This window comes from Myotis yumanensis, unplaced genomic scaffold (assembly GCF_028538775.1).
Source record: "Myotis yumanensis isolate MYYU_CA2020_CCGP unplaced genomic scaffold, mMyoYum1.0.hap1 SCAF_15, whole genome shotgun sequence".
Lineage (NCBI taxonomy): Eukaryota > Metazoa > Chordata > Mammalia > Chiroptera > Vespertilionidae > Myotis > Myotis yumanensis.
Genome location: NW_027223766.1, coordinates 41,770,118 through 41,842,206, shown reverse-complemented (window position 1 = coordinate 41,842,206; position 72,089 = coordinate 41,770,118). Strand labels below are relative to the sequence as shown.

Below are 72,089 nucleotides of genomic sequence, written 5' to 3'. Positions count from 1 at the left end.
CCTAAGCAGAGCTGGAAACCGTGGCAGGATTTTCTGGGAAGTCAGAGGCCAGGGAGTGTCTGGGGACTGAGATTCCCATTGGATGGGAATGAGAGAGAAGGGAGAAAGACAGGGTGTCTAAGACAAACCTCACCTTATTTGTGATTAATTAGGCCCAGGGCCAGTGCCACTCTGCCCAGACTCACCCAAGAGGTGCCTAGGCCAGTGATGGCGAACCTATGACACGCGTGTCAGAGGTGACACGTGAACTCATTTTTTTGGTTGATTTTTCTTTGTTAAATGGCATTTAAATATATAAAATAAATATCAAAAATATAAGTCTTTGTTTTACTATGGTTGCAAATATCAAAAAATTTCTATATGTGACACAGCACCGGAGTTAAGTTAGGGGTTTTCAAAATGCTGGCACGCTGAGCTCAAAAGGTTTGCCATCACTGGCCTAAGCTCATGAATGCCTATTTGCACCTGGGTCAGATGAAACGTCTCCCCCCACAGCTGGATGTCAGTAGGTCCTGCCTGATTTCTTCTTTTGCACATTGGACTGTGATCACATGCTAATTTGCAAAGTCATTCTACAATCCTTTGCAAAACAAACCATCCCAAAACGTAGTAGCTTAAAACAGCAGCCATAACTATCTGGGGTAGCTTTTGAACAAAGTATTTGGGCCATTTACCTTGAGGATAGAAACAAAAACTATCTGTAAATATTGAACTCAGGTCCGTATTTTTGTTTTCCTGCAGAGATAAGGGTTAACAATTTATTTATTTAAAACATATTTTATTGATTTTTTTACAGAGAGGAAGGGAGAGGGATAGAGAGTTAGAAACATCAATGAGAGAGAGACATCAATCAGCTGCCTCCTGCACACTCCCTACTGGGGATGTGCCTGCAACCAAGGTACATGCCCTTGACTGGAATCAAACCTGGGACCCTTGAGTCTGCAGGCTGATGCACTATCCACTGAGCCAAACCGGTTAGGGCAAGGGTTAACAATTTAGAAACTACTTCCTGCATATTCTAGAATTAAGAAAATAAGACAATATATCATGAATAATAGGAGCTAGATTTTTTTTACTGTTGGAAAAGGAAGTTATAAATTGAATAAGGAAAGAGTTAGAATGCAGCCCAATGATAATGAATTGGAATTAGATGTATCAGTATGATTTGTACTAATGATTTTTAAGATAGATGATAGATAGATAGATATAGAGTATACATACAAAATTTTCTATGTCTGTCTACTAAGAAGGTAAAAAAGCAATGACACCCAGTAGCAATGAACATGTCCAGCACCTAGATCTTGGTTTCCAAATACCCTTCTCCACTAACCAAAACCAGGGCTCCTTAGGAAAATGGTTGATTCCCAGGCTGGTGCAGGGATAGTGCAAGATGAGCCTGGAATAGCATGTGCTAAAGAAGTACAGAAGAGCTAGAGAATGATGGGAAACTAGGGAAGGTACTAAGAGCCAGTTAGGAGAACCTCCCAAAGGCCAAATCTGGGACATTTTAAGCACCAGAATAAGTCATGAGAGTAACATCAGATTATAACCCATTGACTCAAATAAGAATTAATTAGTTAAAACTGATATAAATTAATGAGAGAGAAGAAAAGCTGTAAAATACTAACTAATAAATGCAGGAGTAATGAAATTAGAAAATAATCATTTGGCAATTATCATGTTAATAACTGATTTACCAATCGATCATTGATTTGCCAGTATCATCAATGGATGCTCTGTGACAGTAATCATAACAGAGTTCCATTAGGGAAGCAGACCCAGTCTGTGCGGTACAGAATAAGGCAGTTGTTGATGCGCAAAGCCTTGCACAGTCGTGGGAGAAATGGAGGGACAGGGGGTTTGAAGGAGAGGCTGGGAGATCCGCCAGAGCCCTGGCGTGGAAAGTTAAGTTGGAGGGAACCTGGGAAACCAGGCTTGTCCAGCTGGAGGGACCACGGAGGCCCGAGGAGAAGTCCACGGGAGGCTGTTGCCTCTATGTCAGGGCGGGAGGGGGGGCGGGCCTGCAGGTGCCACTGGTCCACAGGGCCAATGTCTGCCAGCACCTCTGCATCGGTCTCTCTCTGCATCTAAAACAGCACGACTTTCAGAGACTATTGGTCACGATTCCTTCTGCCTTTTACATCTCGTGCCAATTTCTCTTTGGCCAAGTCTGAGCTGGAACCACAAAGGTAAAGAGATGGTGACACACCTAGCTCCGGCTTAGCCACACGACATGGTGTAAAACCATCATGAGAGGAAAAGGAGCCATAATTGAGGGTTTAAAACTCGGCAGGATTCTGTTAGCACATCTCTTGTAGCCAGAAAAGAACCCCCGTGGAAAGGTCGTAAGAACTCTCGTTAAGCCCATACATGTAATGAAACTGTGATTAAGAGCATCGCTTTCCTACGGATTGTGTTCAACTGTATCTCCATTGTACCCACGGTCTTCAATAAAACCTCAGTGAGCCAGGAGCATAGCTGAAATGTAAAGCTTAGGCTAAATTCTTTAAAAAGAGCAAGAGCAATGCAAACTCCGGTCAGAGATTTATCCAAAACAGCTTTCTAGCTTGAATGAATAATAATGATGGTGAAAGCCCACATCTTTATCCTCACTGGTACTTACCAGGCACTGTACTAAAAGCTCTATGTGTGTGATTTCATTTAAGCCTTGCCACAGCCCTACAAAATAAGCATTGCTATTATTACCCCCATTTTACAGAGAGGCACTAAGAGGTTAGAAGTCTGCATGCTGGTGAGTAGCAACGCTGGAAATGGAACCCCAGCACATGCTGAGGGCTGCTCGGAACCAGTAGGCTAACTTGCCTGTCATCCTCTGCCTCCTCTACCACCCACACCCAAGGACTGGGCAACAAGAACCTGTGTTCAGAATAACAGACGTGTGCCTTGTCAGAGGCTTTTGTTTGTAATAAACTTGTGTCCTATTCAGTCAGCCAAGACGGACTGAAAGCCCGCCACGCACCGGGCATCGGGCTATAGGCCCTGGGGTTACCACAGCAAGTGCAAGTAAATCTGACCCAGACCTTGTCTCACGGAGTGTCCAGTCCAGTGGGGGCAGCAGCCATTATTCCAATGAGCTCACAATTAAGAGTCTAATCACAGGGGCTAACTTAGCAACTCTAAGGATGAGTCAGCCATCATTGGCACCATTATGTTCCCTACGAATGCAGGAAAGTATACATTTTCTGGAGAACGTTTTTGCTGAAAGGGTTAAATTCCTTCTTAAATCTCTTGTACCCAGAAAGCCAATTACTAAAAACATCCCTGCTCGCAGACTGCCTCACTCCTGAGCCCCAAGCGGTGGGCAGCATTGAGCTCCCACCTTCACCCCCACTCCCCCTCCCCAAGTACCACCTCCCTCTCTGACTCACTCTGATAGGCTAATTTTCCCTTCTCTTCTTAATACTACTTTCACCTGTTGGGTTTGTTTGGCTACCAGACCTCCTCCAGCCTCAGTTACAAAACGTTAATTATAGAGATTAAAGAGAAAATTAGTAGTTAGCTAATGATTAAGTAGCCTTTTCTCAAGAACACCGAAGACATTTTAAAATTATACGTAGCTACCTCCCCATTAGGTCATGCGGGCCTGGAAAATAATGAGTGGTTTTAAATCTTTCCAAGGGGGAGCATAAGTGGAAAATGTACCATTTAAACCAAAACAACTTCTCTCGTGCCCTAAAGGCTTCATGTGGTTGGAATGTACCTTCCTCACAACCAACATCCTTTCTGGGGGAAATGGAAGCGAGGTGGACAGCCAGTGCAAAGGCCTGACACACACAAAAAAGGGTGTTTTATGAGCACCTACGGCCTTACACTAAGAGAATAGTGCTTTGTTTGGGTTATTGTTTGCCCTGGGGGTTGCACTTGGAGGGGGTGAAAATAGAAGGGAGTAAAAACTTCATTTTACTTATTTATTTTTTTAATTCTCACCTGAGGATATTTTTTTCCATTGATTTCTAGAGAGAGTGGAAGCGAGGGAGGAGGGGGGGGGGGAGTGAGAGAGAGAAAGAGAGAGAGAGAGAGACACATCGATTCGTTGCTTTCTGAAATTGCCCCTCCTAAGGCTGGGGATCCTTCAACTGAGGTACCTGCCCTTGACTGGGAATCAAACCAGAGACCCTTCGGTCTGCAGGCTGACACTCTAACCATGGAGACAAACCAGCCAGGGCAAACACATCATTTTAATAGATTATTTGTTAGAAGTCATTGTGTCTATTCATTCCACACAAACAGAATTTTTGTATTCTCAAATTTAATACTTGAGTCTCAACTCTTTAAAAAATAAACATGTGCTCTGAATGTGTCCCTGCAAAATCTATATGTTGAAATCCTAACCCCTAAGGTGATGGAATTAGGAGGTGGAACCTTTGGGAGGGTGATTAGCTCATGAGGATGGTGCCCTTATGAATGGGATTAGTGCCCTTATGAAAGAGACTCCAGGGTGCTCACTGGCCACTTTGGCCATGTGAGTTTACAGTGAGACTACAGCCAGCCATCTGTGAGGGGACAGGCTCTTGCCAGACACTGAATCTTCCAGCACCTTGATCTGGGACTTCTTGGCCCCCAGAACTATGAGAAATAAATTTCTGTTTATAAGCCACCCAGTCTATGGTATTTTGTTATGGCAACCTGAATGTACTAAGACAACATGAAATTTTCAAAACCTGCGACTCACCAGTTAAAGTTGTGTCCCTGAGGTTGGAGGGCCAAAGTTAATCACTTAATGTTAAGTGGGGCGAATTAGCCTCCCAGAAATCCTTTCTCGATGTGGCTGCGTGGTTCTTAACTATGACTGGATTTCACTCAATCATTGAATCTACCCTCCGGAGTAGTGCAGTGACATCACCCCTATGCCAGCTCCTGCTGTCCTCCTGGTGGGGATGGTTTTGCTCCCTTGTCCCTTGAAATTAGGCTTGGCTACTTCACTTGGTTTTAGTCAATGTGGGTGCTGTCTCAGCCACCAGTTCCCGGCCTGTCAGAGCAATGCATGATGAACGCAGAGCCTCACAAAGTCCCTCATCAACTCGGTTCCTTCAGCTCTGGTCCTCACCCGCTAACCCAGGCTTCTGTCCAGTGCACAGTGGATCCCATCACCCCTGATCCCATTCTCCTGGCCCTGCTCTTCTCTGGTGGCTGCTACACGGCACCCTCCCACCCGTTCCTCTCCTCTCCTGCTCACAAAATCAACAGCTCCCAGGCAGTCAGTGGGTGCAAAGGAGCCATCAGACCGGATGCTGTTGGCGGCCTAGACAAGATGCCCAGTGTGAACAAATCATAAGGATCTTGGAAAAAATAAGCAACAAATGAAACCTGATATAAAAGTTCTTGTACATAAACAGAACCTGTTAAAATGTAGTGGAGAACTAGAAGAATTCTTAACTAGATCTTTCCTCTTAGGCTGTTGCATCTCTGCTTGTGGTGGACAGTAGGATTATAGATGTAGGCAATGCTACAAAATCTGGAAGGATCCACAGCAAGAGGCAGGGAGCAACCTAGAGAACGTGGGAAAATAGGAAAATGACGGGCAGAGAGAGGAAGGGAGGAGGAGTGATGGGAAGGCGTCCAGCCAGGAGCGGATTCCCCGGCTCCCACGGGCAAGGCTTCAAGCGCCCGCTTAATAATGAATGGAGCTTGTCAGCTCCCCGGGGACCCCCTGGAGCCTCTACTCCTGAGATGGTTGAATTATTGATGGAAAGTGTATGACACTCTGGCCAAAGCTGACAGCTGGAAGACAAGCTGCCAGCATTTTAAATGGATTCTGCCCCCAATAACGTGCAGGCCACGCTCTGATCTTTGGAGATGCTGGAGGCCCCTGCGGGCAGAGACAGCGAGGAGGTCCGGCTTTTCAGTCCAGGACTCTCCCTTAGTTCCGGAAGCATCCTGAGCTTACCCAGCTGTTCTGGGACAAATCTTGTCTTCAGGTTCCTCAGCCACTCCTCCCAGCTACCGCTTGCTCATTCTTGTGTGAACACACCCACTCTCTCTCTGTGGTTGACTCAGTGGCTAAACCACGTGAAAGTCTAGCATTTAACCACGGCCCCACCCCGGGAAATTTTCCCCAGAAAGGGGAAGGCCCCTGAGGACAGCACTGGGTGGTGGCTTCAGTGTGCTTGGTGTGTGTGTGTGTGTGTGTGTGCGTGTGTGCGTGTGTGCGTGTGTGTGCGTGTGTGCATGTGTGTGTGTGTGTGTGTGTGTGTGTGTGCGTGTTGCGGGGCGGGGTGGGGTTCCAAGAGAACAAAAAAATGTCTCGGGGTAAAAAAATCTAAGATTTTGTTCCTTCCTCTACAACTTCTTCTTGTCCCCCTCACACCCTCCAACATGGTCCCTCTTCCCCACCCAGGGGTAGAAAAATGAGAAGATGAAATACGTACTGAACAGATAGAGCCGAAGGGAAACGAATGGCCCCCAAATTCTGCAGACATTGTTTCCTTACCAGAAAAGGGAGAAAATCAGGTCCAACTGGCATCTCAGCAAAAGAGGACTGGAAGACTCAAACCTCCCCGCTCTGCTAAGCCTTGCACAAATGCCCCAGACTCTGCTGCCTTTCAGAGTTGCTTCATCTGGCCCTGAGCTCCATGACCTCCCTGCTTATCTGGATAACTGCCCCCATCCCCACCCCGGGCAGGGGTGGGGGTGGGGGGGTAGGGGGATGCAGCTTCATTTCAGGAGCAGGTTTGCAGGCTAAGGGCCAGGTGTGCTGCTAAGTGCTAGAGAGGCAAAAATGGGAAGGCAGGGGCCCAGCCCGAAGCAAAGGCTGTATCGGGCACCACAGGAATGAGCTCTTATGTCTACATGGGGCAATCAGGATGCCTTCACAGAGAGCTACGACCTGAAGGATCCATAGGTATTTGTCAAATAGAAAAATAAGGACATTCCAGTGAAAGGGAAGAGCGTGTGCAAAGGCACAGAGGCTCTAGGATCCTGAATATCTTGTCAACCAGACGTGGTTAATTATTGGTGGACGGCATGGCTCAGGGTGCGAAGGCTCAGAAAGGAGGTCAGGCTCAGGTGCGGATTGTTGCTTAGGTGCTGAATGAGCATACCGGGAAGGGACACAGTGGGATCGTCGTCTAGATAGGGCACAAGATTATACAACCAGGAAGAGTAGGAGAAGCTGTGTGTGTCATTCCCCGCATCCCTCTAATGCCCCAAATTCCTGCGTCGGATCCTGATGCCTAATGTAATGTATCAGGAGGTGCTTAGGGCATGAGGGGAGAGCCCTTATGAATGGGATTAGTACAAAAGAGACCCCCTCAGAGCTTCCGTGGCCCAGGAGACAAAGCAGGTTGGCGGTTGCAGGAGCTTAATGGCTATGGGACTTCCTTTCAGGGTGATGCACTAAAGGTCACTGAATTGTTCACTTTGAAATGATTAACCTTATGTTACGTGAATTTTACATCAAAATACAAGAAAGGTAGTTGCTTCTGCGAGGCATGAAAAACAGCGTATTATAATTTGAGGATGTTCTCCCTCAGAGCATTTTGCATTTGTCAAAAGTGACACATGCTGGCCTGTCACAGAGGACCGAGTGCAGAGTAAGGGAATGAGACTTTTTCTTTCTGGGTTTTACCGAAATGCTAAGATGATTTTCATCATATTAATTATTGGAATGTGCCACCTATATGTATATGTATTCAATATTTTGTCTAAATACATTCTATGCAGGAAAACATTCTGAATATGGGGGTCCCCCTGAAAACCCTGCGGAGAATTGTTCCTTATTAGGAGCACTGGTCGAAGGGGAGCATGTTGAGGAACAAGCCTCCTACAGGTGATGCTTGGGGAGAAAGTTGCTAATGGAAACAGGGAAGACATGAAGTTTGCTTCTGGAACTTAATGTTTCATTGGGCATCCGGGGTGTGTGAAGAAATGTGTTGGGCGGGAATCAGAGGGAAGGCTTTGGCAATGAGATGCGTGAGTTGAGGAATTGTGGGGAATGGGGACACCGTGGAGCTCAGAGGCCTGGCTGTTATGGTTTTGTGGGGGGTTTACACCCCGAGGAGCCAGCCAGGGAGCCAGGTGCTGGTGCAAAGCTTTGAGAGGCCATGCTGACCTACTTCCCACAGAGCTGGTGTCCTTGGGAACTTAACCTACATTTGCTGGTCAGTTTCTGGAGTGAGGCGAGGGCTCTCAGAGATGGAACTAAAAGCCTTCTTCAAGGATTCTCCCAGCACTGGGGGAGATCATCACAACCCATTTTATAAAAATAGAGGCACACATACAGATAGAGTCTGAATGCAGGAAACATCCCAATCCAGGGCCAGGGGACCAGGTTTATAGGCCCAGTCATGTCACTGGACTCTCCGGGGCCGCCCCAGAAGCCCTCGCCAGCAGCCAGCTGTAACTACGTATCATTCTAACAAGACCACAAGCATAGTTTTGCTGATCAGGTCACCTATAAGCTAGACTAGCATGGGGATGAACTTGTTTTATACACTAGAAAAGCCATGCAAAGGTAAGGAATTTTTACTGGAGGTTGAAAACACTAGATACATTTAACTCTCTCAACCAACAATCAGATACGAGGCAACAATACTTAGTGAGCCCCTGCCCTGGAGAAGCCTAGACAGGGAGACGGCCAATTGCAGTGACTGTTGAGGGCTGTGGAGGGGCTCGGGCAAGGGCTGAGGTGCCCAAGGGTAGAGCGGGCAGAGCTGGGTCGTTCCTCTCTAAAGAAGGTACGTTCAATCTCAGTCTCAAAGCAAAATATTGAAGGCAAGGCTTTTTTTTTTTTGGCTTCAAGGAATAGAGATGCCTTCAAACTAGTTAAAGAGAAAGAGAAGCATTTACTCTAAGACTTGAGGGAGCTCATGGAACCCAAGCCAGTGCCCGAGTCCATTCATTGTCTTCACTAGCTGAGTTTAGACAGAGACCCCCAAAAGCTAGTAACCTTTGAAGTCCTAGCAAAGGTCAGAACTGCACCACCCAGTTAATCTAGGAACCACCCAGTTAATTTAGGTAATAATAGCTGAAGCATCCCCACCTTAGTTCCCTTAATTCCTTAGATACTTGTGTAAATCCTTGTTGATTATTGTTGATCAGATATTCTGCCTATTTCTGGAAATTGTCTACCAATGAGCTAATCCATGTGTCATTCAAACCACCTTACCCTAGGGCTACCCCAGACAAACCTCCTTACCCTAGGGCTACCCAAGATCAAATAAAAGCTTGGAGCGGCCTGAGCATCAGTGGAAGTCCTTCGGGACTTGCCCGCCTGGTCCCCCCAATATTGCAAAATTATCTCATGTCTTTTTCTTTCACTTGTGTGCGAACCCTACTCCACGCAGAATGTGGAGGGAGTGTTACTCGACAAGCCAGGAAATGAATTATATAGTCCAGGGCCATCGAACTGAACACTGCAAAGACTGGAGGAGCCACCGTGGCTCCGGGTCCTCCCCTTCCCTTCCTCCCCCTGCCCTCACTCCCTTCCCTGCTCTCCTCTCTATCTCCGTCTCTATCTCTATCTCATTTCTTATTCCTGACATATGTATCTCCTTTTTCTCGGAAGACCAGCTTCTGCTTGCTCATCAGCTTGTGAAGAACCTCAAAATGCTGTCATAGACTCCCCAGGCTAGACTCCAGATACATGTCTGGTACAGTGCCATTTTTTTTGTTTGTTTTGCATTGTTTTTGTTTTATCACTACCTGGCCACAATTTATAGGATGACTTCAGATGCTGGAAAGAAACAACAGTCTGATGGACCCAGCTCCTTTCTTCAATCCAGGCCACCGAAGTCATGAGCCAGTGAATGGCTAGCTGTTCTGGGCTGGAGTAACCATCTCTGGCCCAAGCGGCAGAGGGATAGAGCATTTGAGCTCTCTCTTCCGAGGGCTGTGGGCCGGGCAGGTTACAGAGGAGGGATTGATTGGTTGATTATTTATTTATTTATTTATTTATTTATTATTATTATTTTTAAATCTGGTGGAGAAGAAAGAGAAAGAGCAATGGAGAGGGATCAGGGCCTGCCTGGTAAGAAAGTAAGGAGCCTGGAAATGTGAAAGATCATGATTCAACAGAGGCACCTGGAGAGGTTCATGAAAGCACGCCTTCATCCACAGATACTATTTAAGTAACAACGTTTAGCTGGAATGGCATGGGCACCAGCCACTCAGAAGAGGCAACAGCTATGAACAGCTGGACTGGCAGAAAGGCCTGAACGTAAGGCCTTTATTATAAAAGCTCCGTGTGTGTGCGCATTTTTACTGAAGGGTGTGGCCCTCTTGTATTAGCCTTCGGTGACGTCACTTCCACCACCGAATGACCTGGTCTAAGACACAGGGGAAAGTATTGGCTGTGGGGCGTGGCCAGGGCTGGTTTGGCCTCCTGGCCACCTATAGGGTGGGACAGCACAGTTGTCCCTTCTGGTGGCTGCTTGGGTTGAAGACTTGATCTGCCTGAGGCGGTTAGCTAGAAGCTGCTCTTCCCTTTCCCAGCCTTTCTGAGAATAAGGAGGCGGAGGAGGAGGCAGAGTGTTTGAGCCCCACTGGAGGCTGCAGAGAGTTGTAGATGAGTAAGCACTAAGATCATGGGAAGTTTCTGAGAACTGGCAACACTTGAGCCTGGCTGGGCAAGTCACTGCCATGCTGCGTGTAGAGATGAGTCATCCGAGGGACTCTCCCTGGAGGGAGGAGCTGGCCTAGGCCGCAGGGTGCAGGCAGGTGGGGGACAGGAACCGATCCGAAGCATTTCCTGTGTGCCAGACACGGTGCTCTGTCACGTACACCGTCCTATTGAATCATTCGAAAGACCTGCGGGGCTTCGTCCTGTTGCTCATCTCCACGGCCCCCTGTGGATTCAGCAGGAGTGATATGCCGACTGCTAATTCAATTTTCTGGAGCAGCATTGTTGAATAGAAATACCATGTGAGCCACATATGCCATTTAAAACTTCCTACTAGCAACATTAAAAAAGGCAAAAAGGTAAAATTAATTTTAATCATATACTTTATTTAACCCAATAGACCCCAAACACTATCATTACAACATATAACCAATAACAAAGTTGTCAAGATTTTTTTGCATTCGTCTTTCTTTAACCAGGTCTTCATAATTCAGCGTGCATTTTATTCATGCGCATCTCAGTTCAGCCTGAGAGTGCCATAGCTGCCCAGGGCCGGTGGCTACTGTATAGACTGCAGTCCTACAGCTCCTAATCTCTGACCTGCTTTCAGCTCTGGTTCCCAGCCTTGACTGCACACTGGAGTCCTCAGGGGAGCCTAAAGGAATGATGCCAGACAGTGATACACCAGAGGCCTGAGTGCTGCCAGGGTATTAGTAGTTCTAAGTTCCAGGTGATTCTGAGGGGCAGCCGAGTGTAGGAACCACTGCTCATTCTTTCTTGAGCCTCGTTATCAGTGTGAGAACAGCTGGATGTTGTTTTGTTCAGGAGCTGCTCTTTCTGAATGAGAGCTGGCAAATTTTAGCGGGCCTGTCTCTGTTTCTCCGTCACACACATGTACACTCACCCCCCCCCACCGCCCCCCACCCCCGGGCCCTGGAAGTTTTACGTGTAGTGTATTGCTGCAAGTTACCAGGCAAATATGACTCCAGTCCCAGCGTGACCGCATCACACTGGAAAGATGAGCTCTGCATTCTCAAAGAGGACATAAGACCATGGGACCATGAACAAGCACCAGGCCTATTTCTCTTAAGTGAAGGCGGATATGACACTCTGATTGTAGGTTCAAAAGAGCAAAACAGATCTCGTTGAGATCAGGGAGCAGAAAAGACCATAATCCAGAGCTGACTCGGGTGAACAAGAGCAGGGCAGACATCTACAATAATGCTGACCTTGGGCTAGCCGCTAGAACCTTAGAAGCCAGGTACCTTTAAAGTCCCTTCCAAACTAACTGATAACGCAAAGTGATACTGTTGTTATCAATATTCCTTGATAGCTTTTGTAATAGTAAAAAAACAAGCAGCTGTTAAATACAAAACAAAATTTATTCTGGAAATAAGAATGAGAGCAAATGACCACAAGTGAGAGACATTCTCTCTGACCCAACATTTTTTGAGCACCTATTCTAAGTCACTATATTAGGTGTTTGCAAAGTAAGAAAGGGGAATCCTTTTGTTAGCAAAGATGCCAGAAGGTTGGGGTTAAAGTTTCTTCACAAGTGTCTGCTACCACTGTGTGCTACCAAAAGTTCTTGAAGACTTATCCTCTGTACTTTTCACTTGTTTCATGCTACAGCCCACCCAGATCAGTCCGTCCTTTGACTAAACCTCCAGGTCCTGCTCCCAGCTCCTTCATTTAAATGGAAAGGAAGTGGGACAACGGTAAGGTGCAATAAATAGAATAGCAATTTTAAAATTGAATAGAAAACTCAATCTTATTGAGTTTTGGGTGCTGTTTCATCCATTACACAAACTTTGGTGACCATTTTTCTTATTTTCTCGGCCAATCCTATTTTTACCATTCAAGCAAGACTTTGACTAATGAATGTATTGGCTCACCATACTTTTTCTCTTAGTTCTTTCTGTGATCTCTAAAGTCCAGAACTGATCATAATTCTCATTTCATCCCTTTCTAATGAGTATTTGTGAATCCACCACCTGAGTCCCAAACAGTTAACATTAGCAATCTTACATGGACTTTTGTCCTCCTGCCCTAGCCTGTTATAATTTTTTAAATATATTTTTATTTCAGAGAGGAAGGGAGAGGAAGAGAAAGAGCAAAACACCAATGATGAGAGGGAATCATTGATTGGCTGCCTCCTGCACATTGGACTGAGCCCGAAACCCAGGCATGTGCCCTTGACCGGAATCGAACCTGGGACCCTTGGGTCCGCAGGCTGACGCTCTATCCACTGAGCCAAACCAGCTAGGGCCTAGCCTGTTATAATTTTGACTTATCATTCAGATTCTTGGTAGAGGAAAAAGAAATTTTATCACGTATACAAAGCCCTAAGCCAAAGATTTAATTGTTGAACTTTATAAGGATATCATATTGTATTATGTAGTCTACTGGGGCTTTATAAAAATCAGTATTTTTTAAAATATATTTTTATTGATTTCAGAAAGGGAGAGAGAGATAGAAACATCAACAATGAGAACCATTGATCAGCTGCCTCCTGCACACCCCACACTGGGGATTGAGCCCGAAACCAGGGCTTGTGCCCTGACCAGGAATTGAACTGTGACCTCCTGGTTCACAGGTCAATGCTCAACCACTGAGCCATGCCAGCCGGGCAAAAATCAATCGTTATAAAAATTCACCCATGTTACCAATTGGGCTGTAGTTGATTCATTTTCATTAATACCGTCATTGGATAAATGTCCATTTTTCTTTCAATGGACATTTGGATTGTCTTGTTTTTTGCTAAAAACAATTCGAACAGTGCAGATGTGAATACTCATTTCATTCAAGTGTTCTAGGAGATACACCCAGGAAAGAATTGCTCAGTTGTAGATATAAATGTTCAACTTTACAAAAAAATGCCAAATTATTTCCCAAAGGGGTGTATTAATTTACACTCCCATCAGCAATGTGCAAGAGATCTCAGTCCACATCATAGCGAACATTTGGTGTGACAATTTCCAAGTTATGCTAATAGGGTAAAGTTGTGTTATCAAATTGTGGTCTTGGTTTTTGCATTTCCTTGTTTAAGCCTCTTTGTATATTTATTGGTCACATAACTCCTCTATGAAATTGAATGTTCAAAATATTTGCCTTCTCTCTCCTTTTCTTGTAATATTTTGTTGTATGTATGTTATCTTGTTTCAGTTGCTTATCTTTTCACTTCCAGATATTTACTTTATGTAGTTGAATTTATATTAAAATTCCTACATTAAGATTCTTAATTTATACTTTTTTTTTTTTTTAAAGCTATGCTTTCTGTGTCCACTTTGAGATCTTTCCTTACTAACTTCAAAGCCAGGAAATTATTCATCCACATCTTATGAACTTTCTGGAGTTTAAGTCCATTCTTCTGGATTTGAGTTTTGTGCATGGCATGCGTTAAGCAGTACAGATGTCATTCATTTTTTTAAAAAAATCCACATTGTGTTACCTTTCTCCTCTTGACACAGCAAAAGTTCTCTATGGTATCTCCTCCCAAACTAAACCAGTCATTAATGTGAAAAACCGGTTGTAATAGGTAACCTTTAACCTTCTTTACTTGGGAAATAAGATTTGCTGAGCAGATCCACAAATTTTGTTTTGCAAAATGTAGTTTTAGAAATAGCTTTTGGCTTGAAATAGTCATACACACCTGTTTCCCCATGCATTGTATATGCTCGCCCTACCCCTGGACTTCAGCAGTGCAGACACCGAATCATACAGCCCAGGGGATTTCCCAAAAATGCTTACTCCTGGGTTCCAATCTAAGAAATTGTAATCTTTGAGACCTGGTGCTGGGAACAGGCATTTAAAACAAGTTCCTCTCAGATGATCAAAAGTATTAAAAGTGAAAACCATAGCTTGTTTAGATAGCAGAACATAACCTATTTATTTTTTCTACACTGAGGCCCACTTTCACGTTCAGGGAAGTTGTCTTTTACGTTCTCTTGATGCCTTTGCACATGCTGTAACCTCCATCTGGATCCCATTCATTCGCCAAATCTTGACTCAAACACAAATCTTCTCAAAGTCTTAAATATAACAGTGCTGGCCCAAACCAACACCCAGTAACAAAAAATGTAAGCACCTAGTGAAAATATTGGTAGGTTTTGAAGTTTGGGAATTGTAAATTGATTTCATACTGACAAGTCTTCAACATTAGACAAGTGTGGGCTTTCAGAAATTTCATGGCATGGACTCAAGTAATCAACTGAGTCTCTGCCATCACCTAGGGCAGTGTTTCTCAACCTTCTGGCCCTTTAAAACAGTTTATGTTGTGACCCCCACCCACAAAATTACTTTCGTTGCTATTTCATAACTGTAATTTTGCTGTTATAAATCGTAATGTAAATATCTGATATGCAGGATGGTCTTAGGCTACCCATGAAAGGGCCGTTCGACCGCCAAAGGGGTTGCGACCCACTGACCTAGGGTATTAGCTCTGCCTAAACATATTCAGTCTCTTAACTTGGGTTTCTGCTCCAAAAAACACACACTTGCTTGTCCAACATGATGGCTGAACATTCTTAAACTGGTTATGGAAGTAGGACAGGGTAGAGGCAGATGTCTTCCAAATAGTTGGCCTCTCAAGAGTTTTGCTGTTGCACTAACTTTCAGGTTCTGAAATACGTGGGGGTTGACAGTCATACATAATGTCTTCAAAGGACCCAAGTGAGCAGAATTAGCAGATTTGGATGGACACAAGCAATATTTTAAGGTCAGTTTTTGAGTTTTTAAAGCACATCTATTGTGATGAGTTATTGAACACCATTTTGTCTCCAAGAGTACCATCCTTCTTAGAGGACTGATGTGAAATTTCTTTATATACTCACCCGGACCCAGAAATACTTTTAGGTCACTAGTCTTTTAAAAGGAGAGCCAGAGTTAGCCAAGAAGATTGTCACTGCTGTAAGACACACTCAAGGTAACAAAAGTAATTCACTGATGTAATCTCACATTTAGAAAAGATCCAAATCTAGCTATTTTACAAATCCCCAGACTCAGCCACCAACTTTAGATATTTCTCTTCCATTATAGTAATTTCCTATGTGGTATGACAAAATATAATAAAAGCTATGTAAGATGTCACTTTTCCCTGACAGGGGACATGTAAAACTATCTCTGAGCATACAGCATCAGTTAGAAACTCTAATATTGCAGGCTCTCATGCAGTGACTCTACAATGATATATTTGCATCCAAATAAAGTACTATTCTCAAGATGATATAAACCATTTAAATGATGCTGCCACTGCTGGAAAGTCTCCAAACTCCTTGTATCTGCATTCAGTCTGTGCAAGTTTTTTAAACATCAAAATCCTTATATCTGCATTCAAAGTCTATGACAGGTTTTTAAACATCTCACCATAGATAGAATTCCAAGTTATTTAATCAAGGTTACACTCTCAAGTTGAGGTATGGCTACAAATAATCTAAGACTGCAGGCCCCAATTGGCCTTGACTAATTTTAAAATATGCTTTGGGCCATGGCAGCATATTTTTCAGAAAAGACAGGAAGGGGAAAAAATTGCGCCCCTGTAGTTAAGCCACTTGACATACATTTCCATGATCCTTGTAGCACATGTAGCACAAACAGCTATTTTAAAAAGCCAGGACCATAGGCCCAAACTGCAGAGAAGTCGATACTTCCGATCACACTGCTGCTCTACTCTCAGAGGACAACTCTAAGTGGATATACATGTGTTCCTCAGCAATTCCAAAAACACACACAAAATATGCTGAATTCTCCAAATTCCTGGAACTACATATTGACAAAAACAGACATGAAGCCTGGATTTGGAACAATTAAACAAATAAATTACAAACATTTTATTTTTCAAATCCACGGCAAAAAAAATCCCAGGTTGCAAAGTATTACCACAATTTACTTCAGAATCAAACTGGCTTAGATGACGGACACATAAATAGGCAAATGTGACAAGCTTTAGATTTTACTTATACTTAATGAGATCCACCTCCTCAGTCAAGCTAAATTCTAAGCTATGGATTATTTCATGTCCTTGGCCTGGGAGTCAGGAGAAATTAAAAAAAAAAAAAAAAAAAAAGAGCTGTGAGTGAAAATGCATTGTTGTTCCAAATTCATGAGATCTTTTCTCATTGGAAAGAAAGACCCCAAGGGCTCCATTGCACTTTTATTTGAATGTAATATTTGGGACAATTGTCCAAAAGGCTGATAGTTCCCAATTAATCTGAGGTCATAATGAAACAAGCAACAAAACAGTATTTGGGATTTCGGTTTCTCCCCCTTATCATCAAGACTCGCTGCCTCCCATCATCAATATTTATTGAGCATTTACAGTGTACTAGGCACAATAGAACATACAAGAAAACATTGTCCCTGCTCTTGAGGAGCTTACATTCTAAAAGAAAAAATACACCTCTTTTAAAATGGTATTTTTATTTGGTGTTTTTGCAAGGTACTTAGGAAATAGTCTGTAGGGCGAGCTTTGGGTATAACTTAGCCCCATTATTTAAAGAAGAGAGGAAAAAAGATTTGAAAGGCAGCCAATGACAGACCATTCCGGATAGGTGGAGTTTCACAGGGAGATAAAACAAGGAGACATTTGCTGCAGTAAATAGGATGAGGGAAATAGTTTATGGGATGCAAGCAAAGGAAGCAGGGTATCCTTAGACATTGAGTGGAGCCAGAAAGATCATGCGGCCTTTTTTCCAAGTACATGGCCACCAAGTAATAATGGTTGGTGACAGACAGAAGGCTGAAAAAGATAATCCTGTGTGCACCTGACAAATAGAAAGAATAAAGGATCAAAGTTGAAGGCAGGTTATAAGAGTATCAAGAAATTCTTAAAAACAAAAGCAATTTGGAAGCACAAAACTTAGTTAATGCTACCCAATGTCATGATGGGCCAAGAACATTGTGGCTTCCAAGTTAGGAAATGCCATACTACAATTTTAAATGGAACATATTATTTTTTCCAATCAATCCCCACACCTCTGAAAACAAACAAACAAACCCAACACCTTTATTTCAGGGAGTTTGGGGGGCTGGGAGGATGGGGAGTATGGGACGTGGTTGGGAACAGTAGTTCTGTTAGTAGTATTTTGTTATGATAAACTTTGTATTTAAACTTGGTAAAAGCCCATTAGCTGCCAAGAGGGAATAAGGAATAAATTTCCAAAAATGTACAATTTCCTTTAGAGAAATTTCAGAACCAAAAGACTAATTTACATGAAAAGCTGTAGAGAAGTAGTTGAAAAGTCCATTCATAAAACTTTTATTCCACTTACATGAACTTAATACACGTGTTCTTAACAATTATGCTTAGATTGTTCATGAAAATTTCATAAGACATTAAACAAAGCTAGCCATCATCAAGTTATTTCCCTGTTAACTATTTTTACAGCACATGCATGTTAGGCAAGTATCAAAAAAAAAAAAAAAAAAATCACAAAAGCAAAAAAAAAAAAAAAAAACTAAAAAAAGTTAAATACATGGGTTTTTTGTTTTACTGCTATGCTTGATATACATGAAGTAATGGATACCAAGCAATTCATTTTACTGCATCTTTACTTGTACATTTGTTCTTAGGTTGCCTAAAACATTTAAATACAAATAAAATGAGTGTAGCAAAAATAATGAAAGCAAACAGCAGGTAACTTTACAAATAATGGAATGTGAACCGTTTCTGCCCTTATCCAGAGTTAAATGGGTCACAACTAAAGGAACACTCTGCAGCTGTAGTCGAAGGCGTGCGCACTGAGACTGAGTATTCCACAGATACACACATGGTTCAGCATGGACTACCCATGGGCTATCCACTTCTAACACAGCACTCTAAGTGCTCCAAAACTTAAAGTACCCACAACAACTACACCTGTGACTGGAACCAATTATCCCTTTTATTCCCCACCAGGACAAACCAATATGTAGGCAGTTTTCTTTGCTTAGACATGGAAGCAATTTTAACACTGGCCCTGTGAAGCCACAATGTACCAAAAGTACTATACCAAACATTTATAACTCGTATAAAAATTCCACATCCCCATATTGGCCACCTCAAGATGAAAACGTAACTCCCTAAATGTTAACTGGCTCTACTCCCCTAATATTAAACATAAAAACCACATGGGAAATATAGAAATTCAAATAGAAGTAACATAAACCTGTCATAAATCGTAAACAAAAAACTATTTGTGGGACAGCATGGATGACAAATGGTCTACTGTGTAAATTTTAGAATGAGGCAGACAAAAGTTTGAAGGCCGGTTAATTTTCTCCTCCTTCTCCTGCTTCAGCTTCATCTCCTTGGGTATCCGATGTCCACAACTGGTAAAAGAAGGAAAGATTTTTAGCATGTTTCAGTTTGAAAAAAATATTAATAGATATGTCTTCAAATAAAGTCAAATGTAGGAAATTCATGGTTATTCACAGAAAGTAAAGAGAAAGTAGAAGAAATCATAGAAATGCTAAGTTTCAATAATTATCAGAATATTAGATTGTCCTGAATAGCTCCAATGGCAGATGGATGTACGTACACATTTAGTGCAACTAAATCAACTCATTTGGCCTATGCACAAGGCACTTTCTCCTTTTAAGACTTATACTCCCACTCCAAAGAGAATCCCACACCCCATGAAATTCAAGAGCCAGGACACTAAGTAAAAATACAAATTTAGCTTTTCTAGTATTTTTAGCTTATAAAAATATACCTTTATGAATTTGTCTAATTCAAAATAAATAGCTGAACACAAACCAGCATGGTCAGAACCAAATCTTCTAAGAGGTAAACACGGAATTGTCCCATAGTGGTAGAATCATGGATTCTATTAATTTTTTCATCAGTGTCAGTTTTTCAGCAGGTTAAAAAATTATTTCAGGTGCTTGAAATACTAGTAATTTTTTAAGTCTTACTACTATGCTATAATTTTAGAGGTCATTATAAAAAATTGATTCAAGACAATTTTAAATTTTATATTGCTTATACACTGAAAAATTAAGTGGAAAAAAAATCTCATTTTTTTTATTTTTAAAATATATTTTTATTGATTTCAGAGAGGAAGGAAGAGGGAGAGGTAGAAACATCAGTGATGAGGAAGAATCACTGACTAGCTGCCTCTTGCATGCTCTAAACTGAGGATCGAGCCCACCACCAGAAATCAAACCCTGGTTCACAGGTTGACACTCAAACACGGAGCCACACTAGCTGGGCAACTTAGCTGGTTAGAGCATCATTCCATGCACCAAAGGGTGATAGCTGAATTCTTGGTCAGGGTACATATCCAGGTTGTGAGTTCAATTCCCAGCCTGGGAGTGTGGAAGAGGCAACCAATTGATGTTTCTCTCCCTCTCTCTTAAAAAAAAGTGATGACAATACAACATAGTAACTAGGTCTCAGGGTCTACCTTTCAGAATGACAAGTTCTCATAATTTCAAACAGAAAAAACATAAAAAATTATATTAAAATTAGCTAGCAAATTCCACATCTTTTATCCTATATAATAAAAGCCTAATATGCTAAGTGCCTGGTTGCCCAGTCGGCCGTTCAACCAATCAAAGCGTAATATGCTAATGATATGCTAAGGCCACTCAACTGCTTGCTATTACGTGCACTGACCACAAGGGGGCAGATGCACCAACTGGTAGGTTAGCTTGCTGCTGGGGTCTGGCTGATAGGGACTAAGCAAGATGGGACAGACATGCCCCGAAGCCCTCCCTCGGTCTTTCCCCAGCTGCCCAACCTCCTGCATCCTTCGGCCTGGCCTGTACCCTCTCACAATCCAGGACCCCTTGGGGGATGTTGGAGAGCCGGTTTCAGCCTGATCCCGCAGGCCAGGCCGAGGGACCCCACTGGTACACAAATTAGTGCACCGGGCCACTGGTTTAATATAAAAAGATTTATTCTGTAAGAAACCATGGCTTATTCTCTTGATCAAAATAAAAATCTCACAAGTTTGTAAGTAGCCCCCTAATTACACTTTCTAAAATAATGTTAAGTGCCTGGCTGATTTGGCTCAGTGGATAGTGTGTCAGCCTGCGGACTGAAGGGTCCCAGGTTCAATTCCAGTCAAGGGCACATGCCCAGGTTGCAGGCTCGATCCCCAGTTGGGGGCGTGCAGGCGGCAGCCAATCAATGATTCTCTCTTCATTGATGTTTCTATCCCTCTCTCCCTCTCCCTTCCTCTCTGAAATCAATAAAAATATTTTAAGTGTTTAGTAATAATAAACAAGTACACAAGACTGTTTAAAAAAACTCTCTGTGAAGAAATTCAACACTAGAATGCAGAACTGGTTCAGGAAATTAGCAGTGGACTAGAATAAAATTGGAAGAAATGAAATGTATAAAATGATTTAGTCCCCAAGAGAAAAGGCCCTAAAGCAAACAAAAACCAGTAGTATTAGTCTATAATCTTCCTTCCTAGAACACCAGCAGATACTTGATAATTTTTCACCTAACTTCAAATTTAATATTTATCTGGAGAATGGGAAAACCTATGGGACCAAAGAGACATATAAAAAAATTGCACTATGTAGACTTTTTTGGATCCCAATTCAGATAAAAAACTGTTTTAAGAAACCCAACAATTTAAAGACAAATAGAGACAATTAGAATTTGACACTCAACCACTATTGAGATATTTAACATAATTAAAAAATTGTCATTTTTTTCAGTGATAATGGCATGTGGGCCTTTTTTTTTTTTTTTTGGGTCTGGCGTATTCCAAGGATAATCATGACCTTTTAAACCAAGAGACTAGGCAAAAATAGATTTCTATTTGGATTCTGCGGAGTATCTGAAATTTTGTAAGTGAAGTTATTAATGCCCTGCCATAGCTGAATAAATATAGAGGTAACTTTATAGCCAAGAAAACTATTTTTAATGGAATTAGAACACAAAGAAGTCTTCAGTACTAACACCTAAACGCTTCTGTAACTAAAATGAAAAAAAAAAAAATGGCACCACCCAGGTTAGAATGGAAAATAAAATGGCCTACGTGTTTGAAATGCAAAAATCATGGGTTACAAAATTATTTTAACAATAGATATATATGTAACTAACGAAACCCAACTTTTTGTTGTTAATCCTCAGCTGACGACATTTTTCCATTGATGATGATTATTTTTTAGATAGAGTGGAAAGCGGGGATGGGAGGAGCGAGACATCGATGTGAGAGACACATTGATTGGTTGCCGCCCTGCACGCACCCCGACGGGGGCCAGGGAATGAACCTGCAACACAGGTACATGCCCTAGGCCAGGAATTGAACTCACAACCCTTCAGTCTGCAGGCTGATGCTTTAACCACTGAGAAACACCGGTCAGGGCAAAACCGAACATTTTTAAGTCTTTGGTTTAATATTTCAGTTTTCACAGTGTTTTTTTCTTCAGTTTTAACAGTGGTTCTCTTCAGTTTTAACAGCAGATAGGACCTTGTCATTAATATTAAAAAAAGGGCCGAAACCGGTTTGGCTCAGTGGATAGAGCGTCGGCCTGTGGACTGAAAGGTCCCAGGTTCGATTCCGGTCAAGGGCATGTACCTGGGTTGCGGGCACATCCCCAGTAGGGGGTGTGCAGGAGGCAGCTGATCGATGTCTCTCTCTCATCGATGTTTCTAACTCTCTATCCCTCTCCTTTCCTCTCTGTAAAAAAATCAATAAAATATACTTAAAGAAAATAAAAATAAATAAATAAAAATAATAAAAAAAGGGACAGAAATATCCCTTATAATAATCTATAAAACAACAATCTCATCAACCACATTAACTATGTACTTACTGTCAAGTTGTCTCTCAGTAACTGCATTATTAGTGTGCTGTCTTTGTATGACTCTTCACTTAATGTATCAAGTTCAGCAATGGCTTCATCAAAAGCCTACGATTTAAAAAAAGTACATTTCAGTGCTCAAATAATAAAGATCACTGTATTTCCACATAACAGGTAAAATACATACCGTCTTTGCAAGAGAGCAGGCTTTCTCCGGGGAGTTCAGAATCTCATAATAGAACACAGAGAAGTTAAGGGCCAGACCCAATCTGATAGGATGTGTTGGTTGCATTTCCTTTTTGCTGATTTCAAAAGCTTCTTGGTATGCTTGTTGTGACTGGTCCACAATCCCTGGGTAATAAAACACAGAAATATATTGATAAAACTTGCACTTCATCTTCATCCCTCAATATCCAACGAAATATCCTATGAAATATCAAGTTGTAGCAACCTTAATTGAATGAGGTTCTTTAATTTAAAAAATAAGCTTCACACTAGCTATTGGTCAATGTCAAGACAAAAACGACTCTAATCATCTCAGTATTATATTTTATTAGTTTACAATGCTCTACAGTTATGCTGTGATCGCTATTTCTTAAAACTGAGGAAACACTCCTATGCACAAAATTGGCTTTTCAGCCAGCTGCAATTTTAGAATACCAGTATTAGGCAGTATATATTCTCAGGACTAAAAAAAAGAGGAAAAAAGTGCATTACTGTCCTTCATTTAGTGCTCTAAGCAATTAAAAGAACAAAAACAACAAAAAACTGCTTGCACTTTAGAAAAAGACCACTTCCACAATTTTTTTAATACAGGTTAGAAAATACAGCATACCTTTCTTGTCATCCCCAGCAGCAACCTCGGCCAAGTAACGGTAGTAGTCGCCTTTCATTTTCAAATAGAAGACTTTGCTCTCTGCTTGTGAAGCATTGGGGATCAAGAACTTTTCCAAGAGAGACTTGGGAAGAAAAGAAAGTCATAATAAGAATAAAACATTTACAAAACTGAAGGAACCTGCATTTATTAAGAGCACACTATAGCCTAAGTTATAAAACTTTAATACAGTCATCGCCAATAATATAATTGTTGAATGCAGTAGGCTCATGAATTTGTGGCTTTAAAAACAGAATGCTTTAGACAGCAACACTTGAAATTTGAAGTTAGTGTACAGTTTATTATTTAAGGTTTATACATTTGAATACCACCCTTCCCCCTCTCCCATAGTGCTATTTACATGCCAATATAGACTGTATGTTTCAATGATAGTCCACATTTTCTAACAAGCTGGCAAAATTTCCATTTTCAAGGTAGTCATGATAAAATGGAAAAAACATAAGAGATTAATCTTTTGGGACTCTGGAGGAATTATGACTTAAGCAGAAACTAATAATGTAATAGAAATTACCAGAGTCCATGACAGAGGAAACAGAACAAAATTAACTTCATTTATAAGAACACACTCAAGTAATACTTCACACGACAGGTAAAGATGTTCAAAGTAAAAGTTTTAGTTTTCCTAATTAAATTAAGAGAGCAGTAGAATGATGAAAATTACAGTTCTGCAGAGTAAACCTTTAATTTCATTAAGTAATTTTTAGCTAATAAGATACATGAATGAAGTGGGTAGTGGCCCAGTTGGCAGTAGGACGAAACTGCACTGTATTATAAAAAAAAGGAATGAAGGTGACCTAAGTCAACTTAAAATGTCCTCTGTGGTTATTAACCAATATTTAAAACCACTGGCTGGCCCTGGCCCGTGTGGCTTAGTTGGTTGGAGCTTAGTCCTGTACTCCAAAAGGTGACAGGTTTGATCCTTGGTCGGGGTGCTTATGGGAGGCAACCGATTGATGTTTTTCTCTCACATCAATGTTTCATCTCTCTCTCTCTCACTCTCCCCCCATCCTCTCTCTCAAAACAGTGAAAACATACCCTTTGGGTGAGGACTGAAATAATAATAATAATAATAATAATAATAATATTAATAATAAAAAATAAAACCACTGGCCTGAAATCAGAAGAGCACTTTGATTAGGATAACAAAATTGTTACTACTCCACACCTAGACCTTCATATTCAAAGATCTCTAAGCTGCAAAAGTGTTTAACCCTTTGAACAACATGCTCTTTGGAAATGTTCCTCATACAACAGAAGATAGTGGATTTTTTTTCACTTAAGAAACAAATGACCAGTCCTTTTCAGGTAACGCATTTTTCATTCAACTATGAGACATGGTATATGGCTTTGAAGTCAGTCTAGTTTTAAATTGTAACAACTCCACATGTTTAAGGGTAAATTCTATTTCTGATTGGCTAACCTAAAGGTTAGACTATTACGTACGTATAACTAAAGAAATAGTGTAATGTGATTCACTAGAATTCAAAAACAACTTTAAACAACTGGAGAAAAGATAAATTTAAAGAAGGCTTCATATACAATTCAACTGTGAACTGCTCTCTGGCTCATTTACATATATCTAAGGTATTAAGATACTAAGACTGTTTTCAAATAAAAGTAGTAGTAATAACTAAGCCCAGCCTTGAAATCAATTCTCTACCTAGGCATTCCTAATTCATATTTTACATTCACTTATTCTCCAAGTACATTTTAAATGACACTGCTAGGCGCTGATAATATAATGGTGAGCAGGCAAGACAGTCTCTGTTTGTGGATAAGTGGTCTAGCAGGAAAGACAACGGAAACTAAGAATAACACTGCCTAGTCGTGTCCTTCACTTTTAATTACTTTATCTAACCCACTCAACATATGTAAAGATGCAGGCCACAAACATGCAGTTAGTTAAGGGTGAATCACTTAAGATGTAAAATGTTAACATAAACATCAGAAAACTTGTATAAGTTATTTAGAAAAATTGCCAATAAATGTTATGAGAATTAGTAATTCATCTTTTTAGTAACTTCTGTACCCTTAAAAAATGTTACTTTACACAAAGATAAACTCATACAGAGAATTTTAAAAATAGTAGGTAAGCACCTCTTCCCCCCAAGGTGAACACTAAATTAGTTATTACATCTTATTAAAACAGTAACAACAAAAATAACTTTAAAGCTATTAACCGGAAGCTACAAGTAACAGGAAGATGAGGTAACAATAGGCTGCTTATTGGCCGAATGATGGAGCAAAAGGACCAAGTATCAATCGTGGCAAAGTTTCTAGTGAAATGCTGACTACACCAAGTTGACGGGATGGGGGGGGATGGGTGAGTGGGGCAGGGGAGAACAGGACGCCACTTTGTCTAACCACTACACGATACATCTGAAACTAATACAAAATAATACTGAGTGTAAACTGTAATTGAAAAAAAAAAAATCAAGAAAGCAAACATCAAATTGCACCATTAAATATGTGCAGTTCTGTCCCGGCCAGTGTGGCTCAGCTGGTTGGGCAACTTCCCATGCACCGAATGGTTGTGGGTTCGATTCCCAATCAAGGCACATGCCTGGGTTGCAGGCTTGATCCCCCAGTGCAGGGCATGCAGGAGGCAGACAATTTATGTTTCTCTCTCTCTCTTTCCCTTCCTCTCTACCTCAAAATCAATTTTTAAAAGTCTTAAAAAATATGTGCAGTTCTTTGTATGTCTATGTATCTCAATAAAGCTGTTAAAAATAAAAGCCAAGAAAGAGTAAATGGCATACTTTTGTCTATCAAATCTTCTGATTACATGAAGCTAAGAAAACTATTAAGATTTAAAAAATAAAAAGCAAGAAAGACTGGACTAAAGATTAAATTTAAAGGACTACTAACACGTTGGTTCAGAAAACTAATTATGAAAGAACAAAACTGTGACTGACTGTCTCCAAAGATGGCCTCCACCAATTCCCATCAACCTGTTCACGTATGCCACTCATTCACCTGTCAAGAGGTAAAATTTCTTTCCTTTCCCCAGAGTCTAGGCTTACTTTGTTGACTTGCTCAGACCAACAGAATGTGGTGGAAGTGATTGCTGTTCCAGATCTGGGCCTAACCCCTGAGAGGACTGGCAACTTCCTCCTCTTTGCTCTCTTGGAGCCCTGGGCCAGCACGCAGAAAGTTAAAGCACCCTTCTGGAGAGAAAGGCCAAGTCAGCCCCAGTCATGGTGGATGTTAAATGAAGCCACTCAGTTATTTCGCCTTAGCTGAATGCAGAGCAATGAGTGACCTCAGCCAATACAATGCAAAGAACTGGCCAAGAGTCTAGGCAAGCCAAAGAATCACAAGAATATATCATTGTTTTAAGTCACTAAGTTTTGGTTGGTTTGTTATACAATAGACAAATGAAGAAAATAATCATAACATTATTTCAATAATCAACATGACATTTTGACACCTCAATTAAGCATTTTATATGGATTATTTAATTTGATCCTTCCATAACTTTACCTATAAGGTACAAATTACAATGATCCCCATCTTATAAAAGACAATGTAATGTGTTTAAAACCACAGCTAACTTGTGTATATGGCCGAACTGGTTTGGCTCGGTGGATAGAGCGTCGGCCTGCGGACTCAAGGGTCCCAAGTTCGATTCCGGTCAAGGGCATGTACCTTGGTTGCAGGCACATCCCCACTGGGGGGCGTGCAGGAGGCAGCTGATTGATGTCTCTCTCTCATTGATGTTTCTAACTCTCTATCCCTCTCCCTTCTTCTCTGTAAAAAAATCAATAAAATATATTAAAAAAAAAAAGACTATTATATGAATGGCTCCAGAAGACAAGACTAGTTAAGTTCAGCAAGAGGCAAGATATCTTCTCAATATGCAAAAAATTGTATGAATGGTCTAAGCTTGGAATAGGCCACCCAGTCAGAAAGTGTGTTTCACTCCTTATATAGATTTTAAGGAGAAGTGAGAGAATCACTTGGGTATTTTATAGAGAAGATTCATAAATCAGATGGTCTCATTAAACTCTAAGGGAAGACATGGAAGATAAAAGAGTTCACTGAATTAAGTTAATTGTAACACTAAACAGGTGATCAAATATATTGTTTTGTCAACTGACCAAAGAAAAACAAAAGCTCAATTTTTCAGATTTGGAAGCCAGAGAAAAAAGACCAATATATGTAAAAGACCAAGAGGGAACAAATAAGAATAAAGGGGGAAAAGCAAATACCACTTATCAGAAAGTAGCAGTGACAAGGAAAAAACTGGATGCAAGCAAAATAGAAAATGAAAGGGAGAAAGGACTAATAGCTATTTTCAAAACATACAAAAACTTTAAAAAGAATATCCTAAGCACACAATGCAACTTCCTAAATTTCATTCATCTACAGTAGTACAATGGAAGTAATGATGACGTTGGGACGTTAAGAATCTGAATTTAAAAGGGACACAGCATTATATGAGACGATGAGGCCTCATCACAGCTTCAGCAAGGTTATAGCTACTGATTCCCTTTCACTTACAAAAGTTTTCATATGACATAGTACATTAACTTCCTAACCCAAATGTAATTTACATTGGAAAATATTTTCAGGTCAAACACAACATTTATGAACATCTTACACTCAAGCACTAAACTAAAGCCAACAATGTTAATCAGTATGAATCTTGCTGGAATGTAATTTGATTTAGAAATTGAGTATTTCTTCAACTAATTTATAAATGTGTTCTTGAACACAGCCAGTTTGTCTCTTTTAAAGATATGGTCAACATTTAAAAAAATACCTAAGATTAATTTGCTGAATCAGAGCTGATGCACATGCTAATTTTATGTAGTAGGCAAGACGCCACTGGAAGCCCACATCCAATACCTCTGTAGATCAAGCATGTCACAAATTCGCGGCCCACAACAAATATTTTTGTGGCCCAGCCAATATAACGGTATGTAAGAAATGTCTTAATAAAAATTTCCTAAGTTAATTTTTACAATATCCTGTTACATACTTATTAATAACGAACTACAACATTCGCTAATGACTGATTACTATAATTGTGTTGCATTCATTTCTCTTATGTGCGTTATGTGCAGGTGCACCATTTCTCTCCATTAATACTAGCAGCGACTGCCTCGTCATTAATCTTGTACTGACTTGTTTGGTGTGCGCAACAGGAAATATTTCGCTTTCAGAGAACAAGAAAAATAGGTTTATTTGCATTACACTTATTAATTTGTGCAGTTATTCAGTGTCTGGTAAGTTAATGTTCAAGAAAAAACATTAATTTTTATTAAAATGTTCTATTTTACGTTAACGATTACTCATTTATTTCAGCCCTTTGTATTCAGCAGGTCTCTATCGAAATAAACCTACGTTTCTATGAAAATTGAAGCTTTTGTTTGTGTTTTTTTGCGGCCCACATAAACTTAAACCTTGTTTATTTGGCCTGTGTTAGCCTTTGAGTTTGACATGCTTGCTGTAGATGGTTCATAATCCAGAGCTAAATTCGTGATTCTAAAGACAGGGACTGAACCTTAATCTAATCAACAGATAAAAGTATGTGAAACTTGAGTTCTTAGAAATGAAAGATATTTCTCTCTACAACATTGCTATTGATTTATAGGGTTCAAGTAATGATTTCCTGCCCTCCACCCCCAGCCAGTCAATTTATCCTGGGTAGCATATACTACCAACAGTTTTTGTAACATATGCCTTGATCTAAAGATGGTCTATGTAACAGCAGTGCTTTGACTTTAGAGTGTATAAAAACTAAGGAACCACATCAACTGACAGGTCATCTAGTTCTGACTGCCCTTCCTGGGTTAGGACTCAACCTGCTCCCACTAATAGGAAATTAAACAAACATTCAATCCTGATTGTGGGCAAACTGTTTCTAATGACAAATTTATAAACTGAAAATCCACCTCTATTCTAGTGATATCCCTCCTTTCACTGGTGCTTTAGTATGATTATAGCCTGAAATTAATAGGAAGCATAAAACATCAAATCTTCCTTCAGTTAACAATTAGGCTAGAAACCATGTCAAACACCATAGAGCTGTCTGAATCAGCGACACTTCCTGGAGCAACAGCTTGGTGTAAGAGAAACTATAAATTCTGAAAGCACCACTCAAAGCTCCATATACAGAGTTGGCATTCTACTCAGATGGAAATATAAAATATAGGAATCTGGGCATTCAAAAATCTGCTTTAGTGTTTTTGTACTCTGAATTTTAGTACTTTACTTTGGGTGAAGTAATCTAAAATTTGTATTTAAAAAAGGTAAAAAAAAAAAGTTGTGTAACTAGTAAGAGTGGTGAAATAATGCACAAAGTTTTCTTTTAAAAACACAGATTTCAAAAGAAAAGACACTTCTTTTTACAGTAGGCTTATAAAGGAGACAGACGGCCTACTGCCTAAATCAAATCCCAGTTAACTGCTTACTACAGTGATGGCGAACCTATGACACGCGTGTCAGAGGTGACATGCAAGCTCATTTTTTTGGTTGATTTTTCTTTATTAAATGGCATTTAAATATATAAAATAAATATCAAAAATATAAATCTTTGTTTTACTATGGTTGCAAATATCAAAAAATTTCCCTATGTGACACGGCACCAGAGTTGTTAGGGTTTTTCAAAATGCTGACATGCCGAGCTCAAAAGGTTCGCCATCGCCCTGACCGGTTTAGCTCAGTGGATAGAGCATCGGCCTGCGGACTGAAGGGTCCCGGGTTCGATTCCGGTCAAGGGCATGTACCTGGGTTGCGGGCACATCCCCAGTAGGGGGTGTGCAGGAGGCAGCTGATCGATGTCTCTCTCTCATCGATGTTTCTAACTCTCTATCCCTCTCCTTTCCTCTCTGTAAAAAAATCAATAAAATATATATTTAAAAAAAAAAAAAGGTTCGCCATCACTGGCTTACTAGCTGTGTTTTGTCACCTTGACAAAGTTCTGGAATCTCCCTGGGCTCAGGGTTCTCATCAGTAAAAGGTCATAGATATAATACACAAAGTGATTGTGAAGATTAAATGAGTTAATATATAGAAAGCATTTAGAACAGAACAAGAAGTGTTATCAACAGTCCAATCTGAACCAAATTCCCTAACCAACTATTTACTTTCCTGCAAGCAATAAAATAATGAAGTAAATTACCATAATACACTTTCCAGAAAAAAACTTAGTAGTAACAACAAATGCTCCATGTTTATGGTTTAAAAGTTTTTGGTCCTAAGATCACTTTATACTCATAAAAATTTTTTTAGAAAGCTGACAAGATCTAGGTATACATACAAGTTTTCCAAAATTCTTATTTTTGTTTCAAAGCTTAAATCTTATCATTAATCACAAATACCATTTCTCTTCTTTAAAGTAATGACAGGATAGCCTGTCTATGATCCTACGCATGTACATTCTTCAAGGATAGAATGCAAATTTCTAGGGTATAAAAAGGCCTAAAGAGAGATTACCTCTGAGGTGGTGAAATGTCAGAGTTTTAATTTTTTACTTTATATCCTATGTTCTATAACACCTAAATTACTATTCAGATGAAGTATAACTTAAAATTATGATTTTGCACCTTTAACTTTTCACATACATAAGCATTCTTAATCTATTTACTGGCTCCTTGAAGACGTATTTTGCACGTAGTAGGCATTCAAATATTAAGTTCAAGGTTGAATTATAATAGATGTATAATTTGAACTGCTTCATTTAAATATAACAGAAAGCTTAGAATGATCTTAAGAGAGTGAGATGAAAATCTTAGGTCAGCATGCTGAAGACTATTAAGGGTTCATCATCTTACCAAACTTTGAAATAGTTAAGACAAAACATGGTAATAATTATTGAAATTGATACTGCATGTTAATGAAAATTTTTCAAATTTTCTGAGAAGCAGAAAAGCACATATATTCAGAAACAGAAGCCAAGGAGCAGGCTAGGTACATCCTAATATGCTTTCAGAATCCTTGGATAAGGCTCCAGGTTTCTACGTAATAACCCTAAAGAAGGAAGCTAAGGGAGACAAAACATCCATCAGAGATAGGGTAGGAGGGTAGTTTCAGGCAGCAAAGCAGAGTAAATTTGTTTGCAAGTCAGGAGCCCTGGACTTTGGAACTAACTCTATTACCAAGAGGAGTGACAGGAGCAAATCACAGCCTGCACCCTCACCAATCTTCTTTTCACTAGAGCATTAATTTCAAAACCCCCTTCCGATTTTATTCCAGGAAACCTTCTCTAATACACTGAACATTTGCCACCCCACCAATTAGATTTTTTTAAAATCCAAGGCAGATTGGCTCAGTTGGCTGGAGCGTAATCCCATACGCCAAAAGGTTGGGGGTTCGATCCAGGTCGGGGCACATGTGGAAGGCAAATGATATGTGTGTGTGTGTCTTTCTCTCTCTCCCTAAAAATCAATAAAAATACATATTCCCGGATAAGGATTAAAAAAATAAATAAAATAAAATTCAAGGTCACCTTTTCTTTCTTAAATAGGGATCAGAATTTACAGACTAAGGGTCCTTGGACCAAACACAAAGAAACGACATACTTATCATAGTGTTCATACATGTGCTCCCTGACACAATGAGGTAACATCCCAATAAACCCAACACAAGTTGAAAGATATAGGTAAGTTCAAAATGCATTTAATATATTTAACCTACCGAAAATCACAGTTTAGCCTAGCCTATCAGAACGCAATATCCAAAAAAACGTTGGCGATAGTACATCCTGTAGAGTATTGGTTGTTCACCCTCGTGTTCTTGTGCCTGACTGGGAGCTGTGGCTCGCTGCCGCCGCCCAGCATTATTACAGAGTATTGCACATCACTAGCCTGGGAAAAGATCAAAATTCAAAATTCGAAGTGTGGTTTCTACTGAATGCATATCACTTTTACACCACCATAAAGTTAAAAAATCATTAACTAGAACCGTTGTTAAGTTGGGCACTGTCCATACATTTATTTAAAGAATGGTCACTTGCAACTGTGCACTCAAATAACTGGGCTGTGTGCTGTCATTTGGGCTCGCCAATTAGAATATACATAGAAATCAACTAATGAAAAATATATTTCAAAGGAAAATCGCAAGTTATGGAGTTGGGATACCTAATGTCCTACCTAAATGGTTAAGTAACAAGAATATATCATGTGTCTCCTAATATGATGCACCAAGGAGGGCCCAATATCATTTCCAGAAAGAAATTCTTCGCCAACATGTACCATCTGAATTTAATCATGAAGAATCGCCAGACATACAAATTTAGGGACAATCTACAAAATAACTGGCCAGTACTGTTTTAAAAAGTACCAAAATCGTGAAAGGCGAAGACTGAAAAACTGATCCAGAATAAAAGAGAGCAAGGAGATAGGACAATGAAATGCAAAGTGTGATTCTGGATTGAATTCTGAACCATAATTAGATTAAAGTGGTATAATTTGTGAATAAATTCCATAGGTTATATAGCTTATTTTATAAGTTAATTTAACAAGTTCAAAATTATTTCAAAATGAAAAGTAGTGTTAAATTTTCACAAAGATAAATATACATAAAATGTCATGAGCCAATAGTTAATAGCCCTGGAATATCAAAAACAATCAACCACTAATGAGACATTTATGGACTGCAATTTAAAAATATGGCTGAGGTAACAGTCTCCTTGAACTTGACCTCACCAAATATGAGTTGGAAAGACCAAAGCCTCCATAACGCATTCCTGTTTTAGATTGTACTATCATGGCCCTTCTTCCATGAGCATAACAGATGAAGAGTAAGTAGTTAGGAAACTGATATTCTTTCATACAAACCATGCATAAAAAATGCTGGGGTTAAAAGTTGGCAAGAAACACAAGGGGTCTCAAATATAAGTCTTATTATTTTCATTCAAGAACCCTAAAATATTGTCTAAAACTGCAGTCATGCCTTTTAATTAAAGTTCAGTTATTCTGACAGCCCCCAATCCATCACTCCTAAAACCCATACATCATAGCTGAGTAAATACCATGTTTCAATCTATAACTAAGTGAATAATACTATAAGGGACAGATAATTATTAAGGCTCACACAGCATGACCTAATGGAAATCACTGAATCTGAGCTTCAGTTTCCTGACCTATGAAAATGAAAAAGCTAGTATGGATGCTCTTTCAAACCTAAAATTCAATGATTCCATAAAGTTCAACCCTCAATTTACTTTATTATCCAAGTAAGAAACTCAAACTGCCCCAAAGATGGCATTTTAGTAACATCCTAAATAGGAAATTTAATCCCAATTCTATTGCACAATTCTCTTGTGCACAAAGAGAAATTTCCCAGAACTTTCACTTTACTCTGTAAAGCCACTGGGCCTTTTATCTCTCTTAAAATTCTAAAACAAATGCAAACTAGTATTTTTGTTGCAAGAGGGGCCCATCAATTTGGAAATTAGTCTCTTACTCCCCCTTGTGGCTGGAATGGCTTCCTTTCCTTCAACTGTAACCATCCGCTTTCAACCAATTAGAAAAATGCTCCATCAAAATAGCTGAAACTCAGATGATGTAAAGAACCAATTTAGTGGGTATTCAGACATTTTGACTTCAAATTCACCTTCTTGTGCGTTGTTTGCATAAGAAAGTAAAGTAAGTATTCTGTGATAAGATCATATAGATATGAAGGAACAGTGCTGCTTAACTTCATGGATGAAATCATAAAAGACTGACCAATCACTTAACTACTGCATTTCTCATTAATAACAGATGGCAGATCTTCATCATTTAATTTTTTAAAAATCAAACAAGAAGTTTGATAAAGCCAAGATATATTATCCCTAGTGTTTAAGGAATTTGTTAAAGCCAGCCTAAAATTTCATTATAATTCTCATTTGCTCCTTGGTGTTTGCATTTTGGTGGTGGTGGTGGGGGGGGGGGGGGGGGGGCGGTTGTTCAAAACACCATTTTGATAGTTTTGTAACTTGCACATTGTATATTATGTATAAACTCCCTAATGGGACTAGATTTTATCAGCCATTTTTTAAAAAAAGGTTGAAGAGCAGCTCGTCCATATTCAACGAACATGCAGTAGTATTTCCCTCTTATTCTGTTACTAGAGGCCTGATGCATGAAAATTTGTGCACTGGGGGGTGGGGGTGGGGGGTGGGGGAGGTCCCTCAGCCTGGCCTGTGCCCTCTTGCAGTCTGGGACCCCTTGGGGGATGTCCACCTGCCAGCTTAGGCATCCCTTTAGCAGCCCGGGATCCCTTGGGGGATGTCAGACTATGGCTTAGGCCCACTCCCCTGAAGCTGCCTCTGCGGAAGGCGTGGTGCAAGGACCAGGACCGGGCCCATGCCGCTGCCTCTCCCGCCACCTCTGCGGAGGCGGGGTGGGGGTTGTGTGTGTGCGTGCCGGGACCGCCATGGCGGCACAGGCTCACTGGCCCCACATCCTGCCCATTCTGGCAGGTCGTTCCACCATCCGGTCTAATTAGCATATCAGCTCTTTATTATATGGGATATTATTTGTATACATGCCTATTTTCCTCTCTAGGTTGTGAAGATTTTTTAAAAGTTGTTTTTGAAAAATATTTATTTTATACTTTTTACAGCACAGGGCCCATAAAATAGCAGGTGATCAATAAATGTTAAAAGTAAAGATTTAAGCAGTTTATTAAAATTCTTAAATATCAATATTAATAAATAAGTTACACTGAAGTGATATTGCAAAGGTACAAAAGGAAAGCATTATGTTTACTACTTAATATCACCAGGAGTGTGTTAACTCAATAATGCTCAAAACATCCTAAACCATTTGCATTTTGAAGAAGTGGAAGATGCAATAACTTGTCCAAAGTCACAAAATGAATTAAAATTTCAAACCCAAAATGTCTCCATAGCTTGTGGTAGGTTTAATATCACCGTCTAAAGCAGTACTAAACACTCTAGTTTCTTTTATTTAGTCGTATCCCTGTGACACAATTAACAGTCTGATGATAATCCCCTTTTAATCAAATGAAAACCACCAAAGGTGAAACTGGAAGGAAAAGTCATTACTCTTAACAGAAAGCATGATCACTGGGGGATGTTATATTTTCAAACATAGTAGTAAAATATTCAATAATTTACTGAATTGAGAACTTGCCTGTTCTAATCATACTACAGCCTTCATATAAAATACTGTCCTCAACTGTCAACTTTAAAAAGTAATGTTTTAGCCCAGCTGGTGTGCTCATCAGTGGTTGAGTGTTGACCCATGAACCAAGAGGTCTCACTGGTTCGATTCCCAGTCAGGGCACATGCCTAGGATGCAGGCTGGATCCCCAGTAGGGGGCGTGCAAGGGGCTGCCAAAATGATGTTTCTTTCTCATTGATGTTTCCATCTCTCCCCCTTCTTCTCTAAAAAAATCAATAAAACATATTTTTTTAAAAATAATAAAAATAAATATAATAATCTGTTTTGGATTGGATTTTCATCAAGTGTCTCTGGGATGAATGTGGTCCAAGTAGGTCCCTTCTACAGCTTTGGCAAAAATTTGAGCTGACAGTTCATAAATCTTGGATCAACAAGAGAAATAGGTCTTTCTCAGAAAACATTTGTAAATCGCTGAGATGAAACATTCAACTCATCACTGGGTTCTACTTGGTAATATTGCTAATTTAAAAAACTCCTAGAGCCAGAACCGGTTTGGCTCAGTGGATAGAGCGTTGGCCTGCGGACTGAAAGGTCCCAGGTTTGATTCCGGTCAAGGGCATGTACCTGGGTTGCGGGCACATCCCCAGTAGGAGATGTGCAGGAGGCAGCTGGTCGATGTTTCTCTCTCATCGATGTTTCTAACTCTCTATCTCTCTCCCTTCCTCTCTGTAAAAAATCAATAAAATATATTTAAAAAATAAAAAATAAAAATAAAAAAAATAAAAAACTCCTAGATCCCAAAACTTGTTTGTAAGATGGAAATTAACCTCCACTAAAAAATGTTTCTAACTTTTCTAATGAAGTCCAAGTCAATTAATGATTCAAGTAAATAGCATTCAAATATAGTAAAAATTGAGCACACTGAGTGACTGCACTTATATTACCTTGCCATCCTACCTATGCTAATACCACTATAAGTATATTTTTATTTGGGGGAGGAAGAAGGCTCACAACAAATTTTGTCAAAAAAACTCACAAATTCTTATATGTGGAAAGCTTTAGTAATCTAGTCCAATGTAAACAAACATTGCCCATGCCATATAAGATCATACTGATAAACCAGCTATTCTCAGCCATGCTTTGCTGCCTCCAAAATCCACACTATAGCAAAAGAATGTCAATAGCAAGAAATTAGTGAACTCTGCCAAGATATGACTATTCTATACCATGTCACTACTATGTCACATTATATCTTAACAGAAAATGCAAATCTAATAAATCAATGACAAATGACAACTGCTACTGCACAGCAATTTTCACAAAAGTATCAGCTGTTCATCATTTCAGGGAATTATTCACTAAAGAACAAATAGAGATTGACTATTGCACAGAAATGTACCTAGTACAATGGGAACTATTGAGATATGGTGGTTAAACACACTATTCCTCCCAAGCCTAATTTAAATTTGTACTACCTAAAAAATATTAAGCATATCCTATTCCTTCAGTGTACTTTACAAATTCATTATCAAATGTTAATGGTCCTGTTTTCAAGGAGAATGAAGGAATGAAGCCATCCTCTACAGTTGAAAACAACAGAAGACATCAAGATTAAAGTAAGTTCTAACTCATAGTAATAAAGCAGAAACCCTCATGCCATAAAGATGGGAATTAGCAATGGCTTGTGTATCAGGGACAGTGAGAACACCAAACTAGAGCCAAAGGCTTTGTTTGTAGGGAATTTGGGGCAAGACTGAGCAGATGGGAAAGCAGTTATTTAATGAAAGGTAAGAATTAAGAGCTGAATGCAGCATAGAGCATATCAAGTCTGAATGAATGAGCAACCAGAAGCAGTAAAAGACTTAGAATGTAGCTTATGTCCAATAAATTAGATCATATTTATCCTGACAATATTACTTTCTTGCCAATATGCTTTTGAGTGGGAGAGTAAGGGTTGTAGAACTACTACTACTACTACTACTACTACAATGGGAATGACAAATAATCCTGGTACCGCCCAGGGAGTCTACCATACACATGAGTTATCAACGTGAATGTAAAAAGTTGAGAACCAACGATCTAGTCAACACAGCAATAACTTGCAATCAGAAAATGAAGTCCAAGTTGAGTTCAAGATGCCATTTTAATTAAGTCTAGAAAATGTGCTAAAATTAGGTAGTTAGAAAGGTCAGGGCTTACAATGTCTTTCTCTTTTTTGGGTAGATTAAAAGTTGAATCATTATTTCAAAAGTGTGCATGTTCTTTATATACTTGAGTCATTAGTCAAGTTTTTCACTTTAATTCCAATTTCTAATCCTTAAACTCTTCCTCCTAGTTCACTTTTAACTATCTTCACAGCTCATCTAATAATCACCAAACATTTCCAGGTCATCTGCACCTCTTATTAGAACAGGTAGAAAGAACACCATTCTTATTTAAGTACTAGAGGCCCGATGCATGAAATTCGTGCAAGAGTAGGCCTTTCTTCCCCTGGCTGCCAGCACTGGCGTGGGCAGGCACCTGCGACCCGGCTTCCCTCTCAGCCCCGGCTTCATGGGGAAGGTCGTCAGGTCTAATTAGCATATTACACTTTTATTATTATAGATTGTTATCTGAAAAAAAGGATAAGTAACCAATTTGTTGGTTCTTCTTTCCCTTCCCACCAATAGCAAACATCAACCTTTCCATTCTCATTCCTTTATTTTCTTTGATTTCCACTTCTTATACCTCAGACTGCTCAACCGTACAAAACACCTCACCAGTGGAATACTTAGTAATTACTGTGAAAATGCTTTAGTCATAAAGATAAGTCTAACACTACAGAATTCTTTTGAGAAGTCCTTAATCCAATAAATGAGTGCCTAGTGATTTTTGGCTTACAACTCCAAACAGTAGTTTTTAAGTTCAAGATACATTTTAATATATTCAGACTAGGAAGGACCCCAAAGCTGCCTGGTTCCCTAGCTTGCTCCTGCTTAATGGTAGTTCTGTGGGCTGGAGGTAAAAACAAGTGTCCAGCAACATCTTAAAATGGCCCTGGGCAAATAAAAACGCAGAGAAGCATAATAAAATGGGAATCACCATTACTATTATTCAACTATTGTTGCTGAGTATTAAAATATTAGACTCACTAGTTTACTGCTTCACTTCCCAGGAGATCTCTGGGAGCCATTCTTTGCCTTATACTGGTTTTAATTTTTAAATGAAATTTTGAAAACTTGTTGGCTAGTAATGAACCCTCTGCCCCCCCAAAAAATTTTTAAGGCTTCTTGGATCTTTTAAATCTCATTCTTGGATTTGAGTTAAGAGACCCCTATACTATTATAGGCAGGCTCATATTGCTTTCACTGCTTTTAAACAAAATCCCCAACCTGAGATAAACAGGGCCAAGAAGGTAGTTAAGGGCTTTTTTTTACCTGATTATTATTCTCCACAACAATCCTATGGGGGGTGGATATTACCTGCATTTAATTGAGTTCAGTTTTCTCAGAGGACTGAGGGATTTACTTAGGCCAAGAAGCTATTACATGGTAAAAAGTTGGGTCTGACTCAAAACATGGAACTCTTTTTACACCACTAAATTCTTCTTTGTGAATTAAGTTTCCTAATATGTCTTTCCTCATTTTGTTTTTCATTTCATCAGTCAAGACAAAACTATTCAAACTTTGGCTTCTTTTTGTGGATTTATGCAGAAAAGCTATTAGGGATCACTAGTGTTAAATTCCTCCCCTACTTGGTCTATGAGCTGGCAGGAAAGGCAGATTGCATTAGTTCACATAGTGCCATTTCAAATTAACGATTCAAGAGAAGAACCCCAAGTTCTTTTACATAAAGAAAAGTCTATGTTGGAAGAATATGCTAGTGGCCATTTCTCCCAGTAATGGTCTTCAACTCTTGTACAAAGTAACATAGTTCCTACTTTGTTTGCTTGGTATATTAAACACTTGACAAATGCACATGAACAGAATGGTAGTAACCATTATTAACGACTAAAGAGCTCTTCACTTCAGAAAAAGTTAGAACTCTGGAGATTAGCTCCTTTATATGGGAAGAAAGAGGGTATTTTCTTAGCTAGGTGCTCAACAGTACAATGAACTCTGGCTATCACTGACATTACCAGCCAATGACATTAATTCTGAAAGAGGATTTACCTGCTTATTTTTCTCATAAATAAATAAATAAGTTCAGAAAAAAGTGAGTAATACAATTATAATTGATATGTAAGATTTTAAAACATAATTAAAGCAGCCCCGGCCGGTGTGGCTCAGTTGGTTGAGCATTGTTCTGTGCACCAAAAGGTTGCCAATTGCATTCCTGGTTAGGGCACATGCCGGGGTTTTAGGGGGCATGCAGTATATAATTAAAACACATTTTTACTAAACATCAAGTTCATCAGTTCAAAGATGTTTTTCTCTGGGAGAAATATCGGTTCTGCTATATTTTATTATTCCATTTTACTAGAAAGGGGGAAAGAATTTTATGCAAGATGTTTCCAGAGTCAACATTACCTGTCAAGAAGCCTGCTTGTAAAAACCCCCATTATCTGTAAACATCGAATTTTCCCAAGTTGAAAAATTAGCAGTACTGGTGACCTAGTTCTTCTATCTTTTCCAAAAGAAGCCCTTTTGCTCATTTAGTTAAAAGTGTGAGTGTCTCTACTATAGGTTAGGAGGCATGAGCTATACAAAGATCACTTCAAGAGCTTTACTCATAAAAAGACCAGGGCTGGAAGCAAAAGCTGGTTTAGAATTTTCTGAGCCTTTTGTATGGCAAAGGAATTAAACTTTCTTTTATCTAAACTTTCAAAGTGCAAATTTCAGTTGAACTTGGTGAGAAGTCAGTACTATTCTGAAGAATAAGAGTAGTGACCAATACCAAACCCTCTTAATAATCGTATCTACAAAGAGCTATTTAGAAATTATCTTATTCTCACCCACTGATCCTATGCAATACTTTTCTTTTCTTGATAAGGAAACCAAAGGAAAGCAAAATTAAAACTGCTACAGGCTTTTCCTAGGAAAATCCTCACACTGGCTTTTATCCAGTGTGGAAAATATGCAAATACCTACCTACCTGGAATAGCAAATAAGCTTGTTAGTAGAAGGTAAATGTTACCATGTCCCCCTTTAATACTAAATTGACTTGTTTTAAGGGAAATTATAACTTGTAACAAACCCCTTGAAACCAAAATAAAAATGACTTGATCTAGCAGATGTAATAATGGGAGGAAAACCACCAGAATGTACAAAATTGAGTAACATGTACACAGGTACTATCTAGTTCAGTGATGGCGAACCTTTTGAGCTCGGCGTGTCAGCATTTTGAAAAACCCTAACAATTCTGGTGCCGTGTCACATATAGAAATTTTTTGATATTTGCAGCCATAGTAAAACAAAGACTTATATTTTTGATATTTATTTTATATATTTAAATGCCATTTAATAAAGAAAAATCAACCAAAAAAATGAGTTCGCGTGTCACCTCTGACACGCGTGTCATAGGTTCGCCATCACTGAACTAGTTAGTAAAGAGGGCAAGGGAGAGAATGCCCAACACATTTTTTATTATAGAAAACCATGATTATTATTAAATTTTAAATATTATCTTTAAGATAATCTATAATTTATCTATAAGATAAATCAGTCACAAGAAAGGCATTGTCATTTAGCCTCGATAAATCATGGAATTTTCTCATCTCAGAAATGACAGCTATCAATGTAAAGATTTCAAATAAAAGAAAAAAAAAAATGCACCCAAGGCAGACACCACATGAGCCCATGTTAAGATAAAAAATATTATTGTTCTTTAAAAAGACCATTTGAGAAATGTACTCATCATTTAGGAAGTGAAGCTATTCCATTAGCAACCAAAGACTAGTGTAAAATCATAATGCCATCACAACTTTAACAAAAGTCTATAGTGTTCATTATATCTTTAAAGCTTTATAGAGAAGCAGTGCTTCAACACAGTAGATATTGAACCTGGAAAAATCAATCTTGAGTTACTCATAACCTTTTATTGCGGTTGTCAGTGTTCAAAGTTGAATTCCAACACAAATTCAGGAAGAGGCAAAAGCAACTGAAGCCAGTGTTTCCTGCATGGCTGACTCATATTAACATTATGATGGCCAACCCAGGGAAGGGTAGGTAGTATGTCTACACCGCGTCTACTATTACATCTCTTTTATATAAAAACAAGATATGTAGCCCTGGCCAAGTGGCTCAGTTGGTTAGAGCATTGTCCCATACAGCCAAAGGTTGTGGGTTCAATTTCCGATCAGGGCACATACCTAGGTTTGGAGTTCAGTCCCCAGTGGGGGCATGTACAGGAGGCAACCAATCCATGTTTCTCTATCACATACATGTCCCCCCCCTCTCTAAAATAAAAACATATCCTCTGGTGAGAATTAAAAAAACAAACACCAAGATATGCAAAGCTATTATATCCACATATGTACATTTTTTAAAATTAGCTCTAGAAATACTACAAATATTCCAACCATAACTGAAATGGTAATACTACTAGACTTTTCAATTAGTGGAAAAAAACACTCCCACAGTCTATTTTATAGTCTCTTTGGAGTGACTGAAATTATTGCATTTATTTTATGCAAACTTAACTACAATTGTTTTAACATCTTTTAGTGTGACACCCCAAAGACTTCAAATATAGAACACTCAATTTTTAAAAGAAAAAAAAATTAACAGTATCATAATTGATATTCATTATAGGAACCCTATAGTACAGTGAGGCTAGAATGAATGTTTGATTCTCACCAGTACATCATTGCAGATATCTCTTAGCTCGGTCTCAATTTTTTCTCTGTATTCTCGAGCCATCTGCTGTTTTTTCTCAGCACCTTCTGTCTTTTGCTCAATACTTGAGACGACCCTCCAAGATGACCTACGGGCTCCTACAACATTTTTATAAGCAACTGAGAGAAGATTCCTCTCCTCATTGGATAATTCAGCTCCTTGCTCAGTTACAGACTTCATGCAGGCTGCCATGTCATCATATCGCTCAGCCTGCTCGGCCAGTTTGGCCTTCTGCACCAGCTCATTTTTATCCATGACTGGATGTTCTGCAGAAGAAAAAAAAAGAAAAAGAGAAGCATTTAGATATTTTTTCCATCAAAATGAACAGACTCAAAATTATATCTTTTGTTTTTTAAAAAAAACCTATATTTAACACCTCAAATTTAACTGACTATGGAAGATTAATTGCCTATGGAAGATTCTTCACTGGAGGAATTTAATGCAGACACCCACACCCACAACACACACACACACTGATCAGAATAGAAAAATAAAAAATGGCATACAGAGGGAAATTTAAAGCCATTAACATCAGTTCAGCAAAATTAAAATTACCGTATTTTTGTTCAGAAGATCCTAATTTCACATAAGGTCAAAGCACAGAGGCCACCTTAAAACCAACCCTTATCTTGGCCAAAATTTCAACTCCAGTCTCTAATATCACTAAGTGATCAAAAATTAAGCAGCTTTTCTTTAATGGAAACACTGCCTATGAAGAACAATACATTTCTCTTCATATCAGTTTAATGTGTAGTCCATGTCTTTTTATTTTCATAATACTAATTTCTTTTCAGGAGGTTTTAAGTTTAAATTTTAGTTGGTATTACTCCCACCTCAGAATGACAATTTTCTGGAAGAAATGACAAAGTTGCTTGTTTTAATATATTTTAAATACAAAATAATCAATAACTGACCCTAAAGTCTCATTTAGCCGTATCTTGTTATATGCATATATGCTTAAAAAATATATATACGTCCTCAAACTTCCACTCTTACTGTGAACACTAAAATTTATATATGAAATGCTTCCAGGGTGACCAGAGCTTCTGATGTCATTGTTCCAGTTTAAATATAGAATTACTTCATTCTGCTTCTAATAGTCAAAATTAATTGCCCTAACCATGACTTCCCATCTAATTCCTTCTCATTTTAAAGATCCCTAGACTTTTCAATTTACCCTGGTTATATTTTCTCTTAGGTCCTTTTGAAAGTGCCAAAACAACACAAAAAGATACTAAAACATACAGTGATCCCACAGAAGAAATGACTTTAAATAAAAATGTACCGTCTGAAGGTCAATTATTAAAAGGTGAACAGAAGAGCCACTGTCACTCACTATGGGAACTGACTCCCCAATACCGTATCTTCCCAGGAAAATCCTACAATACTTTAAAAAAAAATAAAAAATCGGGAACAGGTCCCCAGTATTCCTACAAGTAATCAGCTTGGATGCAAGGTAGAGTGGTTCAATTTGAAAACTATTTAACATCTGTGATCGCATCACCCCTTCACCCCCACCCCCAGGAACTCAAAAACGCTCTCAGACCAGCGCTGCTTCCGACGACAGATCACCTAGAACCAGCCTGCAGGCTCCTCGCCCGCCGCTCGGATGCAAGGGGAAGTGGGCTGGGTTGCTCAGAGCAACCAGCGCCCCGCCGCCCCGCCGCACCCATTTAACCCTTAACCGCCGTCAAACGTCCAGCCGGGCGAACGGAAAGCCGGCGGACCGCGGCTGGAAAGCGCAGATCCGCGGGTCCGCGCCATCTGCGGCCTCCCCCTCCTTGGCTCCGCCCAAGCGGGTGCCTCCGCACCAGCCCCCGACTCTCCCTTTGTCATGGCGGATCCGTGTCAGGGAGCCCAGCCTACCGCCGAGGGTGAATTTCCCGCACCGGGCGGGAGGGCGGAGTAGCGCCCTCGCCCTCGCCCTCGCCCGGGGACCAGGGAGCCGCCGCCCGCCCCGGGGGCAGAGGCCGGACCGCGGCCCGCCGTCCCCGGACACACCCCACTCTCCCACCGGCGTCCCCGGCGCCACCCGACACCGCGGGGCTCCAGTCGGGAGGGCCCGACAGCTGCAGCCGGTGGGGGAGGGGGCCGGAGCCACACCCAGGCGAGCCCGGCCACCGCGGCTGTTACGCTCCGGCTTCCCCGCCGCGCGGGGCAGGGGACCCCCCGGCTCCAGCCCGCCCGAGGCCCCGGAGGCCAGCGCGAAGGGCCGCCCGCCGCCCTGCCCATCCGCCCCGCCCCTACCTGGCCTCGGAGCCCCCATCGGCCGGGAGGAAAGGCCGGTCCCATCCCCCACCCGGAATATTCGAGGCCCCCCCCTGGAACCCAGGAAATTCGGCTCTAGGTGTCAGGCGAGCCCCACCCGGGGCCCGCTCACCCCCGCGCGGAGCGCGGCCGCACCCCGTCTACCTGGCGGGCGCCCCCGGGCGGCCTCCGCTCGGGACCCGGTCCCCAGGCCCGGCCCAGCCGCCGCCCGGGTGGGGGAGGGCGGGGTGCCGCAGCGCGGGGCGCGGAGGCTGCGCCGAGGAGCGGGCGGGGGGCCGGGGAGGGGGCGGCCTCACCTGCGCCACTGCAACACGCGGCGCCAGCCAGCGGGAGGGGGAGCGGGCGCGCGGGGGAAGGGACTCCGGAGGCCCAGGGCGCCGGGGGGAACGGATCGCGGCCGGTGGTGCCTCCGCCACCCGGGGAGCAGCGGCCGGGCAGGTCCCCGGGGATCTCGCGTGTGGGCGCCCTTCCCACCCCCCACCCCCCGGGAGGGACCCAGGAACGGGCGCCGATCGGGGCCGAGGCGCCGATCCGGAAGCTAGTAGCCCGAGGCGGCCGCTAGCCGCCCGCCCGAGCCCAGCGGAAGGAAAGCCGCCGCCCGTCTCCGCCTGGAGACTCCGCCTCAGCCCCGCGCCGCTGCCTCCGGGAGAGCGGGGCCGAGGGGATGCGGAGCGGGGCGGGTGCCCGCGTCCTCCGAAGACGGCCTGGGACACGAGGAGCACGGCGGCCGGTCCCTTACCTGTGGCCGGAGTGGGTGGCGGCGGGCGGGCGGGCGGGCGGGCGGACGGACGGGACGCAGCAGTCTCTGGGCGGCAGCGGCGGCGAGGCTGAGACTCTGTCCCTAGATCTCGCTGCTCACAGGCTACAGCCGCTCCGCAGACACGGGGTTTCCTCCAATCACCAGCCCCGGCAGCAGGGGCACCACACGCACGATGACGTCAAACGCTGCTATGGCAACCGTTGATTGGTGCCCACAGTTCTGGGGGCCCAGCGCAACCGCCGCTCCCCGCGCTAGAGGGCGAGCAGAGGAGCACGGGCCCTCGCCCGCTTCCAGCCCGCCTTCCTCCCCGCTCAGCCTCCGACTCCTCCAGCCCGGAGTGCGCCGGGGCGGGAAACTCCTCCCCCCCCCCCCCCCCGCGCCTGCCCCACCACTTCCCCCAAATTCGTCTTCCCCTCGACCCCCAGCAGCCTCCGCCTGCTCACTTAGTCCCAACCTGCGAGGAGGAAATGTCTCCCCACCCCCACCCCAGCTTCCCGGGCCGGCCTGCGCCTGCGCCTGCGCCAGTCACTCCCTCGAGAAGGGGCTCTGGTTCAGCAACATCCGGGACCTTTCACATCCCCCCCCACACCCCCTCCCCGTGGCCCGGTCCGCCCTGCCCTGCCCTCGGTGCTTCGCGGCGGTAACTGACCCCCAGGCCGTCGGGGGGTTGGATAACGAGTGGCTCCGCAGCTGGGCATTATGATCGGGACTTGGGGAGGGAGGGGGGGCGCCAGGGCGCGGTCCTGCCCGGTGAGGGAGGGGCCCTGGGGCACGCTCCCCCCCCCCCCTCCCGCCCCCCCCGCTGGCCCGCGGCTGCCCGCGCCCCTCCCCGCGCCGGGCGGGCCGACCTGGGCGCGCGGCCCCGCCCTTCCTCCCTCCCGCCGCGCGGCTTTACCTGCTGCTCCCGGAACTCGGCCTTAGACCATTTAAGGCCGGGAATGGGGAGTGTAGGCTGAGTGACGGGAAGGCTTTCCAATCGGGAGCCCGGGATCTGCGCGCAGGGACAGCTGCGAGGGGACAATGGGTGGGCGCGAAGCGGGGGGGGGGGGGGGGGGCGGGGGGAGACGGCCCGGGAGCGGAGGGGGCGGGAGGGGAGCCCAGGGAGGAGGAGGCACCGTCCCGTCCCGAACGCCTCCTGCTCGCGAGCGGGAAAGACGTGTTTCTGGAGGGAGGGTTTGGGGTGACCCTCGAGGCCCCGCGTACCGACTCATTTCTCGTCGGTTAGATTTTAATACCCAAATAAAACTTGCACTAGAAGACCTCACGTCCAGTGATTTAAAACATACAGATCGTTGCCTATTTCCCCCTGGAAACGAGGTTTGAGGCACGTGGTAGTTCCCAGGGCCCCTGCCGATCCAGCCGTCGGGGGTGGGGTGGGGTGGGGAGGGGTGGGGCGGCCTCTGGCCGGGCTGGGACCGGACCCAGGCCCAGGAAGCGGGGGGAGAGAAGGGCGGAAATTGCAGGTGCCGCACAGACCTGCCAGCCTCCACCGGTAGTGCCTCCACCCAGGCCGCTGGGGGAAGTTCAAAGCCCCGCGTGCACAGGGTGACAGGTCCCTGCCCCGCTCCCCGGGCGGTGTCGGGGCGCAGACCAGGTGAGCGCCCGCACGCCCCGCGCAACCAGGCGCCAGCGGCACCGAGAGCCTATGGTGGGAAGTGGGAGAACTCGGACCCTCCCCGCCCCGAGTGCGTGCAGGCCGTCTGGGCCTCAGCGGTTCTCCTAATGCATCTTTGCTGAACACCTGCCAGGGGTCCGCTTTAGGCGAACTGGACGAAGGAGCCTCCAAAGGTTCAGCCTCGAGCGCTGCAGAGGATGGCATGTGCCGGCGGCAGACGCGGAGGGGCTCCTCCCGCTCCCAGCGCTTTGTTGTTTGATGGACGCACTGAGCCGCAAGACTGTCGTACAAGTTACATTTTTTTCCTTAAGTTCCATGATTTAGATGGTAAAGTATAGGCCAGGAGGAGCGTTTCCAGTGACCAGTTCAATGTCGGTGTTTTTATTTCCCCCCAGTTTCCACCCCAGCACATGCGTAGTAGACTGAAGGGATGAACAAGTTGATCAGGGTTTGATTTCTGAGATAGTGAAGCCACCTTTCTCTGACCCCCCAAATAATTTCTTTTAGAGAGTGAGTCACTTAAAATGACTAATATTTCAAGAGCTTTCTTTTCTTTTTCTTTTTTTTTAAGTTGTCTCCAGTTTTGTGTTAGGCACCAAAAATTTGACAGAAGATACTAAGTTAAATCTTTCTTAGAACGGAAATTGATGTGTCTTTAATATCTCAAATATGTGAACGTATAGAATATATGCTTTCTTGTTTTTTAAGAGAAAGTGAAAGATTTCTCTCCGTAACGTGTGGATTTAGCTTAGGAAACAGATTTTTTGTTTTGTTTGTTTTGTTTTGTTTTGCTTCATGCTTTCAATAGCAAGGCACTTTTTTAGTGAAATAATAGGATCGATTAGGTTTTACATACTCAAATCAACATGTTCATGTAATAAAGGTGTAATGAATGAAGTTGCCAACTAGCAAAAATAGAGACTGTCATGAGAGCCCCAAGTGATAAGTATTTTGAGGAAGAGGAATAATACATGACAAGGATAATGACAAAACAAAGAATAAATAGAACCTATGAACTTGAACTTTGTGAAAATTTATTTTTTTAATGCTTACCTAAGGATATGTTGTTGTTGTTTTCACTGATTCTAGAGAGAGAAACATCAATCAGTTGCCTCCTATACAAACTCTTTCAGGGGGCCTAACCCAAAACCTGGGTATGTGCCCTGACCCCAAGGTGCATGGGATGATGCTCTAACCACTGCCCATGCAATACCAGCCAGGCCAACTTTGAGAAAATTACAGGCGACTTTCACTAGTAACCTGCCCTGCTTTACTTCCTTTACTGTTCATGTCTGGTGCCTCAGTTAAATTGCTTAACTGATTCCTTGGTTTCCACATCAATAAAATACTGGTAATAAAAACACTTAACTCATTAAATGACATTGAGGATTAAATGAAGTTATATATACACATATATTATTTTATAATTTATATATATAATGTGTAGATATATATGTAACGCTTTCACAAAGTAACAGCTAATGCTGTTCATTTGTAAGTGGATTTATTGGATGTCTTCTTTTCAAAGAAGAAAAGAAGAAAATAAAATGAAACTACATTGAAAATGTATTTTTAAAGTGTGAGGTATACATATGTTCACTCGAAATGCAAATTTGTGGTGGTCTGTTAGCACTGATGAGAGGTAAAAGACGAGACAATGTGTATCGCTCCTTTCCTGCACCAGGGCTGCAGTGATCCCTTCAGATCTGTGCTAAAAAGGAGAATGGGAAAGAGTTTAGGTGAATTAGCATAAATCCATCATTTCACCTGGAAAAACATCACTTCAACTGGGAAACCATCACAAAGGATGGACTCTACTGGTGTGTGGCAGTTAACGTGATCGTTTAAGTTGAGTCACACAGTTCAGTCAGGTTATAATCTCACTTAAACATGATTTAATTGAAGAAATACAGCATAGTACAGTGGGCTTTTGGGGTCAGAATGGGGTACAAATCTTGCACTGTTATTCAGAGCTCCGTAACCTTAGGTTAATATAACATCCAAGTCCATCAGATCACTGCAAGGATAAATGAGAAAGTAAGGAGAGGGCTACTTACAGTGCTCGAGATCATGACGATGTATTGTTGGAATAATTTGGAGTTTGTGTCAGGGGCAGACTAGTTATTCACCAAACCCATTTTTCCCTATCAGAGCCACAGCTCCCTTGCAATTAGGTGAGGTTGTGTGGCTGAGCTAACTACTACGATATAAAGTGATATGCTCCACTGTGGCCCTGGTCCACAGAAATCTCTCTGTACCTCTCGGGGGTCCCTGGATGAACCCTGTCTGCCAGCTGAATGGAGATGATTTCAAGGTTTTATAGGAGGGTAGGACCATAAAATTAAGACTTTCAGAATTCCCAGACTTCTGCAAGTCTATGAAAGCCAGTCCCAATCATTTTAGACTTTATTGAGGAATAACATCCTTTTCTTTTAAATTAATCCTCACCCGAGGATATTTTTTCCATTGATTTTTAGAGAGAGTAGAAGCAAGGGGAAGAGACAGAGAAACATTGATGTGAGAGAGACACATTGATTGGCTGCCTCCCACCTGGGCCGGACCAGGGCTGGGGACTGAGCCTGTAACCGAGGTACCTGCCCTTGATGGGAATCAAACCTGAGACCCTTCAGTCCGAGGGCAGATGCTCTATCCACTGAGCCAAACCAGCTAAGGCTAACTTCTATTTTTAAGCCACTGAGATTTAGGGTTTATCTGTTAATGATACCTAGCGCTGTGATTTCCATAGAAGTCACTGTCAAGTCCAACACATGGTGAAGATTCTTTTTTTTTTAAGAAGAAAATGGGACAGAAAAAAAAGGAAAAAAAAATAAAGAAATTAAGGTCATCTGATCTTGTGATAAAAGGCAATTTAAGTATTCTTAGCTAATCTGTTGACTTCTAGAGTGACCTTAGGAAAGTAATTTTTTTTCCTCACTTAATTCTACAATTTGTTTACTTTTAAAATGTACTGTTTACTTCATGCCATCTTCATTCCTTTGTCTACTACTTTAGCCTTATTTTTTTTTAAAATTTGTTTTGTTTTCATTCCATACCTTTAAACTCTATTCCCTTACTCCAGACCTTAGCCTATGTTCTATGATACTTTAGTGACAGACTGGGTTTCTGCATGCTGATTAAAAAAAAACAAAAATGTAAGCCAATAAGAAAGCCAAACTGACTGAACTCCCAGTTCATACATTCATCAAACACTTAATGCGGGCCAACTGGTTAGATTATGGGATAACAGTGCAAAGATCACGGTCCCTCCCTGAAGGAGCCTGAAAGTCTAGGGACAGAGAAAGGCACCAAATGCAATTGCAGTGCAGCGCAGTGAAGGAAGAGCTAATAAAGGTGAGAAAAGCGTGTTTTTGGAAATCTGACCCGTGAACACTGTCCATGGAGAGGTGGGGAAGATTCCCTGAAAAAAACCGTATTCATCCTATAAACGATTTGATTATCAATGAGTCAATTTTGCTTTCTTGCGTCCAATGGCATTTCTAATTCCAAAGTGAAATTATTTACTTTCTTTACATTCTTAACTTCTGGGTCACTTTTTTTTTCTTTTTGCGGGGTTGGGGGGTTGGGGGGGGCATAAGGGGGAGTCACTATATCTCCTCACATGCTTTTTTTTTTTTTAAGGACACAGACATTTCCTAAAGTTTTCTTTTCCTATAGTAAAGCATCTTTTTTTAAAAAAAAAAATATTTTATTGATTTTTTACAGAGAGGAAGGGAGAGAGATAGAGAGTTAGAAACATCGATGAGAGAGAAACATCGACCAGCTGCCTCCTGCACACTCCCACTGGGGATGTGCCCGCAACCCAGGTACATGCTCTTGACCGGAATCGAACCTGGGACCTTTCAGTCCGCAGGCCGACGCTCTATCCACCGAGCCAAACCGGTTTCGGCGATATAGTAAAGCATCTTCAAGTCTATGCTCTTCCTTGGAGTCTTTGGACAGTGTTGTTTCTTGTACTTAGAATTCTGGGTAGATCTTATGTTGTGATTGTGTTCATTTTCCTAACACATGTCAATGAGGGACATTCCTTCCAGTCTCAGAGTCAGCTGACAGATGAAATGTCCTCTGCTTTGCTGCCATCCTCTTGAAAAAGGATAGTTCTCAAGTTTCAGGAGAGTGTGAATACACGCTCCCTTGCCTAAATTCTGGAATCCAGCAGACATTTACATTTATCACCTGTTGAGCAGCCGCCATGACACGATTCCCTCCTGACCCATTGTCCAGTTGTCTGCCGTGAAGAGAGTTAATGTTATCAAGAACCACAGGCTGCCTGTGATTCTTTTTGAATCAGCTGTGATAAATGGAAACACTACAAACTTGAACACGCTGGGCTGGTCAGCACGCTTCCGCACACTGCTTTATCTGCAGCTCCTTGTTCCACGGATTTAGCCACCCATTTTGTAACCAGCCACCTCTGCCTCCCTGGCCTTGTGTACTCTTGTTGCGCCTTCTCCTGGGATTTGTCGATTTTGATTGAATAACACTTTGAGGGCTCAATTTCTTCCTACCAACTTTGCTCTTCTTTTTTCAGAGGATAAAGTATTTGTGATAAAGTTTCTTGGTTTAGCCTCCTCTGCTCTGTAGTCAGTGGCAATTCCTCCCACAAGTGGTTGATTCTTAATTTTCAAAAACTCATGATATTATAATGGGAAGATGAGAAAGTTTGTGACAAGCATCTTAGTTTGGCACCACTTAAATATCTTAACCCTTAAGCACCAGTATAAATACATACATATGTAAAATTTATTTTTTAGAGAAGTTTTAGGTTCACAGTAAAATTGAGGGGAAGATACAGAGATTTCTATATACCTCTTGCCCCCACTCATGCATAGCCTCTTCTATTTTTAGTATCTACCACCAGAGTGGTATATATGTTAAAACTGATAAAACTTATTTGTTAAAATTGACTGGTATATTTTATTAAAATACATTCACAAATCATTATATCATCCTAAGTAAAAGTTTACATTAGGGTTCACTCTTGATGTTGTACCTTCTATGGGTTTGAACAATTATGTAATGACATATATCCATCATTATAGTATCATACAGAGTAGTTTCACTGCTCTAAAAATCCTCTGCTCCACTATTTGTCTCTACATCCACTTATCTTTTTACTGTCTCCATCATTTTGCCCTTTCCAGAAAGTCACATAGTTATGATCATTTAGTATGTACCCTTCTCACATTGGCTTCTTTGACTTAGTAATAATGTGGGTCTAAGGTTTCCCCATGTTTTTCATGGTTTTTCTCCATTTCTTTTTAGTGCTGAATTGTATTTCATTGTCTGGATATATCACAGTTTACTTATCCATTTACCTACTGAAGGACATATTGGTTGTGTTCCAGTTTTGGAAATAATGAATAAAGCTGTTGTAAACATCGGTGTGAAAGTTTCTGTGTGGATATAAGTTTTCAGCTCCTTTGGGTAAACACCAGGGAGCATGATTGGTGGATTTTATGTCAAGAGAATGTTGAGTTTTGTAAGAAACTGCCCAACGGTCTTCCACAGTGGCTGGATCGTTTTGCTCTAAGACTTCCTATTGCTCCACATCCTCACCAGCATTTGGTGTCAGGGTTCTGGATTTGGGCCATCCTAATAGGCGTGTAGGGGTATCTCTTTGTTGTTTGAATTTCCATTTCCTTGATGACAATGATGTGAAGCATCTTTTCATGTGCTTATTTGCCATCTGTGTATCTTCTCTGGTGTAGTGTCTGTTAGGGTCTCTGGCCCACTTTTTAATCTGGTTGTTTGTTTTCCTATTGTTGAGTTTTAAGAGTTTTTTGTACATTTTTTTGGGTAATAGTCCTTTATCGGATGTGTCTTTTGCAAATATTTTCTCCCAGTCTGTGGTCTGTCTCATCATTCTCTTGATCAACTATGTTTTTAATGTACTGTATTTTCATATTTTGCAAGCAAAGACTGTAATTTGCTGTTAAGCATTGGGATAGCTTTTGGAAGTGTGAAAATTAGTAAACAGAAACCTAATTAATTGATTTGGGAGGCTAAAAGAGGGAACGCTGAAGCATGGGTCACTCAACACACATTGCTGGGCCAAACAGGAAGAGATGTACCTTGCATCTCCCACAGGAAGTGATACTTCTTTACTGTCTCAGCAGGAGGAAGAAAAGATTCCTCCTTGCTCAGTACCAGCTCAGTCTATGGGAGCCGGCCGTAACTCAACCAGTGAAAAGTCACTGTACTTCGAACTTTCAGTTTCCTCCAATGGACTCTTCGTTAACAAGAGCCCCTCCCAAGTTCATAAAAGAGCATTTCCCTCCCTGGTTTCTCCTGATTTGCTGGTGATGTGCCATTGGACCACATGTCCCAAATTGCAATTCTTTGTTGTTTCTAAATAAACCCATTTTGCTAGAAAAATATGTTACTATTTGTTGAAGGTCAATAGAAGTTAACATTGAGATGAGTGACACAGACTTGAAAATGCAGGTTTAGAATACCAGAAATTTTGTTTGCATTCAGGAAGAATTTCATATGAGAAATATTCATATACACAAAGAAAAATGAAAGAAGGTGCAGGGACTGCCGTGTCTGCTCATCCAGTGGCGCTTGACGCCACGTGATGATGGCTTGAGGCAGGTGAAGGCAGCTGGGAGCTCACAGCTTCAAAAGCACATCATTTACAATTCAAAAGTGACCAGTGGCAGTCATGGAGTGGGAAGGTCAGATGAAGAAGGTGTCCCTTTCTGGCCTGCGTTTCAGTCTTGAGTACCCATGGATAAGCAAAAAGAACATTTGGAATTCATTAAGTGTTTAAAATATAATAAGCATGCATATATATCAGAAGACATAAAAAAAAATTCCCCCCTCTAGCAAAACAAGCATCTGGAAAAGGAATCAAGGGCAATGTGAATTTCTGGCAGTTTTCCTGGGACTTGATATAAATTTTTTCCTGGACCTACGAGCAGAATTTCTGTACTCTAGTTTCCCTGGTCCTTCCTCGGGGGCAAATGCTCTCAACCTGAAATTATTTTTTAGGAAAAATTCATTCACACACTTTCTTAGCCCTGAAACCCTCAGGAATCCCTGAAATATTTCAATATTTCAGCAACTTGATAAGAAATTTAAACCAAACCTACTCAACTCCATAGGACATGAGATGGTTATTCTGGGCAAGTCAGATGTGTGTTGCTTGATATGATTAACTTTCATAGAGTTAATGCCTCACTTCTTTGTTAAACATTGATTTTTCAGCCAGGCTAATATAGTCAGCAGGCTTCAAGCTTGGACAATTAAAAAATGAATAAATAACAACTGTAGGAACATTTTCAATGGGTACGTGGCCAGTAGAAGTAAAGGACACATGTGTCGAACTGTTTCTCGAAACCACCATTTGTCAAAAGATCTTCCTAAGCAATTTACAAGATGAGGCCACTTTCCTTTTGTGACTTTCCTATCACAGCAGTCAGCTAGCAATAGCTTATGCACGCAAGTGGCATAAGTAAGTTAAAATATATCAGCTATGCAGCATCTGTAGATATGAGAGTGTAGGGATTAGCAACAGTACGAAGGTCAAGCTTTAGAAGGAGCAATTAACCCTGTGCTGCCAGCAAACAAGGCTTGGTTGTTTCATTAGAGTACGTTGAGAATCAGAGGTCAGTGGGTGTTGTACTTGACCTAGAGTGAAGGGGACACTAAATAGGGGGAAAGCTCCTAATGTCAGCTGCAGAGACATAGAATGAGCAGCGCATTCTATGGCGATGCCCCCTGGTTACGATAGCCTACTGTTCTTCGCTGGAACACCTCAAGGGCCTTTCTAGAAGGGCAAATAAATACTACCAGGACCAGGGGATTCAGGGATGTCAGTGAAAAGTTCAACATCCCCATGTATTGTATTCATTGTCTTTAGGAAAACAGAACACCATCGATGGACCTGGGTTCTGGAAAGACCACATTTATTCATTCATTCATTCATTCTTTTTAAAAAAATTGTTGACATTATTACAGATCTCCCTCACCCTTGGTCCCCTTCCACCCTCATTCATTCTCAAACAGATGTCTATGGGATAGCTATTTATATACCAGATGTAACAGGTGCCGAGAGTAGAAAGAAGGAAACAAAAAAGACACTTCTGGACCACACATGTGGCCTGCGGAAGAATCTGCAAGTTTTGTCTAATACATCTTCTTTCCTTTTTCTTAGGAATATGAATAGAATTTTCTGATATTCAGCTGGGTACTATGGTACCTGGGATAAAGACCACATTTCTCCCTGCCCACCCAACTAGGGGGGCCTTGTAACTAAGTGATGGCCAACATGTGTAAGGACATGTTGCATGTACGCGTTCTGGGAAGAGTCCATGAAGAGAAAGGATGAGGACTGCTCTGTCCCTTCCCCTTTCTGTTGGCCAGAATGTGGACACAGTGAGGACTTGGGCAGCCAATCTGGACCGAGGAGGCATACCAAGGAAAGTGGAATAGCAAAGCGGAAGGAGCCTGGTAGTTTTACAACTTCTGGAAACTGCTGTACTTGCCCTAAATGGCATTTTTATTGTTGTTTTTAATAAATAGGACTTTATGTAATTAAGTTCTTGATAATTTGGGGTTTCTGTCATTCATTTGCACTCAGAACTAACCCTAACCAATAGTGGCATACAATAGCCCTAAAATTGTTATTACTCTAGGTTGAGGTTCTTTTTTTTTGGCCTATGGATGTCCAATTGCTCTAGCACCATTTTTTGGAAAAGCTATCCTTCCTCTGCTAAATTGCTTTTGCACCTTTACCAAGAAGCCAGTTGGACATATTTGTGTGGGTCTGTTTCATTCATTCCTTTTCATTATGGAATATTCCATTAGATGGGTATATCACAATGTCTTTATCCATTCACTTGCAGTTGACATTTGGCTATATATATATATATTTTATTTTGGCTATTATGAATACGATTGCTATGAACACTTACATACCAGTTTTTGTGTGGACTTATGCTTTCGTTTCTCTTGGGTAAATATCTAGGAGTGAGATGAAGGGATTGTATAGAAAGTGTAGTTTAATTTTAAAAGAAACGGCTAAACTGTTTTCCAAATTGGCTGTACTATTTTGCATTCCCACAAGCAATGTACAGGAGTTCCATTGTTCTACATCCTTGTCAGCACTTAGTATGGTCAGTCTCTTTGATGATAGCCGCTCATAATGGGGTGTTCCTGCTATCTCATTGTGGTTTTAAAATACACTTTCCTAGTGACTGATGATGTTGAACACTTTTTCATGTGCTTACTTGCCATCGTTTTTCCTAATTTTTTTGTCTTATTAGCTGTGTGTTTATAAACTACCAAATAAGTATTTTGAGGGAGTTTTTCTCCAAAGGAATCCTGAAGTGGTTCTTCCCAGCTTCAAAGGCTCTTAGGTCATCAAGAGAACAAAAGTTACTCCTCATTTAAAAACATATATATAGCCCTAACCGGTTTGGCTCAGTGGATAGAGCGTCGGCCTGCAGACTCAAGGGTCCCAGGTTCGATTCCAGTAAAGGGCATGTACCTTGGCACATACCCAGTAGGGAGTGTGCAGGAGGCAGCTGATCGATGTTTCTCTCTCATTGGTGTTTCTCTCTATCCCTCTCCCTTCCTCTCTGTAAAAAAATCAATAAAATATATTTAAATATATATCTGAGAGAACAACTTTCCTAATGCATTTGATGTATATACAAGATGGAACAAAAGTAGTTTTGCAGTTGTGAGGATGCAAAACACAGAGTTTGTTCCTGTACTATTATTTATTAACTAGAGGTCCGGTGCACAAAAATTCATGCAAGTGTAGGCCTTCTTTCCCCCGGCTGCTGGCACCAGCTTCCCTCCAGCACCTGGGACCCGGGCTTCCCTCCTCTGGCCGCTGGCAGGCACCAGGGACCCAGGCTGCTTCCCTCCGCCCCAGCTTCATCAGGAAGGACGTCCGGTCTAATTAGCATATTAACCCTTTTATTATCATAGATTACTGTATTATTTTCTATATAAACCACTGTAAACCTACTTTTGCCCCTGCCTCTATTTGGACTTCATGTACAGAACTAAGTGGCTTATAAGAGGGGAAATAACAGAATAATGGGAAAAAACATAGTGCTTACTGCTCATCCTTTGGTGAATCAAAGCGAACATAATATTTTGGTGGTCATATTGCTAATGGAATGTGAAGGACTTACCTTCTTCAGGTCAGCATGTTATCGTTTAGTGAGTAACTCTTTTTAGTAATTTTTCTGAACCCTCTTACAGATGATCATTCCTTCCTCTAACTATGAAAAGCCTCTCTCTGTTGCCAAAGATGGCATGCATCTTCTAGGAACAGCATGTGTATGCCACAAACCCAGAAGTGCAGTGGCATTAAGAGAGGGATGGAGGGCAGTGGGATCTTTTATCTTGCTTTTCGTTTCAACCCATTAGATTTGAGACCAGGGTCCTCCAGGCACTCCAAGACCGATGATGCCAATCCAGGAGAACAAGTTAATCACATTGTGAAAGGTGTAAAAGTACATACAGGGCAATCCTTCTACTTTGGGTAAATCAACCATGAGAGCACACTTCACTAAAATAAAGGAGAATTCTGTCGACATCGGTAAAATGTGCCACCTCAAAGAGAATAAACTTCATCTTTGGAAATAATTCCAACAAAAGTTGCATGACATCACAGAAACCATACAGAAGTCAGCAATTGGTTACATTGTTTAAAATATATAAAATGTATTTACAGATTAATTCGATTGTATCACAACTCTTAGAGGCCATATAACATAGTAAATACAGATTGGGTTGTAGAGTCACTTGCAACCTCTCTGATTTTCTGATATTGAGATTTTTCATCTATAAAATAGAGATAATAATACCAGATAGAATGTGAAAATTAGTGATATGTAAATAAAGTGTCCTCATCTCTGCTTGGCTCACAGTAAAGTTTCCATAAGTAATAAAAACTATTCTCACATTTCAGTCTTCCTAATTTACAACTTAAGTTAACCACTTAAAAATGAGAAGTGATCACTGTGATAAGGTTTTTATTTTAATGTTGTGTTTTGTTATACAATGTTTTCATTAATTGGACACTTACTATGTGCCAAGCTGTGTGCTAAGTGCTTTATGTATGAATCCTCACAAAACTAATATGAGGCAGGTTTCCTTATTTTTATTTTACAGAAAACAGAGACACACAAAGGTAAAGCAACTAGCTCAAGATTCTTCAGTTAGTAAAAGGCAGAGCTTGAATTCTGTGGAATCCCACAGACCCTAAGGGCAAGGAAAGAGGCCCACTGCTGCAGGTGAGGTTCTCCCAGCAGAGGATCCTGAGAGGGAGTTGGAAGTACACAGGGTTATTGGAAGGTCAGAGTTATAAGGAAAAGGGCAGGAAGCAGAACTGGGCAGGCAGAGGGCGATCAGACTTGACAGCCAGCCAGCCCCGTGAGGAGCTCTGCCCCAGAGATCACTGTAGGAAGAGTCTTGCCTGAGGGGAAATGGCTAGGCCTTTGCACCGCCACCTTGTTCATTCCCCAAGATGAGGGTGACCTCGACTTGAAAAGCGGAGGCAGGTCCTGAAAGAGCTGACAGCTGGAGGCTGCTGGGCATTTCCCACAGCTGGCCAGGGAGTCGTTTGCTGAAGAGGCCTCTGAGCAACTCACGTGTGTCTGCCCCCAGAGGGGAGGAATGGAGGAATCTGGCAGACATCGGAGAGAAGTCTTGACAAGTCTTAGTAATTGGTCAGGTATGAAGATGAGCAAAGATAAAAAGAGTTAAAGATAACTCTGATGACTAGGATAGCACTGCCAGCAATAGACAGCGTTTGGTTGGGATAGAATCTCTTTCCACCAAACCCACAGCTGCCTTCTACTAGGCCAATTATTTCCTGCATAAGTTGCCAAAGGCTTGTGCCCTTTCTGTGGAGTGACCAACCATGCTCCTGAGCTGCCACTGCCAGGGCCAGCCAGGGGGTCACCACAGCCCAAGGCACAGGTGGCTGATGTAAACTGTACCGTTTTGATTGGGGGCAAACAAACTCAGCACTCCCGCTTTGAAAGATTCAAATGTTAAATATACAGGAGAGGTGGAAGCCTGCTCAGGCTGTATCCCAAAGGACACTGAGCTATTGGTGTCCTTCTCTCCGACTGCACTGAGCTATCTAGAGAGCAGTGGGACCCATAGGCCCTGTGGTTGCCCGAAGAGGCAATATGCTCTTTGCTACCCAATATCCTTGCAGGAAATCCAGTCATCACAGGTGATCTAGCCACGTTCATTCCTTAAAGAGCCTGTCCTTTGAGTTTCAAAATGACAATGCTGGTGGTTATACCTTCTTTCTAAAAGTGGGTAAAAAGGTAAGGATGGACCTGAACCTCCAAGACCTGCCCCTCAGTTCCAAGGTTAACTTTGGTAAACCGTGAACACATTCAGCTTATTTTTCCCACAGCAGGAGCTGTCACACCCCACAGGCTGACCTGTCTGTTGCATTTCTATGACATTCCGAAAAGCTATGCGGCTACCCAACGTCGCCCACAGGGATTGTTTTCTGCGTCATTTTGCTCCCTTGCACTGACTCCCAAAAGATGGGGTGACCTGTGCAGTGAACTTTTTTGCTTTGCCATAAAGCAATCCTACCATTTTGTTCTTCCAATTATTTGTTTGTTTGCTTAAAATCAGCAACAACCAGGTTCACTTTAGTGTGTGGTAACAGCAAGGACTCAAACGAAACAGGCAAAAGAGTCTAGTGAGAGTCCTCAGGTGTATCTTGTGGGTCCACAGTTTCATCTAGGCTCAAGTGGACCAAGCAGGGAAGCTAAGGACCCAGAGGCCAAACCTGGCCATGGGCCCATTTCTTTCAGGGGTCCATCTCCACAGGTTCAAACCCCCAGGAAGTCCAGGTAGACCCAGAGGGTCCCGCTGGCTTTCCTACTTCCTAGCCCCTTGCTTCTTTCTCTTTCATATGTTCCTTCTTATTCCCTTCCTCTCCCCTAGAGAAAAGGTGTTTTCTTCAATATGTTAAAAAATATGTTCTCATGCATTCAGGAAAGGAAATAATGTTCAAATAGCAGCTTGGAAAATTGTAGATTAACTTTTTCTACTAAAAGCTTTTTTAGCAGAAGTAATGGGAGGTAAGAAAGGAGTGTGTGTGTGAAGAGGAGGGAGGAACAGTATAATGACTTAGTCACCCAGGTAACCATCTCTGAGTAGAAGAAAATTATCACGGCTCCTCAGTAGTAGGAGAAAAAAAGAGGTGATGATCTCTCTTTTTTCAGTGTACTAGGCTTGGGAAAGGTTGGGAGCAGGAGGGGGTATTAATATTGATTGGTGCCTCATTTATGTTGTGTTCAGTGCCAATTTGTACAGGAATAAAAGGCTGAGGAAATTAGTTTAGACCTTACCTTCAGTTACATACCTACCCTTGGCAATGTGGCATCCCCACTATTTAGCACCATGCAGGAGCTTTGTCTTTTGCTCCTGTGACCTAACTATGAGAATCGCCACCTTTTTATTGTGGGCTTAACAGTCAGGCACTGTGTTCAACATTCTGCACTAATTTTCTTATTTAATTCTTTAAAATTTTTTTTAATTTTTAAAATACATTTTTGTTGAGTTCAGAGAGGAAGGGAAAGGGAGAGAGAAAAATAGGAACATCAATGATGAAAGGGAATCATTTTGATCGGCTGCCTCCTGCATACCCCCTACTGGGGATTGAGCCCGAAACCAGAGCATGTGCCCTGACCGGACATGGAACCCTGAACTCCTGGTTCATAGGTTGATGCTTAATCACCTGGCCACACCGGTCAAGCTCTTATTTAATTCTTAAGACAACCCTACAAGGTCTGTATTATTATATTCCGAGGAAGCAGGGCTCGGAGAGGTAAGGTAACATGCTCAAAGTCACGCTGCAGAGACTGGAGAGAAACCTGAACATCCCACACCTGAATTCTAAGCCCATCCTGCCTGCCTCTGACTGCTGTGACCCGGATTTCCTTTTGTGTTCTAAGGAAGCGCTGAGATGCTCCTCATTCCCTCTTCTTCCAAGTGAAGTGTAAGCATTTCTGATACAACTCAGGCACGGGCACTTTAATAAGCATTAAGGGTGGAAAATGTCACATCTTCCCTCCTTTTCAGATCTTCAACCCAGCACCAGATGACCAAACCTCTTCTGAACTCTTTGATATTTGACTTACATCACTCCAAAAGCATCCAATTTCTCTTTGAATCTGATCTACACACACACACACACACACACACACACACACACACACACCCTTTGTTTCTTGTGGATTCCTGTAGTTCCTTAGCATTTTATCCACATTTCTGATCTTGTACCCATCATATTGCATGTCCTTCGCTCAGCCCATATGTTTGCACCCTTTATAAGCTGGGCAATGTTCAGTACCAGGGATTCAGCCAGAAGTCAAGAAATGAAAATCTCTTCGCCGTGGAGCTCGCATTCTAGTTGGGGGGAAACGGACAAGAACATGGTAAAATATAGGGCATGTCATGTGGTGATCAGTGGTATGGATAAAAATGATGCAGGAAAGGGGGCGGGAATAGTGGGAGAAAGGGAGTCAGTGATGGGTCTTTTTATTATTTGTTTGCTCATGTGCCTTCTCAAGAACAGACACCAAGCCAGCTGGGGTCTTGAACTCATCACTTTTCATACTGCCTGGCCTTGTGAGACTCCAGAAATGTTTGTTGTTTGAACATAGAAGGCCAGCTTCATGGTACTCGACTGGGATGAAGATAGTTTGCCTTTCATAGCTTTTGGTGAAAGAAGCATTGGTTGTCCTGCTAATGGCCCTTCCCAGAAGGAAGTGACTGTTTATTTTTGGGGTGGGTTCTCCACTTTCTATGGTTTTATCAGGGCCCAGTGTACACTGGCAGTTTTAAGCAGAGCTTCAGCATAAGCCCACAGAGAACAAAAAATAGACAGACTTGGTCAGGGACAATGAAGCTTATTCCTTTTATGGAAGAGATGAGAAATTAGAAGGCAAGAAATAATGCCAGTGTCAGAAAAGGAGACAAGTAAAAGCAATGAAAGGAAATTACAGAGAAACAACAACAGAAAAATGTAAAAGAGGATGGATTGGTAGTAAAAGCCAGAAAAGCCATGATAGGAGAAACCCAGAAACCATAACCCCGATGAAGCGCAGGAAACTAGAAGGAAGATGGTGGAGCAGGGAGAAGGGGAAGCGTCCAGTATTGAACCCAAGACAGAGGATCCGAATTCATTTCTACTTTTTGATTCATTGTGACTATCTCTGAAAGTCTGGCAAAAGCTTATATCTCCTCCCACTGGTACAACTATCATTAATCTTCACAGTCTTTAGCATCAGAAAGATGGACTTCGGATAGGAGCACCTACCTCCCGGAGAAGCCTTTTATGTGGCAGATGGGTCAGGAAGCACAAAGGGTGTGGGCGTGGCACAGTGGGTGCTGGATAAAGTCAAAACAGGTCTTCGCTCATGAAAGTGAGCCGTGGGAAACATAAATAGGCACATGTGAAATTTTACGAGGCCTGTAAGGAAAGCTTTGCTCATTCCACATGAAAATACGTCTCAAAAATAGTCAAAGGCAAGGGTGAGGTTGTTTTTAAAGACCATTTCATGACCATTTGAGTGTATCTAGTGTCTCCCACGGGGGGGCGGGGGGGTATTGTCTCTTTCTAGAGGGTGGTACCAGCCACACCTGTCTTTTGACCCCTCATCACCCTGGGGAGAGGGAGAGGTGAACATGTCAAGTGACTGCCGCTCAGGTGGCTGCACGTAAGTGGCAGTTGGCAGTCAGGTTGAAGGACGAGAAGATGAGAACGGGAGGGCACTGGTCAGGGCTCCATATTGCTCACCACAAAATGCCAAGGGCTCCTTCTTATGGGAGCACTTATGTCCTCTCCTGAAGATATTACATCAACCTGAGGCCTTACTTTCACCATCTCAGAGGGATGGGGATTAGTATTGTCTACTATAAATGTATTCTGGTAAAACCAGGTATTTTTTCCTTTTCACAAAAGCTCTGCGAGTAAATGGAGTCACAACGTAGTCAAGTTAACTTCCTCTGAGTCTCACGGCTAGTAATTGCTGGAGTCAGAATGGGGACCCAGCTCTGACTTATTGTTCGTACACTTCTCAGTACACCTGGCTGCTCGGTGGTTTCACACCGGGGCCGCTGCAGAGCACCAAGAGGGTGAGGCCCTGGGCGTAACAGAGAGGGGTAGGGTTGTTTGCCCCATACATGTCTGAAGACTTCCTCCCCAAATTAAAAAAAAAAAAGAACATGTTTTGTGTTGGCATATTTAACAAATCATACATACAATTTAAGATGAGATATTCATAAAGCTTTTCAATTGTATCTTCATCAAAATAAAATTTTGAACGTGGTTATAAGATCCTTAGAGTGAATATTATTGTACATCTGTCCATTTACCTCTTCCATGGGTACTTGATCTAACATGCCCACTGCTGCTTCTTTGTTTTTGTTTTTTTAAAGCATCATTGCAAGGAGCATCTAATTATTAACCTCGAGAAATCAAATATGTGGAGCTATCAAATGAAAAATGGTCCTGGCTTCATGGCCGATCCAGGGTGGGGGCAGGGTAATGACTAGACCAATCTATATTTTCTGGAACACTTACAATCTACAACAAAAAGTGCATCCTGGCAGGAAGTGCTTCAATTATTAAGATCAGCGTAGTGTTTGCCTTGAAGACAGGCTCTGAGAATATGACCCAGGAAGGGAGTCTGCTTCAGCAGCAATCAGTCGAGCATTATCTTTAAAAATGTCCACAGATGAATGGATAGAGGGGTAGCTGGCTTATGCGATGCCAACACCCCAAGGACTGTTTGGTTAGTTTGTTTCATGGAGAGTCGACGACAACGAAAAGAGTGCAGATACGTTATCCATGTGGGAGGTCCCACGGGCCATGGAGGTGACTCTGGTTTGCTGACTCCGCAGGAAACAAGGACACGGTGGGGGAGAGCTGGGCGGACTTGCAGATGACCACAATGGGATGCTGTTTTCGTGGCCCAAACTTGCTTCCTGGTGACATCATCAGTTGGGTGGTTTCCAGAGCTACAGGGGATCCAAGAAAGGGAGAGGGAATAGAAAACGCGATTCCTAGGAGAGCTGCTGTCTTCCAAAGAAAAGAATGCATAGGATAAAACAGTGTCATTTAAAATCCCAGGAAAATGATAGAAAAGGTGCGGTCGGTGCCACGCCTTGGGGTTTCCATTTAAAAAAAAAGTAATCACGTTTTCGTGCCTTAGTTTTAAGGGTCACTGCGCCTGGTGAGGATGTTGTTGGCGGGGGGCCCTGAAGACTTGAAGACCAGTTTCATGACACAGCCCAAGGTGGGGAGGGAGGGGGGAATTGGACTTGGGTCTCAAGTTTAAGAGCTTCGCCTGTATCTTCAGATTAAGTTAAAGACATAGTCACAAATTGCCCGATGGGGTTACAATAAAATGATCCTCATATAACTTGACTCAAGTCCCATACTAAGCCACACCAATAATTGTGTGTTATGAATTAATATTTTAATAAATTCTGCAATTATTTAGCTTTATTTTGTTGCATTATTATTTATCATTAATTATTACATTGTTACTGATTGCATTGTATTTTGTATGTGTGTACATGTTAAGAGTTTCAAATGATTGCCCTCGCTGATTTGGCTCAGTGGATAGAACTTCTGCCTGTGCACCAAAGGGTCCCAGGTTTGATTCTGGTCAAGGGCACATATCTTGGTTGCAAGCTCCTCCCTGGCCCAGCCCCTAGTCGGGGCTCATGCAGGAAGCAACCAATCGATGTCTCTCTTATATACTCTCTGTCTTTCCCTCTCTCTTATACAATCTCTAAAAAGCAAAGGAAAAATATCCTCGGGTGAGGATTAATAAAAAAAGAAAAAGAGTTTCGACTTATTAAAACTAATCATTTTTAAAAAACGCTACATATGTTCACCCTATTTTGAATTGTCTCCAATGAAAGAAAATTAGACCTGGAGCTTCAAAGGATGGCTAGCTATCCTTCAGGCCATGACCTACACACACACACACACACACACAGAGAGAGAGAGAGAGAGAGAGAGAGAGAGGGAGGGAGGGAGAGAGAGACTTCAAATCCATTTCCACTTGGAAGGATGGAAGGAAGCAAATGAAAATGCTTGTTAAGACGCAGGAAGTTGTCAGCGTGTCGGAAAGCTCTTGAATTAGAAGGCATAAATTACAGTGTTCCTGAATTTGTTAGAATTACAAAGTACACTTGGCCACTGATGTTGGAGATATGGTTTTATGTTTTGCAGGACACAAAGATTTTCAGGCGTTTTGCCCAGATGTTTGGTCAGGGATTCTGGGGACCACATCCCTCCCACCCTGGGGTGAGAGGTCCTTGCCCAGCTCCACCACCGACACCTCTCACATCTACCCTCTAACACACGAGCAGGAATTTGGCCCTGTCTGTCGATACTTAAGGGGAAAGACACAATTTGTCCTTTAGAAAGGCAAAGATGTATCTCGAGAGAAATCCTCAGTGTATCGAGAAATCATCTTCTGTTACGATTAAAATGAAGCAATGGGTATGAAGACTTCCTGGAACAGTTTTACAGTGATGGCGAACCTATGACACGTGTGTCAGAGGTGACACGCGAACTCATTTCTTTGGTTGATTTTTCTTTGTTAATTGGCATTTAAATATATAAAATAAATATCAAAAATATAAATCTTTGTTTTACTATGGTTGCAAATATCAAAAAATTTCTATATGTGACATGGCACCAGAGTTAAGTTAGGGTTTTTCAAAATGTTGACATGCCGAGCTCAAAAGGTTCGCCATCACTGGTTTAGAAAAATGAGGAATATGAGAAAGTTGTTTATGTGACAAAATAGTATTTGACGAGGTTTTTTCCCTTTATTTCTCACCCTTTTTCTGATAATGGGGTGTACTGCTTGCATTCACGAACACTTAATGGACACACAAGCCTTTTTATAGTGTTGATGGTTTATTCTCTACTTGGCTCCATTCCTCATAAACCTTAAAAGATGCTATTAGTCACTTGGACTCTCTCTGTGTTAAAAAGTGCAAACAATTTAGAACAATATCCATCAGCATATTTATAATGAACAATGATTAATTTTAAAGAGAAAGTATACCGAGCACAATCACTTTGTGGCTAAACTAAATCACACAGAAAGAATACCTTTCATATTCTTAAATATGTTACTTTTGACCTGTAGAGTATTAACATGAAAACTTAATTTAAAAAAATCTCTATTCCCCTCTACTCTAAAGGACTAACACAATCTTATTTTTCTAAAAGCAGATAAACTCCTTTTCTCATGAATGCCACTTTTTTCTCCTGTGCCTTTGGTTCTTTATCCCGGCAAGGAGTTTCAGCTTCTACTGATCTTGTAAAAACTCGGAACCCACAGGCAGTGGGGTCAAACAAGTGTCTAAGTCTCTCCTTTAGGTCTGAAGCCTCCACAGGAGCGACAGGGGACCGGCTCTGATTCGTCCCCCACGGCAGCTGGGTGGACGCCAAGTCAATATTTGTTGACCCAAGTGTCCAAACGCAAGTCATTCTTGAGGTCCCGGGGACGTGTGCTGGTTATTTATTAAGCACCCACAATGGGTCAGAGAGTCAATGAATTTCAGAGCTGGAAGGGTTTTGAAAGGTGACCTGGTCCAACCTCCTCATTTTATAAACAAGGAAATTGAGATGCCGAAAGAAGGGCCTGCCCAAGGTCAAACACCTAGTGAGCAGGGGAGCTGGAAGCAACACTTTCTCCGGCTCCTTCCTCCCACCGCCCAGCGCTTTGCTGGTCAGACCTGATCCCTGCTCGCTGGACATTTATAATCGAAGGACACCAAGTGTTCGTAATTGAAGATGTTGCGCGTAATCAGATTGGTGGAGTTGGGATCCACTTTTGGATGTAGGGGGAAACTGTGGTAAGACAGAAAGAAGCAGAAAAAGAAACACCCCATCGCACATATTTTAAAAAAAAATATGGATTGACTTTATTTATATTCTACTTTGTTCCGAAAAAGATGTTAAGAAACTTTAAAATAGACACACAACATAGCAAGATAAAACGAATAAGAACAATACTACAAAAAAACAAGTAAAAAAAAATGACAAAAAGGCAGTAAAGTAAATGGGGAACCAGAGTGAGGTCAGTACACAATACATGCCCTAACGCCCTGGTCCTTGCTGCAGAGAGGCTAGAAATTTGTGGCTCAGTCTCCTAGCGAGAGGGCGGAACTGCGACAAGATTCCCGATTCCCAGATGAACACAAACCACCCTGGAAAAGCACTCACTTTCCCTGAAGCAGATTAGTCTAAGCTGGAATCGGAATCACAGCCCTTTCGAGGTGTTGGGGGTGATTGAGTTCAACTCCCTCTCCAGGAACAAATGGAAACTTCTCAAGGTCACAGCTCGCCACTGGGTCCACTGGACTTGGAAGAGGAAGGGCTCTGGGAATCTTTTCCACAGCAGACCTTGGGAGAAAGTCGGGGTGCATCTTGATGAAAACACAGATACCCTTTGACCTGGCAGAGGAGTCATGCCCCTCCTCTTTGAGTGTCGGACACCAGGGGCTGGCTGGATAGCAGTCACTCCCCCCACACTTACACCCCCCACCCTCTAAATGTAGAAGACCTCTCCAGGGATTGGTCTGAGGCCCAGAGGGACGGCCACCCAGCCCGCTCACCCAGAGGGAAGAACCTGGGGCCAACTTCTAAATAGGTTGTTTATCTTGACTGGCTGGCGGGATTGGTTAAAACATGCAGAAATGACCATTTACCGTTCTAAATGCTCAGTATCTGAAGGCAGGAGGCTTAACGACTTGTGAGGAGAGGGAGAGGGGAGCAGAGGTTACTGAAGGGACAATGGACTCCCACCTACCTTTTACCTCTTAGGGAAGACACAAAAGAGAACAGCGGGCTCCCTTTGCCTTTAAGAGAGTTGAGAGTAAAGGTGTATTAAGTTTGCTTTGCAGTAGAGGGGGTGGGAAATCTATGTTACAGAAAGGTAATTTGTATTTTAGTTTTTATTTCTCATGTTGTTTCCTACTCCACCTAGGAAATTGTTGTTGAGAACAATAAAATGGAACTGGGACAAGCTCAAAAATGTTTAGGATTAGATTGCACCACAAGGGGGAGGGGAGGGGAATATATATACAGATAGAGAGAATTTTTTCAATTTTAAACTTTTCTCTTTGATCTTGATTACCAAAGTATTACCTAATCATTGTGGAAAATGCAGGAAGTAGATTTTACAGGAATAGAGGATAAAATTGTCTTTAATCTGATTCATCTTAAGGTTCTGGTAAATCTTCCATTTTTGTTCTTTATGCATTCTTTTTACTCGTAATTATGATTCAATTGGAAAATTAACTAATTTGAAAAATCAATTTCAAGATAGCTCTTGAATTTGCTTCTTGTCATCATTCTTGCAGCCTAGAAGATTGGATTTCCTCAGCAATAAGACTGTAAAAGTAATGATGCTGATTTATAGCAAATCGCTCAGAACTTAACCATCTAAAGCAGGGGTTCTCAACCTGTGGGTGGCGACCCCCTTGGGGGTCAAACGACCCTTTCACAGGGGTCGCCTAAGACCATCGGAAAACACATATATAATTACATATTGTTTTTTGTGATTAATCACTATGCTTTAATTATGTTCAATTTGTAACAATGAAATTGGGGGTCACCACAACATGAGGAACTGTATTAAAGGGTCTCGGCATGAGGAAGGTTGAGAACCACTTTATTAAAGGAACAAGTCCCCTTCAAAGTAAGTTGGGAGGCAGTGCCATCACACCACCACACATTAATATGAACACTGCTGACTTAGCGCACAACATTCCTGGAATTCCTCCTGTGGCTTCGATTTCTGACCCTATGGCATTTTCTTTTGAACATTATCAGATTGACAAGTCCTCTCGCTTCCAGAGTGGGTTTGATATTTAGAAACTGCCAAAGGTTATCAGGATTCAGGTCTGAGGAAGAGGTATGTGATTTTTCAAGCTGTGGAGTACTGTTTTGGGTCAAGAACATGTTGAGTCCAACATGTAATGACCCTTCTTTTCTCACATGGTAAAAGGTTTTGAAGAGGACATGTTGCAGTTGAAGGGAGCTATGCCCTCTCTCTATGAATCTCGAGGAATTCTATAGCATAAAGAGGCCAATAGTCTCTGTAGGACTAATTCACATTGGGTTCTCTGACATGTAATTACACCTTTGGTGGCCAAAAGCTATTTGTTTTACAAGCTCCATGATAATTCTATTCTCAGTTGCTAGAAGTTTCATGTTCAAATATAAGGTAGTCACTGAGGCAAATTGTTCTTAACCATTTAATTAGTTAAAACCACACATAGCATTGCCATTATCTCAAGATGTAGAAGGCTTCATGCTTTAATTATCCTGTTACTCAAGTATAATGTTCTTTCTATTCATTCCAGCCCGAACAGTCTTTCCCTAGCTCTCACATCAATCTGGTAGCATAAAAGAGAAAATTAGATGCCCCTGTTTGTCAGTACAGATTGTTAATATTTCTGAAGGTTGCATAGAGTCATGTGTTGCCTTCTGAATTCTCAAGCTTGCATAATATTTCAAGTACAAAGTAGAACTCTTCTCAGTGTTCTTTTATCATGTTTCTTATATTTGACAGCAAAGGATTGTAAGGGTGCCAGGGATCTTCTGAAGTTAGAGTTTCTGCTTCTTAACATCTTTCAGAATAGGTGAACACCCAAAAATGTGAGCCAGTTTCTGTCTAGCTATTCACAGGGTTAAAACGGGGGTATATTTGCAAGCATATTGCTTTTTTAGTATATTAAATGTTTCCTTCCTACAATGAATGAGACTTCCAAAAGCTCCTTAGGCACTCAGGTAACTGAGCCCATGCATTGCTCTTCTTCCCTTCAGACAACGTTTGCAATAACATGTGAATGTTTCCCACGTCCTGCGTGGTTCAGGGTTCGGTCTCTGGAAGAGGAGCTGCATGCAAATGAAAGAGACAAGACAAGAAATAATAATTTGGAAATTGGGGGACCAGGCGAGAGCCCATCCCAAGAGGATGGACTCCGCTTGTGCTCAGGCCTTGCCATCCTTTTATTCAGTTTGGGATCCACCTATAGCCCTTAGGCAGGCAATTTCCAGTCACAGACAGACTATCTTATCAGTAAGGATTTACATGACTATCCGGTGGGGAAGTTGCTTCAGCTACCGTTGTCTGGACTAAACAGTGGGTGCATAGCCCTGACCTTTGTCAGGGCTCAAGGGTCACCAGCATTCCAGGCGCCTTGTCCACATCTCTCTGCTAGAGAAGACAATAGGCGGCTTCCCACATAATGATAGCCCTTCCCTCTTTTCCTAGTCACAGTCCATCCTTGCAACCAAACTGGGCCTTGGTTGTCCACCCTTTTTATCACTTACTGCAACCCACTGGGTCATTAGGTGGCTTGATTCTGGGTAGGACCCAGATTTCAATGAATTCAGAGAACTTGTACAACCCTTCCCATTTTTCAATAAAAGGAAAGTCTGAGATGCTTCCTGCATAGTTATGCAATCAGTCCGGCGGAGAGATTATCACAATCCTGTGCAAAGAACAAAGAATGATGTATGACACCTGAAGGTGGAATTTTCCGATTTCTATTGCTACTGTCTCATTTTAGGCTTGCAGCAACAGGTAAAATCTGCTAGATATTTTAGTCAGTCTGATTCGATAGCCAGACATGTAACTTTCTCTGGTGACTCAAAATCACTTTATTATTTAGGACAATATCAGACTTCTTGATTCCTAGTTTGGTATTTAGTGATCCTTGTTGGTGGTCCTTTGAAATAAATTTGATATACGAGAAGTTGGTATCATACATACATGTCCATACGTTTATAATGTCAGAACAGAGAAAGTGTAATAAAAAGTCAAGTCATGGTTTTGAGGCTACGAGTCACATGGCAACCAGAGCACTGATCCTGCTGTAAATTTGGAGGACTTAGGGCATTTTACAGCCTTGATCTAAAATCTTCTGCTCAGATTTCTTTTAAAAGTTAAAATAATCCACATATTTTAACAACGTAAAAATATCATAGTAGAAAAAAAAATTATAACCCATTGAATGACATTGGGCTAAAATGTTTATTTCAAAGGCAATCTAGAGTTTTATAAGAAAGTTCCAAATTGGACTAAGAGTAGAATAAACATGGTTTTTGCAAAAGCATCTGGTGTGGTCCAACAGGGAGCATGTCCATTAGCCACCTCACACTTCCATGCACATTTATTCAGGGCCTCAAAAATAAATTTAAAAAGTACTTTTAAAGACATTCATAGGGAGACATCAAATAAAGTTAGCAGCCCTAACCGGTTTGGCTCAGTGGATAGAGCATCGGCTTGCGGACTGAGGGGTCCCAGGTTTGATTCCGGTCAAGGGCATGTACCTTGGTTGCGGGCACATCCCCAGTAGAAGGGGGAGGCAGCTGATTGATGTTTCTCTCTCATCGATGTTTCTAACTCTCTATCCCTCTCCCTTCCTCTCTGTAAAAAATCAATAAAATATATTTAAAAAAATAAAGTTAGCATATGAGACCTCTAAAATTTAACTTTGTAACACACACACACACACACATCTCTTTTCTTCTCCTCAACCCCCTTCTTTCAAGTGGACTAACCAGACTACAGCATTCTCATAAGAAAAGCAAAGGGAGTAAAAAAAAAAAAGCAGAATTGTTTTATTTATTGTTCAGATCAAATCCTTTGGAAGGATTTTTTTTGGTGAATACCTTTAATATGCGAGAGATGATAAAACCACAATAACCAAATATCTATAAAAGATGAAGATGAAGTGTGTCAAGTGATCAGGACAGGAATCTCTTACTTCCTGTTTGGCATCCCCTGTGTTGCTTTGGACCAACCAGATCCCACTTTGTTTCGGTTTCACCAACTCTAAGGGGGAAAGCAATCCCTGCTTCCAGAAGATACAAATACAAATGCATTATTGTCTTGACTTGAACTCTATCCTCATCACCATAAATATGAGAATAGAATCATTCTGAGCCTTAATAGCTCAGTTATTTTAACACAACAAAATCCCAGTGGAACAAAAGAATGGGGAACATACACTTATGCTTAAAATAAAATAACATTCACTTATGTTTACCCTGTAGTACATTCCCACAAGGACCAAATCTAGTTTAAATGAGATGCTTAGAAAATTCTCCAGCTTGAAAAATTTCACTTACAGGAGTGTGCTGACAAAGAGGTATTTCATTTCTCTTCTGCCCCTACAGAAGGCTGATTACTCATTCCCAGCCTTTCCACTCCCAGGTGACTCCACCCAACATGACCAAATAAAGCAGCCCTGCAAGTGAGT

The 72,089-nt window shown here is 41.6% G+C and overlaps 1 protein-coding gene across 1 annotated transcript; it reads right to left on the bottom strand.

Annotated features, from left to right (window-relative positions):
• Positions 1 to 16,717: 16,717 nt before the first annotated feature.
• Positions 16,718 to 45,433, bottom strand: YWHAZ (tyrosine 3-monooxygenase/tryptophan 5-monooxygenase activation protein zeta). Its single transcript, XM_070392759.1, has 6 exons — positions 45,119 to 45,433; positions 42,073 to 42,377; positions 23,157 to 23,280; positions 22,509 to 22,672; positions 22,334 to 22,429; positions 16,718 to 18,886 (listed from the first exon to the last, which is right to left on the bottom strand). The coding sequence occupies exons 2-6, from the start codon at positions 42,364 to 42,366 to the stop codon at positions 18,827 to 18,829; spliced, it is 738 nt and encodes a 245-aa protein (XP_070248860.1). The 5' UTR covers positions 42,367 to 42,377; positions 45,119 to 45,433; the 3' UTR covers positions 16,718 to 18,826.
• Positions 45,434 to 72,089: the final 26,656 nt, after the last annotated feature.

What these genes read in the sequence shown, in the direction of transcription:
- YWHAZ (XM_070392759.1), bottom strand. Translation starts at nt 42,366, where the DNA reads ATGGATAAAAATGAGCTGGTGCAGAAGGCCAAACTGGCCGAGCAGGCT. An exon ending in ATATCTGCAATGATGTACTG is followed by an intron (nt 23,281 to 42,072) that starts GTGAGAATCAAA and finishes TTTCTTCCCAAG; the next exon opens with TCTCTCTTGGAAAAGTTCTT. An exon ending in CCTGCTCTCTTGCAAAGACG is followed by an intron (nt 22,430 to 22,508) that starts GTATGTATTTTA and finishes TTTAAATCGTAG; the next exon opens with GCTTTTGATGAAGCCATTGC.